We start from the raw sequence: 54,283 nt of genomic DNA, 5'->3' as shown, positions 1-54,283 counted from the left end.
TGCACTCGCCAGCCGGGCCCCAGCCCGCTCCTCCTGCCCGCAGGCTGCCCCCACACTCAGGGAGCTTCGGGACGGCAGTCTCCCAGCTCCTCGGCCTCCACCGCCTTGCTCCAGCCTGGAAATGGAATGCAAATTCGGTTGCAGGCTGTCTGGGCTGAGCCCGACGCCTTCGTGCGGCGCAGTCTGGGAGGTTTGGCAGGCGGGGAGCGGCGGGGGCTGTCGGCAGCAGCGGGGATGCGCCGCTCCCCCTTCCCGGGGGGATGCTCAGGATCTCCGTAGGAGTCGCAGTCCTTGCGTTTCCCACCCAGCTGCCATCTCACCAGGCTCCCGTCACGCGGAGCTGTCACCGCGCTGAGCCCTGACACACCGGCACCGCGGCCTCGTGTCCTCATTAAAATGGCAAATGCTGAGAGCAAATGTGACACGAGTGACGGGCGCTGGAGCGCAGAGATGACGTCCCTCTCCAGACTGAAATCTTCTCCCAGGGACAACGGCGAAGTGATGTTTGGTGTGTCCGTGCACCTGTAAGGACCCGGCATTGGAAAGGCACCTCCGGAAAGGACAGGGGTATATGCAGAAGGGACCCTGCTGGGGCACCCATCTTGGTGGGGAGATGCCACCTCTTCCAGATTAAAGAGGTTTGGAAGGCAGATCTGTGCGAGGTCTAACTGAAGGACTGACAGGGTGACTGCCAGCTCGAGCTGCAGATGATACTTTCATCTCAACAATCTGAATTGCAAAGCGTGTTTTCTTACCATCTCCCTCCCTTTTGTATCCAGCCTGTTTGTCAGTTTTTATATAAGAAAACCTACTTTTAAATGCTGGGTTTGGGTATTTTTACTGAAGTCCACTTTTTAGCTAAGTGGACTTTAACCCCACAACAGAAAAATCCCATCATTTGGCACAGAGCTGCACTCTTCACAATTCTCTGCAAAAAGAAAGGCATGTGAAAGCTATGCCTCTTAAAAAATGTTTATCTATATTGTAGTTTAAGTAACTGTATAAGAAGTAACATCCTCTGATTAGGTTGGGTTTTAAGTCCCGTTTAATGCTAAGATTTTTTCTGTTTGCAAATGAAAAGTATTTCATTATTTTAGTACTACCCAACAAGAACTGACAAGAACCCTTTCTCTGGGAAATAAAACTGCAGAGGTAAAATCACATTAAAGTAATTATTTAAATCAATCTGTTTCCTTGGAGCACTTCATTTTGAGTTACTCATGTTGAAATGTTCTACCTATAAGCCAGGCAACATTAGGGCTTCACTGCCTGTAACATGCAGGTCTGTCAAGAGGGTCTGGCTTCCATCCATCCATCCATCCATCCATCCATCCATCCATCCATCCATCCCAAGTGTAGACCAAGATTCCTGTCTATTTCATTAATTTACTCAATTTCTTACATACATTTGTGACAAAAACCCCAAACAACCAAACCCCACAAATACAACAACAAAAAACCCCACAACCACATCTTTGCTTTTACACCTAAGGACACATACGAGAATGTCCATCCTTGGACTCAAACACCAGATTCCTGGCTGCTGTAGAGTCAGTCCTTTGAAGCCTACAGAGCTGCTGTGACCTTCAGCAGCTGGAGATCTGGCCCTGTGCATTTCTAATCCACTTTTGGTGTCCCAGGGCAGGAAAGAAAACGCAATATTTGTTTGTGTCATCATTGTCTGCTGGCAGTTTCCACAAGGAACTTTTCAATGGATACACTTGTTTTCTGCTGGGCTCTGTGTTGACTTAACAGAAAAGCTTTTTATCCCCCTGGAAGCCTTTTTGGGTATGAGTTATGCTATTTAAACACCCTTTTCTTTGCTGCTAATATAAAAAAGCTGTAGGAGAGGAAAATACTCAAAGTGACACAGCAAAGCAGGGATAGGGAACCTGTTGGATATAGAGTTGAATTTTCCCCACTGAGGAGAGCACTGGAAACATCTGGGACAAAAGCAACAGCACAGGCTGTGGGGTGAGCAGAAGAACCAATTCCATAATTCAGAGGGCAGCAAGCAATGAATTTCTGGGTAAGGAGCCAGACAGCTCAGAAGCAATCTGAATGGGGCTATAAAAATGATTGGTTATCAGGAAAAATTTCTTCCCTGAGAGGAATGTCCAGCATTGGAACAGGCTGCCCAGGGCAGTGGTGGAGTCACCATCCCTGGAGAGATTTAAAAGAGGTGTAGATGTGGCACTTGGGGACATGGTTTAGTGGTGGCCTTGGAAGTTCTTGGTGATCCTAGAGGTCTTTTCGAACCTGAATGATCCTGTGATTCTATGAGAATTCCAGATTATTTTAGCTGTTGGTGAGGAAGATAGTCCTATAGCCAGGCCACCCTTTGGTGCTCTGGCACAACCCCACAGCGACATCCTCACAAGTTTCCTGGCCCAGCACTCCTTCACATTAGTAAATTCATCATTCTATCTCTGAAAGAACTAATGTTTTATTAATGTTCTACTCTCTAATCATAAGGAAGGAGTAGAGAGTCTTAATTAAGTCATTAGCTGCTGTTATGAGCCTATATTTTGTTCTATAAACCTGAAAGAATAAATAGTATTAACACCATTAAAAAATTGTAACTTCTTTCCCCTGTATTTTCTGTATGTTTTAAAGTGTCTCAAGAAACTACATTAAAGACATTATGCAAAAAAAAAAAAAAATTAGGGTGTTGGGCCCATTTGAGCTGGCACAGAAAGTGCTGAAGCACCAAACATGCTGCTCCCCCTCCCAAAGTGCCAGCCCCATCCTGAACCCCGTTAGCACCAAACTGTGCACCTGGAAACAGCAATGCCAAGCCTTGGGAGCAGGAAGCATGAACCAGCAGCTCGCAGAGAAAACCAAACCACCTGCATGGGGTCGGAGCTGTGCCATTCCATGGGCAGTGGGGTTTGAACCCTGTCGGTCTGCAGAGCCTCAAACATTTTCCTCTGGTGCCTCAGGGTATCTAATAGGGAATTTAACCATGGCTTTTCTTAGCTGCCAGAGATTTGTGATCCTTCACAAATTCCTTATAGCAGTCCCTGGGCAGCCAGGACTGTGTAGTGGAAGTGATTGATCAGCAACCGAAATTAAATGTCATAGAAATGGCAGAGGGGGAGCAAACCTCCAAAGAATTTGGGTCTGCCACCAACATTAAGATTTCTCTCTGCTCACTGTACGACTGCCTGAAAAAGCTGGACACAACGGAGCACCACTGTGAGTTAATCCTTTCACATATAAAATCTCTCCATTGCTGCCCACTCAATCACAAGGCAAGAAAACAACAGGTACATTCAGCTTTAATGAAATAATAATTAGTTCTATGTACAGCTGTAACAGAGGGGAAAACAGCTACAAGAGAGGATGCAAAGCCAACCCCCTAACATGGAGCAAGTCACAGGGCAGGGCTAGACTAAGCATTTCTGCCATTCTCCTCCTTTTTTGAAGACATGTTTCACCTAAAAGGCAATACTGAAATAACACAAAATCCTCCCAAAACCGCTTAGCAGGCTGTCCTGTGGGGTAATTTTGTGTTTATTTACTAAAGCTTGGACATCCTCCTCTGCAACTGATTCCAGTGGGGTCTCACAGCAATGCTGCAGCCCTTTGCTCAGCACCAACCTGCCACAGTGCCCAGTATAATCCCATAAGCCACCCCCAGCATCAGGATGGCTCTTCCTGGGGTGCTGTGGCAGCTCCAAAAGTACATCTGAAAGTCCTTTAAAAGTCCCTTTTTCAAAATTATGGCAAAATACCTGGAAGGGCCGGTATGAAGTACAAAGCCATTAAAATTGTACACACTGAATTATCAATAGCTGATAACTTAATAAACAAATTCACAGGAAAAAAAAGACACTTTTTTTTCTTTTCCGCCCTCTGGGTTTTTTTAAGTTTCACTTGCACAGAAATGAGCTGTGGCTCTTGCTGCTCGCAGTCCTCTCGTGACAACAGAGATGTTTTATCAAGGTTTAAAACATGGTTGTGCACCAGGTACGAGGGACAGGTTCAGCCCTTGTATTTTAGCAGGAATCCAAATCCTACGCTGGGAAGGGAAATCTCAGCGCACCGCTCATGGTCACTGAGCAATTGCCAAGCACGGCTGCTATTTCTGTACCGGCTGAGGAACACGCAGGAGAATTTTCTCAGAGGAACACACTGCCTTGCCCACAGCTGGACACAAATCCCAGCCATGCAGATGCAACCCCATATTATTAAAAGGCCCCTTTCTCTTGGAGAGCTGGTAGTTGGAGGTGATGCTCACACATACACGCTGTGCTGGTGCAAACCCCCTCGGAGCAGGGCAGTTCACAGGCTTTGACAGCAATAGGCTTGTCCAGGCATTTTCCAGCCATGTCCTCAGGCCCTCATGTCTGGATTTTTTTCCCTGAGGACTTTGGCAAGATTGCTCCAGCATTTCCCTGAATGTTTCAGAGCGAGCTACATGGCGTGCCAGAGCCTGGTGGCAGCGAGCCGGGCAAAATGCACGATTCCCAAGGGATGCCTGGGCTGGATGAAGGCAGGAGGGCTTTGCGGCGAGCGGGGAGTGGTGCGGGACAGGCTGCCGCCAGCAGCCAGGGATGCCAGCGGCACTCAGACCAAATCAAAGCAATCCCAGCGCCGGCAGCACATTGCAGCTTCCCAAACTATGTTGACTGCTAACACGCATGCAGCTCACTGCTATTTATATCACATGCCATGTATAAAAAATATGCTACATCTGAGGAGAGCTTCACCACGACACCGGGACTGGGACGGAGGAAGGCGGGGGCGGACAGGGGCTGCCTGCGGCGGGGCTGCTCCCGCCCAGCCCACGCCGGGGCTGCCGCAGGGAATTTTGCCCGCTGAGTTTAATGGTGCGAGAAAGGCCCCCGCAGCAAACGAGGCGCTGTCGCTTTCTTGGCATTGGCGCAGCCCGGGGTCAGCAAGGCGAGGCTGATGCTGAGCTGTAACATGTCTGGAGATGCACAGGCTGCTCTGACAGGGGGAGAGGCCGAGCGAAGGACAGCGCTCGCCGGGGCCCGCCGGCTCCATGCGACAGCAGTGACCGCGGCTCCTGGCGCCTGTGCGCAGCGAGGGCCTGTTCACAGCACTAAACACAGCCCGGCATTGACGTTTTCATGCTAACATTGCAGTCACCTCACTCCTCCTCATCTGCAATAAAGCCCCAGCAAGCCTCTAGTTGTTCCAGCGTGCCCCGAGTCAGCCCAGCAGCGTGTCGGGCACTCACTGCCTCTCAGGACCTTTCTTCAAACACACAGTATGTACAGATCTACGGCATGAACAGCGGGAAAACCTGGCAAGGGTGACGGCAGAAATGTGGCCTTGACATAAATATGCCAATAAGTGAAAATACAGTCACTGTAACACCTGAAGTTTCCCTCAGCTGTGGTCAGTGGCGCTGCCTGAAGCCCCAGGGGACACACTGCACTCAGCAGGGTCTGCGCCCATCCCAGGATCCGTTTCACATAGACACACAACTGAACGGGCATGCAGAATTAACTACACCTCGGCCCCGGGAGCTCTCCGAGTTCTCCACATACCCCGCAGGCCAAACGGAGCTCTAAATCACTCCCTCTACTCTTTCTCTCTGGGGCAAGGCTGCCATCACAGAAAGCTGTTGTGTTTATTCTGTTCCAGGGCCATTTCGTTGACCAGCTGCTCTATGGATGACTGAATGGCCGCCTTCACGAGGGAAGAGGCGGTTTCTATGAGGAGCAATTCGTACTGCTCCCCAGTTCTGTGCCCCTGGTCACCCAGACCTTTCTCCTCTGCCTGGGGACCGCCACCAGCCTCGGGGCCCTCTTTTTGACCAACATCAGCATTCCTGTTCGATTTTTTATTCCCTTTTTGCCTTTTTTGGTGCAAAACTGGGGACGGCTCATAGGCCTGGTCAGAGTCGGTGTTGTCAGAGTCCTCAGCTTCAGTGATGGTGATGATGATGCTGACACCAGCGCCAGCATTTGCTTCTAATACCTGATGGCTGGAGCATTCCTGCACGCTTGCTGCCTCCAGCACACTCACTGGCTCCTTCACACTCGCTTCCTCCTGCACACTTGCTGCATCCTTCCTGCTTGCTGCCTCCTGCACACTCGCTGCATCCTTCACACTCACTGCCTCTTGTGCACTCACTGCATCCTTCACACTTACTGTATCCTGCACGCTCACTGCATCCTTCACACTCACTGCCTCCTGCACACTCACTACCTCTTGTGCACTCACTGCATCCTTCACACTCACTGCCTCCTGCACACTCACTACCTCTTGTGCACTCACTGCATCCTTCACACTCACTGCCTCTTGTGCACTCGCTGCCTCCTGTGCACTCGCTGCCTCCTTCACACTCACTGCCTCCTTCACACTCACTGCCTCCTGTGCACTCACTGCCTCCTGTGCACTCACTGGCTCCTGTGCACTCACTGGCTCCTGCACACTCACTGCCTCTTGTGCACTCACTGCAGCCTTCACACTCACTGCCTCCTGTGCACTCACTGCCTCCTGTGCGCTCACTGCATCCTTCACGCTCACTGCTTCCTGCACACTCACTGCTTCCTGCACACTCACTGCCTCTTGGGCACTCACTGCATGCTTCACACTCACTGCATCCTGCACACTTGCTGCCTCTTGGGCACTTGCTGCATCCTTCCTGCCTGCGGCATCCTGTGCACTCACTGCATCCTGCACACCCACTGTATCCTTCACACTTGTTGCATCCTTCACATTTGCTGCCTCTTGCACACTTGCTGCATCCTGCACACTTGCTGCATCCTGCACACTCACTGCATCCTTCACACTCACTGCATCATCCTTCACACTTGCTGCCTCCTGCACATTCACTGCCTCTTGCACACTTGTGGCATCCTTCACACTCGCCGCATCCTTCACGCTTGCTGTCTCCTGTACACTTGCTGCATCACCTCCAGATGCCAACTCACTGAAATCAGTTACAGTCTCCTCGGCTTTGCACTCCTCAGGAAGATTTATGCCCTTTTCCAATTCATCCCTTTCAGGCATCTCTTTGCAGATATTGGGGATTTCCTGCTGCTCTGTGATTTCAGGGACATTGTCAGGTTGATCTTTGGAAACAGGCACTTCAGGAGCAACTTCCCTGCCCTCCGCATTGTCGGTGGTTTGGGGTAGGCTTCCTTCCTGCAGTTTGTCCTGGGCTGTTTCATCAACTGTCTCTGAATCGGTTATCTCCGACTGAACGGTGCACTCCAAATGTTCCTCTGCATCAGGTGTGGGCTCTGTCAAGGGCTCACTCTTCCCAACAGAGGTGTCACTTTCTTTTGCTGTATCCTGGTCCTCCTTCACTATATCCTTGTCCTCCTTCACTGTATCCTGCTCCTCTTTCATTGTATCCTGGTCCTCTTTCATTCTATGCTGCTCCTGCTTCACCGTATCCTGCTCCTCCTCCTCTGCAGAGACTGGGCTGAAGGATTCCAACTTGTCCGTCGGGGCCAAATCCTCTGGCTCTTCACTAGCCTTATTCAAAACACCCATCACTTCATTTGCTTGACCACTGCCCTCTGACTCCTCCACTGCTTCCGAGGGGCTGGATTTTTTCTTGCCTCTGGAGAACCTCACGCAGGGCATCTTCACCCCAGAGCTTGCCCGTTTCTTTGGGAGGTCTTGTGCACAGCTCTCCTCAGCATCCACCTCCAGCTGCACTTGGGAATCAGAGGGCCCCTTCTTCCGTGAGGATGATTTCTGCCTTCTCCGAGGTCTGGTAAGGTTTTTGATGGCTGCCCAGGTTCCTTTGGAGGATTGTGATGGTTTGGAAGGTTTTGCCTCCTCTTGGTCAGCACTGACACACTGGCTTTTCTCCTCTGAGGCGCCTTCACACACATCCTTCACAGTCAGCCCCTTCTTACAGGACTTCTTCCGCTTCTTAAAACAAAGCATGGAGGGTTTTTCTGCTTGTTCCTCTGGTGGGGAACATGTGGCCCCTGTGCTGGGAGTCTCTGCCTCTCTTGGGTTCTCCATTTGAATTTCCTTAGCTGCCTTCACCATATTCTCTTCTCCTTTGCTGGCGTTGTGCTGCCGACTTTCCTGATCAATGCTTCAGACACAAGAACTGCAGAGATGCTCAAAGTGCATTTTTTCCTCAAATAGATTTCCAAATAACATTAGTTGCTTTGTAACGAGCATATGTGGCAGTGAGAAGAAGTTCTGCTGGAGCTGCCGCATCCACTTTATAACTCCCACTTTGCCTTATTACTCACTTTATCACCTCTCCAAGGACTCCCGGGTAGATGTGGAGTTGAACAGGCTTCTCCTTGGCTTTGCTGGCCTCAGTCACTCTCATCTCCGGAGCAACCCACTTCCAGTTGTGCTTGGTCTAACAGCAACGCCTGTATAATGGCCAGTCTGACATACCTTTTTTTTTCCCCCAAAGGATGACAAATCAAGGCAAGAGTTAACAATTTTTATTCACCCCACGGACCTGGATGGAACTTGCACTTTGTGAGCTCTCTGCAATTCCACATTGCCCAGGGAGCTTGATTGAAGCACCAGTGGAACCAGCGGCTGTTTTCTGCCCCCCAGTGACAAGGTCAGATGCTGCTTTGCCTTGGCTTTGGTTTCTGCTTCAGTTCCCCTTGCGTGTTACATGAAATTTGCTGCACAGCATGACCGAGGCTTTCATCTTTTATCTGGAACACAATAAATGAGTGATAAGACCTGTAGAGTAATTTTTAGAAAGTACTTAGAAGTTTTTTCTCTCTAAACATTTCATTTTGGGAGGCAGACCAGGGCTGGATGCACTATAGCAGTTTTTTTTTTCACTAATTAGCATCAACATCCACAGGCAAAATAAGGCCACAAGATGTCAACCCAGTGATGTTCCATCACAGAAAGTACAATTTTGCTATTTTATGTGGTAAAAAGGGACTTTTTTTTATATAACTGCCCATATTATGGCGAATACTTATTACACAGGCACACATATATTTCCTTCTCCTACGGTTTGCTAAATCCTTTCCCCACTGCTCCATATGCACTTATAGTTCCAGCTAGGGAAATTACACCCTGAGACAGCAGATATTTTTATCTTTAATGCACCATATGACAATATGCAAAAACAGAGAATACAAAAAAAGGAGGCTTGAGGAATACAAAAGCGGAATCACATGGCAAGAAGGGAGCTTATTTATACTACGTGCATGCCTCCCATGGCAACCTCAATTAACACCGTGTGTGCTCATCAAAGACATGATGTTGTAAGATGTGTGTCAACCTTAGGGAAAAAAAAAAAAAAAAAGAAAGCTCTGCCTCGAAACATCATCAGAACCTTTTGGATAGAACGATGCAAAAAGGTGTTACCACAAACAGACCAACTTCTGCAGGACGGGCTCGGGGGCTCCGGGCAGGGCTTTTACACGGCATTTCGTGCTCTGCTTTTCAGGAGTAGGGTGATTAAAAGGGGGTTCCGGCGCACGCTTCCCCCACAGCACATCTGGGTTTTTAAAAATTATTATTATTTTAATTAGACTATTTTAAGGGGAAGCCGAGCGGAGCTGTCAGAGCCGTGTGAGCGCGCACCCGCAGCAGCCGGTGCCCCGAGCGCATCCCGCAGCCCGGCTCCGCCGCCCCCGCGCCCGGGAAGTTTTGGGGGCGTTCGCGGGTGCGCAGCAGGACCCGCCCGGCAGCGCCGCTCCCCCGCCGGGGCACGGGGAGCCCCGCACAGCCGGACCCCTCCGAGGGCACGGGGGGCTCCTCGGGCAGCGACCGCGAGGGCGGCCCCGGGACCCCGCTCGTGTCGTCGCGCCCGCGGGTCCCCCCGAGGCGGAGCCGCCCCCGGCCCCCCGCGCCCCCTCGCCCTCACCTGCAGCCCGGCCCGGCCCGGCCCGGCTCCGCTCCGCTCCGCTCCGCGCGGCTGCGCTGCCGCCGCCGCCTCCGCCGCAGCCGCGCCCCCCGGGCCGGCGGGGAGGGCGCTGCCGGCAGCCCCCCGCCCCCCGCCGCCGCCGCCAGCCCCCGGCCCGCCCCCCGCCCCGGCCCGGCTCTGCCGGCACCTGCTCGCCGCCTCTTTGCTGCCGTGGGAAAGCATCCCTCCCTGCTCGTAGATCAGCATCCCTTTCTCCTCGCGGGGTAGCATCCCGCCCTGTCGCGGGATAGCAGCGCTCTTCCGGCGGGTAGCATCCCTCCTTGTGGGGCAGGAGCCCTCGCCCGCTGGCCAGGGTAACCTTCCGTCCCCTCCCAGGCTGTGCACAGCAGCTGCAGACCCGAAAACCACGAACTTCAACTGGAGGTAAAGGTCCTCCCAGAAACCGAGCTGCGGTTTGTAGTGTGGATCCCAACGGCAGCAGGAGGCACTGTAAGGGAGCCCGAAGCACAGCCGGCAGGGAGGAGGGACCGCCGGGGTTTTCCTGGCTCTGTGGGAAGGGAGGGGGTCTTGCTCTTGGCAGCTGTTTTTTGTGTCCCACCTGAAACCTTCACAGCTTTCAGCACTCACTGTTGGGGCTGCTGCAGGAGCTACACCTTTGGAGGTGGAGGTAAGGATAGCCAGCTCTTGACTTCAAACTAATCCATGCCGAAAACACCAGAGAAAGTGCCTCTTTGATAGGAGCCTTTCTTCTCTCCAAAGCAGCTGAGATCTGACCTTAAAAAAATCACGTCTCCAGCTGTGATGATTGATGGGAGAGCCGCCAGAAAAAGGACTACTCAGTGCAGCTGATGAACTACAGGAAACTGTAGTTGAGATGCCCGAACGTCCCCGTTCATCTCCACGGGGAGCTGACGCCCACAAAGGTTTTACAGACATTAACTGCTTCACAGCGTGTTTGCACACGAGAACCTGAGCAAAGCAGCACTTTGAACTTGCAAGTGGCTTCCAGTGTAGGCCAGGCTTAGAAAAACACACATAGCCTCCCCTCCTCCTCGGCTTCTTCATGGGGAAAAAAATGTATACAAAATGGGTTAGTTGGGCTGAAATGCCAGCCAGGAGGGCAGGAAAAGTGCATCAAGCATCATAAGGAATTGCCTTTCTTAAAAGCTCCCCTCTGAGATGTGTTTGCTTGCATTCACTCAGGATAATAAACTTCATCTGGAAACAGCTTCCCTCCTGAGGTGGGTGGTGGGTTCTAATTACAATCCACTTCTTTATTAAAGCCAAGTGAGGCCCTTCAATGCAAGGAGCTTTTCCCTCGTTGCAGTTGGAGGCAGGAGGGAGGGAAGCAGACAACAAGGATGGCTAATGTGAGACTGGGGAATTCAGTGGTGTGATGGAGGCAAGCTGCCATGAATCCCCTTGGGAGCACTTTGCATGGAATCCAATTATTCCTGATGCTCCAGGGGCAGATGGTAGCACCAACAGCTGTGGTACAAGGGAAATAAAAGACAGGGTCTGTGGCAAGCCAAGGATCAGGTCAGAAGTTGGGTAAACTGGACAGAAGATCCTGGCCCAGCTGGATCCTGTTTTCTTTCTGTGGTGCTGGTGACATGCAACAAGTCACCCAAGCAACACCTCCTCTTTCTTGTCCCCAGCACCACTTAAAAACATAAATCTGTGTTATTTCTTACAGGATGTGATGCAGTGCTCTCACAACAACACAGCTCAGGGGACGATGGCCATAACACCAGCTAAGGACCAGGCCCACAAAATAGCCCACAGAGAACAAATTTGTACATAATTAGTTTTTTCTCTAAGCAACAGGAGGAGAGGAGAACCATCCAGTATTTAGCTAGCAGAAATTAAGTGTCCTCTGTGTCCTATTTGATAGGACAATACCTAGCTGGCACCCTTAGCTGCAAAGCAGAGTGTTAAAAAAATAACCTATTTATGTATCCATCCTGCAAGAGAAGAGAGAGTTTGGGAGTGCAGGTTAGAAAACATTCCCCATTAATCTCTGGAGATGCTCGGGGCTATTTTTTGGCCCTTGTGCTTTGTTGTTGTGTAGCAAACCCTTCAACAGCTCGTGCCTGATCCGGTGCTGTGCCTCACTGCAGGAGGGAGACCAGCAACCTCTTGAACCATCTCTCTCAAGCACATGGCTATGATCTCATGCTAAACTAAAAGGAGGCTAATCTTAGCATAAATTTGCACTTATCCCATCTTTCATAAGCATAAAATGAAGGTGGAACACAGAGCACTTGCAGGAAAGCAGTGTAGCAGGGAAGATTAAATGTAGGAACTGACAGCAGCCTTGGCAGCATCCACTCTGGCACCCTGCTTCCAGGAAAGGCTGGGCCCAGGAGCTGCAGGTGAAGAGGCACCCACATCCAGGCAGGGGGGCTGGGCAGCAATGGAAGAACCCCTCCCAACCCCCTGCAAGGGAACTGAGCCTGCTCTGCTGGCTGCCAGGAAATCCTTGGCTGGGTAATATCCAAAGGAACATTTTTAGGAGGCCATGAATGCATCTCAAATGCTCTTTTGACTATTTAAAATGTTCTGTCTGCTTGTGCCAGAACCAGGTAACTTTTATATAATTATTCCCCCCTCCTGAATAAGGGAAGAGATATAGATCTCTCTTCCTCTCCATATATATATATACATGTATATATTCACACACAGTATCTGTGTACTACCTACATTGGTGCACACCTACATCCTGATCCTCCCAGCTCTCACCAAATTTGGAATGTTTTTAGATTCAGTTCTGATACAAGCAGATGGGCCTCACAACTCTTAATTCAGATATTCTGCAGTCAGCTGCAAGTATCTCACATTCACAGAATAATTCAGGTAGTTTATTTCCTACAGACAACATACATCATCTAGGGAAGGAAACCAGATTAAAATACACACACCCTGGTGCATTGCAGGCTACTTATTACTGCAATAATCACTCCTACTTGTCAATACAAGGATTGCTGTTGTGTGCAGTTAATCACAGAAATAAATTCTAATTTAGTAATCTCAGTGCATACATTAAAACCCAAAAAGCACTTGAAGCATTTGCCAGTTTATTTGTATTAGTTAAAAAATTGGCAGCAACGCTATCTTCATGTTACAAAATTATTTTTGGCCTGCTGACAAAACCTGCTATAAGTCACTTGATCACTATTTATGTTGTCTCTATTGACCAAAAAGGAACCTTCAGAAACAAGGCTTGTCAATGGTGTAACTGCACTTATGGCTGAGCAGAAAATGGTTCAAAAGACACATGTGGTAGGAGCCACAGATACGGGCCAGAGACCCAGTCCCTCCAGATCTGATATCCAGAGGTTTCATTCCATTGACAGAAGAATACAGTAGTCACAGCTGGGCTTGGGGTATCTGATGTGGCTCAGGTGCCTGCAGGAATAATTCACAGCAGAAGCCAGGGTAAGCACTTCTGGAGAGCGCTGGGAAGCGAAGGGATTCCTCCTTGCTCCTTTGAAATGACACTGGTGCAGTGTCAGGGCACAGCAGGTTCTCCCGTAGTGCGAGAAGTGGAACAGAGAATCCACGTGGCAAATGGGAAACAGCAGCCAACAAGACTTTCAAAGATAATATATGCTGCAAAACCCTGATGGTTAAGACAATTAAGTCCCAAGACTGTTTCAAACAGCTCCAGCTTTAGGATTCTTAATTATTAAAAATCATGTCATTGAATCAAAAGAGGTCATTAAACCCAAGCTTCTGTATTGTGCTTCAGCTACAATTACGAAGCGGGAGGTCGGTAGAGGAAGTATACTTTATATGCTCAGTGTCAACTAGCTTGAATACAGCAGTTTAAAAATTACTACAGATTAAAAGTTAGTGGTGGATTCTTCAGCACTCCTCCTTCCAGTCACTTCTTGCATTATATTCTCACTCATATCTTGTTCTGACTTAAAAAGAAGATCAGAGCACAGTTCCATTTACATGACTCATCAGGTGTTCTTCTGGGAGCTAAAAACAACAAAAAAAATTTAATTACTATTATATAGTACTGCAGGCAACTTTCAGGCTGAATTACAATCAAATGTCATTTGGAAACATATGGCATAATATGGGATTGGCTTAATTCCGTTATCTCAAGATTTTTGGAAAAATAAAGCCCAAATATTGAAGGCCTTCAAGAAGGCACTGACCTTTGGTTAATCATTCCTTTCAGAAGAGCCCATTAACTCCTCCTGACACTGGGTCCAAGTCTATATCATAGAAGCAGGGTCTTGTAGGAAGTCCTGGCATAGTGCTCATCTGGACAACAAGAGACAGAACGTTAAAATGGCAGCAGCAGCATTTTGTGCACAAGATCCAAGACTGAAGACTTCGATGGCAATAGGCAGTGCAGCTCCTTGCACACGAACAGACCAGAAAATGATGGTCATGGACCATTTTGAAGCACCCCATAAGAGTCAGGAACTCCTGGCTCAGTAGACAGATACGAAGTTTTTGCTTTTTATGATGAGGATTAAGTTTGGTTTCTGCAGCTGCAAGTGACTGAGCCCAAGATTTGGCTACGTACTTGGCTATCCAGCTGACCAGTTCACTGTTGGAGGAATGTTCATGGACTATGTTGTGATGAGACAATTACTTCTGGCAGTTTTCTGGGTACTAAAGTGAAGCTACAATTTTTAATACAACTTTACCAACTGTAAAGTCTCAGTTGATTGCTGTTCTTCAAGAGTCTAGAACTAGACGTGCTAAATAATTAGGAGTAATTACTGTTGAGAAGACCGTTTAAATAGTTTGGTGTTTGTTTTGCTTTTTCTAAACTGGGATAAAGCTTAAACAGAGATGAACAAGTGAGTTCTGACTGGAACATGCTCAGAAGGGCTGTGCAGGGGCAGAACTGAAGCTCACAAAGCATCTGCCAGCACTACTGCCTCAGGCCAGTCCTCTCCACTTGTCCCACTGCCGAGTACCCAGTTTCAGGGATGCAGAACACAAGGCTGGCAGAAACTACACTTGGCCTGATTTATTCTTGCAGCCAACAGCATTTCCCCTCCCCTAACTCAGCATTTAGCACAGCAGCACACACAGGCTGAACACGGAGGCTCTACAAAGGTGGACAACTTGTGACCATGTTTGGTAGTTTGTGTCAGTGGTCATTAAGTGCTTTTATAAAAAGGGAGAATTTGAAAGGTCTCATTTTCTATCTGCATCACCCTGCCTCAGCTTTCACAGTCAGTATTGTTATGCCTGTCTCCATTAGATTAAAGATCTCTTTGGCAACCTGGTATTTTCTCCCTGAGCAAGTATTTTGCACGCTAATCAAATTACCTCCCCATCTTCCTTTTGATAATAAGCTAAGCAGCAAGGAGGCAAAGCTCTATTGGTGAGGCCTTTTCTGCAGTTCCCAAAACTGTTCAGGGAGCTTTTGGAGTCCCAGCCCATCTTCCTAAGCCATTTACAAGTGCTAACACCAGTCCCACATGTACTGTACCACCGCAAGTCTTTCATGGCTTACGCAGAGGTAAAAATCACTTAAAAAGTCTCCTCTTTATAATGGATTCCAGGGCTGCACTAGCTTTTTGTGAGAGCCACTGCCTTCCCAGACAGAGAAGAGGGGAGTCACAGAAAGGACCCCCATTCCTTGTCTTTGTACTCAGCTCTATGAATATTTTGCTCTCAAGAACCTCTCAAGCAAGTATTAAGAAGTTCAAAGTGCCCAGAGGGGTTTTCCTGTTCCCAGCTCCCAGTCTCTGGCCACAAAGAGCAAGAAGCTTCCTATTTATTTATGTACTGCTGAAGAATCATGGAGCTTTGCAGATCTCCACCTCCAGATTCAGAGGGCCACAGCAGGAGCTGAGAGAGTGACACTCAATAGAGTAGGAGGTGCTGAAAATGTGCCTGACTTTGCCATTTCTTGCACTTTATTTTGAAATGAACAGTCAATTTGTCCTCCTTTCCTATCCACAGGGCAGCCCACAGTGGCTACTCTGCTATCTATTACTTAAAGGCAGTCTGCTTAAAACCCAAATTTCCATGCAGTGCAGAATAATTTCCATCCAGGATACTAATTTTCTGTATAAGTGTCTACAATGCTTCATGCACTCAGTTATTTTCAGAGCTGAAGGAATGAACTTTTTCTCCTTTATCCTCCTCCCCTGTAATACCACATGTGCTCAAAAAGAACACAGGGCAACTCACACTATTTACTTACAAGAAAAACATAGCCCACATGGGTATAATCAAACCCCTTGCAGGATTTCAAATAAAACTAATACCAATTAAACATATATTATTTGTTGCCCTTATGGATCTTTCAAAATAAATGCCATTTAGGATCTAAAAAACCAGAGCTGAATAAAGGAATTGTTTTCAATTCAGCAGCAGCACCAGAAAAGAAACCAAATCAATCTGAGCTCAATTATTTATTTCACTTTAAATCTAGATAACCTTTGAAATTTCCTTTAAAAGCTCAAAGTGTTTTATTGAAGTACAACAGTTTTGACTTTGAGCCAGAAAGGAAAAATCCAAAACTCAGAAGCTGAGAAAAAAATAAAATGTGACATGCCTTTGTGATTAACTTCAGATAACAAGAATAGGCACACACCAGTGATTAATTTCACCTCACATTTATCCTAAAAGCTTCTGCATAGAGCTACATATTTGTTGCATTTTCAGCTCACAGTTCAATGGGTGCTGCCAAAAATTTATTCTGAGGCTAACACATCCCCTCCTGAATGGGTTTAAAACAGTGATCTGATTCAAAATGCCCCAGACTGCTTCTCGAAAGGCCATCCATTCCCTGGGTTTTAGACACCACAGAAGAGTGATCATGTCCCAGCCAGAAGACCTATTGTTAACTCTGGCAGAATTAACACCATGATTCGCTACATGGCCAAGAAAACATTAGCAAACTGGTAAGGGAGCAGAAAGGAAAAAGTCCAACTCCATAGAAACTGAAGACATCAGAAAAAAAACCCCAAATGTTAGTTTTAATGTCTGAAAACATCTCTCTTGTTTACTCATTAATGCAGTGTACTCTTTCCTTCTCCAACGCTTATGAAATAAATAGTAAAATAAATCATTGTTTGGACTAAATCTTGGCTTGCAAAAAATGCCATTTCTAACAGGATCAGGCATGCTATCTTTCATTCTATCCCAAAACATACATTAATCTTTAGAACATGGATGAGCCAGACTTTAATCAGGATGTGGTTACCTTATTTATGCTTGGCAATCTGGAAACCTTAACTACCTTTTTTTTAAAAAAAAAAAAGAATTAAAAGAAAAAGGCAGCCAATATTTGGCTCTAGCTAGCATTGGAAGAAATAGAGGATCCAACTCTTAAATCAGCAAACTTCATCAACTGAGTCATGCACCCCTAATGCTTTTGAAACTTTATTATAACAAACATGTTGCCATGAAGATTTCATAAAAAGGTTCAGGCCTAATAAACAAGAAAAAGAGCTGCTTGCTCCAACTGCCTCATGCCCTAAGGTAATCTAACTAGTTACTCAACATTTGCCCGGAAGAGATTCCCCAGGTAAGATTTCCAGTGGATCCTTTCATCCTAGTGTTGTTTCTACGGATGCAAACCTGAATGTGAGTTCATTTTGCAGATAGCTCCTCTTTCTGCCAGGCAATTCATATCAAAGCTGTTCCAGGATCCTGTTTCCATTGTTGCTACTCTCTCCCCTCTCAGCTGACATTATGCCAATCACATCAAAGAACAGAAACTAGAAACTCAGGGGCACAGTGAAATGAGTTGTTGGAATTGTTGCAGGCTGAACAGCAAACAGATGGTCAGCAAAACCATGAGAACTGAGGAGGAGGGGAGCCTGATAAATGATTGATAGCACAGGTCAGCTTTGCTTTGGGGGTGTCTCATCCAGAGGCATCTGCTCTGTAAGCTTAGGAAGGGTTGCCTTGTTCTACCCTGATCCACAGGTGTACACAAAGGTCACCTGCAAAGTGCTTTCACCAGGATTGCAAAGTCACAACAGCAACCAGGTGGGCCAAGGATTTCTCCCTCTACCAGACTGCTGTTCCTAGAATTCAGTAACTACAGAGCTCACCCTTTTCTCAAAACTGAGGAAAAGAGAGATGTAGGTCCTGAGGGATACAGCAGGGCCTTGCTAATTATTCACATGTCATATGGCCTATTTCAGCCTCCCTCTTCCCCCTGAGAAAAATCCCTATTAAGGCATCTGATATACTGGACTGCTAAAACACCAACTGTAAGTAACAAGGACTCTCCTAATTTAAGATACATAATAGTAAGTGATTCCTGGAATGCACATGAAGTTTTTTCCTCACCCCACAGCTATCACATACCGTTCCTACTAGTGGATACAAGAATCCAGCCCCAACGCTGGCCCGAATGTCTCGGATTGGCAGAACAAAATCTGTAGGTGCTCCTTTTTGTTCAGGGTCATGAGATAATGACAAGTGAGTTTTAGCCATGCAGATTGGCAGGTTTCCAAACCCCTGGGAAAAGAGAAAGAAAAGGAATGACATAAGTGGAAAAAACAGTAATTTTTCCAGTACAAAAATGTAATTGCTCTATTGTGCTATTCTTTGCAGACATCAGAAATTTTATTCCCCAGCAAGTGCTTCATCCACAGCCTATCAGATCCATTGATCATTCTGCATCTCCATTCCTTCTCTCTCAAACTCTCTCCCCACCCCCTCATTAAGAACTAAAGAAAGAACCACCATGTCCCTTGGCACATCCAGCTGAGGAAAAAATTAATGGTATGGAAGTGCTGGATATACAACCGTGATAGACAACTTACTTTCTACTCTCTTCCCAAAATGTTCAACAGCTCAGAGTTACAACTTTTGTTCAGATGAGGTCAGTTAATTAGAAATGTTTGATCAATACAACTGCAGGTCATGAGGAAGTGGCAATTACATGCCTTTGGGATTTGGATGGATTTGTAAAGGAATATACAAGAAGCATGAAAGTGAGAAGCTATAGACACCAGTAGTAAATGGACTACAAAAGGAAAATTGGTTACAGCAGTCTGCAACCAATGAATTGCCAGTCCTCACATTGCTCTTCTCTTCAAAGACTTTCAATAATGCAGAAGCCAGTAAATTCACAACAATGTCATGCCAGAGAACAGCAAAAGCAACACAGCAACCAGAAAACATCAAATTCAACAACCAGATGGCAGGTTCAAAACTTTAAAAACTTTCCACAACAAGTCTTGTATAATCCATAGAACTCTTTCCCCAACGTAATTGTGACTGACAAAAATCCACATGGACTCAAAAACTAATTAGTGGAACTTGATCTCAATGGAACAAGATGAAAAAATAATCAGAGACTATTTAAAACCAGCGTAATGACTTGTAATTCCCTAATTCTCTAAATGCTGAAAGACTGGAGAGTATAGTAGAGAAAGATCACTAAATCCTCCTGCCCTTTCTCCCCAAAACTATCACAGATGGTTACTGGATGGTCCTGGGCCACATGAGTGAGTTCTGTCTTCTTCACCAGAAGACAGAGTCAGTTTCTTCTTTCCCACATCCTCTTCTTCCTCTGCCACAGCAGCATTTAATGACTCCCAAGGACATGATTTGAGTGAGGATTCCCTTCAAACACAGCTTGAACACTACTGTTTAGTATGATAATTTTAAATGAAAAGCACCACTGCTACCAGGTGATGTGGAAAACTCACCTGCTTAGTGTACAGGGCAACTTTCTCCTGTGCTTCTGGAAGCAGTTCAATGTCTCTTGCCCCATAGACCTGCTGGGCAATAAGCCTGATCTTATCTACAACAGGCAGCTAGAGAAACAAAAAAGACAGGCAACTCAGTGTGGCCAAAGTACAAAGACCTGCAGCACCACAGCAGTTTCAGATCCTCCACATGTGTTGTGAAGCGCCCATCTGTAGACATAAGGCTTAATTCCATTTGCTGTAGAGCAAAATAGAGAGTGAGTGTTTTCAAAACGTGTTTCAGTATTTCAGTAGGTAGCAAAACAGTAAGAACTGACTAACTATGTCTTTGAGACTGGCGGAATCAATGTTACAATTCTAACACCACATTTCTACTCAATTTCTCAGGCAGCCTTTTAGACAGCCCCAAGCAACTTAAGCTAGTGAAACCAACTGATACAAACAAAGCATCTCTGTAATAGTGCAAGTTCCTACCTCCACATTATAGAGGAACCTGAAGTTGCTGGGTGCCTGGGATGCTCTCTGAACAGCTCGGGCCAGGGCCAGGGCTCCTTTCCCTCCCTCTGCCCAGTGAGTGCACTCCACAGCATCAAATGCTCCTGCCTCCTTTGCATGTTGTACTACAAGGGCCAGTTCAGCCTTGGTATCTGTCCTGCAAAGAAGAAGTTTGCATGTTTGTACCAGAATGCACACACAGTAAATGAATGTCTGCTCTTGACAAGATCCAAAACCTGTCCAAAGAAATCACAGCTACCAGAAACTGCTCAGGGGTTATCCACCACAGCCTCCTCCTTGGCTGGCATCAGCTTTAACACCACATCTCAAAGTACTTCTGCTGCACAAAAAGACCACACAGTGGTTGTTTCCTGTGCAGTCCAACATGCAGAGCCCAATTCATGCATTTTCCAACAATGCAAAACTGTGGCATTCCAGTATCTGAAGGCAGCCTACAAGAGAGCTGGAGAGAAACTTCTTACAAGAGCATGTAGTGACAGGACAAGGGGGAATGGTTTCAAACTGACAGAATAGGTTTAGACTGGATACTAGGAAAAAATTCTTTACTGTGAGGGTGCTGAGGCACTGGAACAGGTTGCCCAGGTGTTGAAAGTGTTCCTGAAAGTGTTCCAGGCCAGGTTGGATGGGGTTGTGAGCAACCTGGTCTAGTGAAAGGTGTCCCTACTCATGGCAGGGGACTGGAACTGGATGATCTTTAAGGTTCTTTCCAACCCAGGTCATGCTACGGTTTTATGACTCAATCTGCATTCCCATTTGGAAATGCTGCCAACAACACATCAACAGCACTGAAAACAAGAGTTTGTGTTAAACACAGTGTATGAAGTGCTAAAATGTTACACCTCTGCATCACCTCCCCATCCCAGCTCACTTACTTGAAAGCATTGACAGCCACGACCACTGGGACACCAAACATCTGTGCGTTCTGGATTTGCTTGTTTAGGTTGCTGCAGCCTTTTGCCACCAGTTGAAGATTCTATGAAGATGACAGCAAGCAGAAAGCATATTTTATCAGGGACAGGGAAACTTTTGTTCCAAACCCACTAAATCCAAAAGCTAATGGTAAAAATGTCAAACTGGGAATGAAACCACAAAGACAAAACCCCAGTGCTGCTTTCTGAACAGTCCAGACCACTGCATGCTCTTGGGCAGAAGGCAGGAAAAAGAGTGACTGCTTCTAATGATCACTGGTTTCAGCTATCAAGCCAAGATAAGGGAAATCCCTTTTTACCACTTTTTGTTATTCTTAAAAAGTTAATACCTGTTTTCATTAACTCCCCACAGTAAAGCCTCAGTTTCTCTCTGACACATTTCTCTTTATGTATTAAATATCACCAGCAGTGAATTTCATGACATCCGTTTGAAGTCTGTGGCAACAGCTTTCAGTTTACATATATTTACATTTTGCAGCATCAGAGACTATTCCTGGAAATTCAGACATTTCATCCCTTCCTATGCAAAGGACAATATATACAGTAGCTCTACGAGTGAAAGAGCTGCAGCAATGTAAAGAGCCCGATAAATTATCCAAGTGTATGTAACCATTCAAGGCACAAGGATGGAAGGTGAGACTTTAGTTCACTTTCCTCACTTACTTGCAAAAACCGCTGCTAAGGAGAGAGTAATTAGAGAGGCACTCTGAATATTTTCGGAGACAGTATTTCAGCCAAGTAATTACTCCACACCGAGAGGGTTGGGGAAACAGAGTAGGTATTACTATGAAAAATTGAGCACACAAGCAACTGTGTGAGTTAAGGAGGAAAAAAGAGGCTCTGAACATTGGCTAGGTCAAGGACAATAAATGCTTGAAAGAGCAGAGCCAAAGTAACATCATAAAAAAAAAAAAAAGAACATTACAGCTTCTATGAAGCAGCCTTTCTGTGGCAGCTAAGTAAGTGACACACTAGTAATCCAGGCAGGCACTGCATGACACCATCATGCCACGACCACAGTTAGCTGGTCCACTGTCACAACAGCTTAAGATTACCTCTTCTGTGTATTCCTTTGGCAAAGGTACCCCAGCAGTGACCTGCAAAAAAAAGGGAAGAAATGGAGGCCCATTAGACTTCTATCCATTACAGCAATCCACGCTTGACTCTTATTAAAACGGTATCAAGATACAACATCCTACTCCTCCATGCTGATCCTTTTCATTTGTAAGAAAAAAATAAAAGGAAGAATAAAAGACTGCATGATAAAACACATGACTGACTCTGGGACTGTCACACTTGGCCCAGCATGCAGGCACTTCACTAGGGCAATAAAACCAGCAGCTATGAACCTCTAATACACTACAATGAAGCTGTTGCCAAACAGGGAAATATCAATTCCTTTTACAACTGTGAATTTCAAGACAATTTCAAGCTGATCAAACCCCACAGGGTTCTAAGTGACTGGATCAGAGCAACAGGAACAGCCCCTCAGGCCTACTGAAAACCTTCCCAGTACTTACTGCAGGTCCTCCCCCGTGCATTTTCAGAGCTCGGACAGTAGCAACCAACACCACCACGTGAGGCCGGAGACCAGAATAGCGGCACTTAATATTAAAGAACTTCTCCATGCCTATGTCTGCACCAAATCCTGCTTCTGTAACTAGAAAAGGAAATAAAAAGAAGTTTGTGAAAGATTTCTGGGTGAAGAAATCATACGCTGATCATATAAACCAGAATCTTCTTCCAAGAAAAAAAAAAAAGGGCCTAAAGACAGTTATGATAAAAAAAGGCAGATCCCTCCCTCCAACATAAAAAAGAAATAAAAATACCCCACACTCCACACACTTACCAACAAAACCATCTTTCCCCACAAGCTTCAGTGCTATTTTGTCTGCCAACACAGAGGAATTCCCATGTGCAATATTGGCAAAAGGTCCAGCATGAACAAACACTGGTGTTCCCTAGAACAGGGGAGATGTGGGAGAGAAGGAGAAAATCAGAAAGTGCAATTTTGCAAATATGAAGCATGTCAGAAGCTAAGTACTGTGGTGTCTGAAAGTAAAGAAAAACGCTTTTAGAAGACAGATCTTAAAGCCTTCTGATCACACATTTGTTATCAGCAATAAGGACTACAGGGCAAACAGGATTATTATAATCTCCACAAGTGGAGGTACTAATCCTCTTAGGAAAAGGATGGCTAAATCCCAGCAACTCTTCATCATTCTCCTTCATCCACACCATTTAAATTCCCAAAACACTTCTTGACATTAAAGACAACGGAACAAAGACATAGCAAAGTTTAGTGCATTTCCTCAGGGTCATCCCACACGCCAATGGCAGACCCAGAAGGAACTCAGCCCTCTCCCCTAGCCCTGAGGAGGAAACCACAGTAAATCCCCAACTCTGACTGTGATGAATGAACTAAACCAGTTGCTGAGTGCCTTCTCAGAGCCAAGAAGCAAATCATCTGTGCTCACCTCTAGTGTCTGCATGAGGTTTGGTTTAACAGCATCTTTCATCAAGACAGCCAGAGCTCCAGTCACTCCCTGAAACATAAAAGGACAATCAGTTTCCACATGTACCAAGACCTTGAGATGGTTCCTATGCAGTGTCAAAGCTCTGATTTTTGTCCTGGTGGGCTTTTGGTACCAGAACCAGAAGTTGCTCAACACAGAACTAACTCTAGTCAGGGCAAAGCATTCCTGTAAGAGGATCTGTGATTTCTGGTGGGAGCAGCCTCTTGGTTGTGACCTTGCTGGGCCATCACTTCATAGCAAAGGCACAAAGAACAATTAATTCATGTTTCAATGCTATGGCAAGGTTAGCAGATAAGAGCAGCAAGGGAGTAACCTTTCAATAAGTATGGTTTACTGTAGCCCATTCAGCAGCACAAAGCAATGTTCTTAGATCTTGCTGGTGGATCTATCTTGGATTTTCTTCTTTTCAGCAACTCTGTCTACATACTGGCCTCAAAATGTCATAACAACCTGCTACACCCTGCTCAAGTCTCTTGTGCAGAAACAACTTTTAAAGTGAACCTCTGTGCTGATAAGAACAACCAGGCTGACATGAAAGGCAAACACTAGAGCCCGTATTTCCTCCCAGGTGCAGCCACGTACCCTGCTGAATTCTGCTTCCTGTGCAATGAAAGCCTTGTGATTTCATTCCCATATGCTTTGGGAAAAAAAAATGTGGACTTGGTCATTCTTGTGACTGACAGTCCAGTGGAAACCAAACCAGCTGTTACCCAGCACTTGAAAAAGTAACTAAATTGCAGTCATGAGTCCTGAGCCAAATGCTCACAGCAGTTATGAAAACCTTGACCCATAATGGCTTTTTCTTCCCTTTCAATTTCAACTGAATTGCAGCACTCAAAGATATGAAAGACTATTTCTTTATAAGACATTCAACTGCTTTGGTTCATTACTTTCAATCTTGCCACATGAAAGCTTATTTAGCATTTAATGTTAAATAAGACTTCACTCATCTCCACAATAATGAAAACTACAGAGCGAGATTTCCATGGCGACATTTCAGACCCGTGTCGCTCAGTGGCACTTCGATACATCCCAGCTCTAACAACCTGCAGTCAGTTTTTGATTCCACATTTCTTCCCAGATTGTTTTTGCACTTGCTGGTAGCACAGTCATGGCATTGGTTGCATCACAGCAGTGGGACCCAGCCAGGTCTCTGCAATCACCACATTTCTGCCTGCATGAGGAGTGTATAACATGGTCCTAACAACACAAGCCAGTGGCTGCCATCAGTGCAAACATGTAACAGACAAGAGAACCTGTTGGATGTCTGATACCATCCTCCATTCTGCAGTTGGAATGGACAGAATTAGATATAATTAGACTTTTAAAAAGTTTAAAAAAAGTTGAGATGAAAGACTTCCATCACCTGGACTCTGCAGAAAAGTCAAGTAACTCCAAAGCCAAGCACCATCTGCCTACACAGCTGATGGGCAGTAAGACTCCTGTTTTCCAGAAAAATGGTTTAACTCAGTTACTTAAGTTAAACTGGCAGCATGCTAAGTGTAGGAATTAAAATCTCAAAGCTGCCTACAGAACTTTGGCACATGGTCTTTCTCATTCCCAACAAATGTCTCACATAGGGATTTACAGATAAATGGTTCCAGCCTGGCACTTCTCCTGCAAGGCCAGAGTCAGGCCACCAATCTACTGTTACTTATAGCCTTATCCTGGGAGGAAGTAAAACAAATACACAACACTCCCACATCCCCCCAAAACACAAGAAAACAAAAAACCTGCAGCAAGATAGCAAGAGCTGGGTAAGCCTTAGTGCCCTGTCCCACCCAGCTGGAAACCCAGGTCAGGAAGAAGTGCCTGGGACACAGGGCATTGCCCTGAAACCACGCTGAAGCACCATTTGGGAATGTGCTATTTGACACACTCCACAAACCTGCCAAGAATTAACAATTATTGGAGGGACAGCTGCAAAATAGTGCTGCAGCTTGCAACTGCTGCTTAGGGATGCTTTATACACTTCATAAACTGGTAACAGGCATCACCAGTGCTATGACATTCAGCATTTCATGCAGTGGAAATTAAATATTTGTGTACCTCATCAAAGGCTGCCTTACAGAGAACACACACTTTTTTTGCAAAGGCTTTGGTTTTTATAGCATTCACAGACTCCCGGAAGAAGGTATTTCATTGTCTGTAATTAAATTTACACAAGGCTTTGTTCCTGCTCAATGTTTTCCTCACTCCAGGGAGCCTAAGAAACAGGATGGCCAGCAGGATGCATTTTGAGTTCTTCTGATTCATAAACATGCTTTTTATGCAGAAACCACCACGTATTTACCCCGTAACTCCTGTGGTGCCAGTTTCAACTTGACACACAGCACATCACACAGGACCCCTGTCCCTGCCCAGGTCAACACACACATCCTCTCTGGATAAGGTGGCAGCCACACTGAAGTAAAAAACCTTCACTAACTGCAGGGGCTGGGATTTTATCTTTGATCTTCTATATGTTAAATTTTTTCTGCACAGAAGCATCTGTCTGCCTTTTAATCCAAGGACTTTCAGAAATAAGAGGAAAAAGCATTTAATGACAATGACTCTTACAAGGTCATCTGCTGTAACTGGTTGTCCTTTTTTGCTGGAAGCTACCACCATTCTGCCAAATCGCTTTTTCATATCATCCAACGCATCAGCCAGGGCTAGGACTGCCATGATTTCACTGCTCACCGTGATGTCAAACTGAGCCTGCAATAAATGAATGAAGGATGTGAATTCATTAGGATTCCCTTCCAGCAATCCTTACCCCTGTTCAATTCTTGAAACAAGGAAAATCATCACCATCACAAAAAAAAAAAAAAAGAGAAAGAAAAAAATACAGACATACAATATACAAGAAATCCAAAACACTGATCTCAGAACACAGTTCATTTAATTTGGCCATTTTAAACTGGATTTTTTTTCTGCAAAATTAAGTAAAACCTACTCATTCTGTTGCTATTACGTGTCTCTCCTGGCACGTACATTAGTGATTCATGTAAGAACACTCAACACTAACAAATTCTGGTTTTGAACACTGAGCTTACTAACTCATCTGATTATTGCTAAACAATACAGTAAAAGACAACAAAAAAACTCAGATTCTATAGGAAATCAAGGGTAGAATTCATCTGACATAATGCAGACACTTCCACCTTAGGGAAGCTAAGCACCCTAAGGACATTTCAAGTCAAAAGAAACAGGTTTATCTGAGCACTGTTCATTTGAACTATAAATTTGACACTTACTTAAGGGATGAGGGGGGAGTCACAGCCCAATTGCCTCTCTTATTCTATTGATTATACAATTAATCTAGACAAGCTCAGATACTGTGCCTAGTTTTGGCCAGATACACTCCACCCAAAACACCTGCAGTAGTGAAGATGAACCATTGTCATGTACCATCTTTAGAAAGGGCACTTGTGTACCACTGTTACGCCACAGACATCCCAGTTTGGGAAGCCAATATTCAGAAGAGAACAGGAAGGAGGGAACAGACAATAAAACTAAACACAGCACTGGTAGCAAATTTAACTGTTTGGTTGAGAAGACTTTTTCCTTTCTTTTTAACAAGGTAGAGGTAAAAGAAGAAAATAGCTGGAGTTACAGAAACTTGCTTTAGGAACACCTTGTCCAAAGTACTTTTTAAAACATGCAAGAAAAGGGAACAATTACCGTTCGTGTGAAGCCTTTCTCTGTTGGAGACTGTCCAATAGTGATTTTCCTAAGGAATCTGTCATTTGTATCCAGTACTGCAAGGAATCAGAGAGGTAAGATGTCACACTGCCAAGTCATAAATTCACATCTAAGCCCTGTGACAAACACCCAGCCAGGTCATCAGTGAAGAGAAGATGGCAGTTAGAGAAACCATCCTCTCCTAAAGAATGGCAAGTGCTTCTCAACGTGATTCTTACACAAAAACTGCAATGAAGTTAAGATACCCACAGACACACCAGACTCTGCACTGCATCCAGAGAGAGTCTGCATCCCTTTGTGTGCATTAACCACCAGACCAGAGGTTCTCTGAAAATCAGAACTGCTAATATTATTACAATTGATTTTTCGCCATCATTAACCAATATGAATTCAGGAAATTACTGCAGTCAAAAAGAAACAAAATTATCACTTTATAAGTTAAGTGATAAAATGGTCAGATACTGTAATTTAGTGAGAATTGTTTCACATAGCTCCATTAAGTCAAATTACCTTGGAAACACAAACTGTGAAATACTGGCTTAAATTTGCTGTTTCTTTCTATATGCTTGAAATATTCCAAGCGTTTTATGAAGTATTTCCCATGAGGCAGACTACTTTAGCCTCGTTACAGATTATGAAGCAAATTCTGGAGAATACATGTCACACTATATTTTAAAAGAAAGAAGAAAAAGCAATACTCTTGGAGCCTAACTCAGGAAAGAAGCTCACTTTTAAAATTCTTTTGATAGTGAAATATTAAATCTGCCAGACCAGAGAATGATCTTACCTTCAACTATCCTTAAAAACCTTTAAAAAAATCTGGCCTTCATTTGCTGCCAGTCCCTGACAGAGCAAGTGGGCAGATTAAAACTGAGTTGAATCCCAGAGCAGAACCCTCTCCTTACTCACAGAGCAGCCAGGTAAAAAGGCTGTTGGCTACAGCTGCGAAATTCAACTCTCTCAGTGACTGACAAATCCAGGAACACTAACTTGCACCCATTAGCCAACTCTTAATATTTGTGAATTCAGAGCAGATTCAAGACCCTGTGTTAGACCATTTAGAAATGGGATCCCAGCTGCAGGCAACTATCCCACCAAACTTAATGAAGGAGGGGCCAGCTCTGCTCTCTTTCCCATTTTCCCAGGAAACACAGTTTCAGCTGCAATTGCAAACGTCTCTTCTGACACACATTTCCTTTCATTTAATGTCTCTAGTACCTCTCTGCCATGTTATGGTGCCTGGGTCTATGTCCAATCTCACAAATGAGTTTACTTCTTCCTTTGTCAAAGCCATAGGATCAGTTTTGTTAATGCCCAGTTTCTATGGGAAGAAAGACAAATAAAAGGTATAGTGAGAAGATTCACAGAAATGACCCTTATACTGCAGCACTGAGGCTTTGGCAGCAGCATCTGCATATTCAGAAATAAGGACCCCTTTTTGGGGCCCTTTCTCCCAGACCCCACAACAAGGTAAGATGATCCATATCAGCACATAGTGGACAGAGCTTGCTGCTGTCCAGCTTGTAAAGGGCAAGGCAGACAATGGAGCTCATTAGGGCAGGTTGTCACCAAGCTTTGTGCAAGGCACCTACAGAAAGAGCAAGAGACAGCTCTGCAGTTCCTTCCACGCCTTGTTCTCGTCATTAGTCTCACATGCTTACATCCCTTTCTCATTAGTTTGCCTGGGGTCACTGCACACAGCCACACATATTTAAAGCCATTGCTTTCAGCATGCTGGTTAAGCAGCACAAAGGAGGAATTAAACAATTCAGTCACAAGGCTGTCAGCATCCCAGAAAGCTGATCTTGAACACACTGAGAGGATGGGCAGTTTGCCAAGTTGCTTAATTGAGAGAAGAATTATCTCAAGAAGCCTGATACAAACGCAAGCCTAGGCACGAGGGAAACGATTCAGTTGATTTATGAACGAGTAAGGTTTTCTTAATTAACTAGACAGTTAAGTCGTATTTTTCTCCTGAAGAACAGCAGGGAAGAAGAAAGTCTGTTCTTTTCCTCTTCAAGCATATCATTTAGAAAAGGAAATAAGCAACAACAATGACAGAGATATCATCTTTCTGGAGTATTAGCATCCTGTGCACATCTTGACATTTAATAACCAGAAGAGTGGTTAGGATAGAGTTCCCTCAGCAGTCCATCAGGAACACCATGCAGTGGGACATCATTTCTTGCTCAGCAGTGAAAGCAAACCACACATTCTCTAATGGTTAAGACATTATAGCCAATTAATAGATCAGTTTTACCTTCCCAAGTGACTATTGCTCCTGACTTGCAAGTGGACAACTGATCCAGCCTGAATACAAAATAGGCTTGTACCTTGAAGAAGCTCAGCAGGGCCCAGTCTGTCCTCCTAGCTGCAAGGTTCAAGCCCAGTGCAAAACTATTCATCCGCTAATCCTCATTTTTGCAGAAGTCAATGTGAACTTGCACATGCCCTGAAGTTTCAAGGATCAGAGATGCTGTGGGCTGTTCAGGGACTGCCATTCAATGACAGGGCTACTTATCTAACTGGGAATTCTTTTAATTTTTTTGCAGTGGAGAAATTTGCCATGTAGGAAACAGGCATTTTTTTCACTTTTCTTTGTTTTCTCAATCTGGGTAAGACAAAGAAAATTCTCTATGTTCTCTTTTTGCTGAATTTTATGAATTGCCTTTTTTTGTGCTGCATTATCTACATGGCTGTCGCATGGGTACCACTAATCTCTAGCTGTAACTGTGTGTTAGGTACAGAGACTAATTCTGGTCTTTTCTTAAACTGCATTAAGGACACTGAACTGACACCACTAATAAAGGACACTAATCTCTACCTCTTCCCACTGTGTTAATCACAGAGTGATTATGACCGAGTTATATCAATGATTCCTCCCCTCGGGGCTGCATCTCACTGTTTCCTGTGCTGTATGAAGGGTTACCACGCTTCTGCACACTTTATGTAAAAAATAAATGCCAGTAGAATGACCTAGGGGACAACAAAGGCTTCTGTAAGGTAGCTCTGACTACCTGAAGGATGAGTAAATGGAAGAGAACCAGAAACCAATGAGAAAGCACAGAGCTCACCTGTAGTCTTCGGATCTGAATATCTGAGAACTTCCTGACACCATTAACAGACGGCACCAAACGGTTGTAGAGAGCCTTGCAGAATGAAACAAACACTTAATCAGCACTGCTGGCACACCCAAAACAGTCTGGCCAAAGCAGGCTGGGATCAAATGCATGGCAAGAAAGGATTGTACCTGGTCAGACTGAGTCAGCTCGTGGAATATACGCGCGTCAATAGCAGCAGCGACCAGATTGTTGGCTGCAGTGATGGCATGGATGTCACCTGTGAGGTGAAGGTTAAACTAGAGGACAGAAAACATATCAGTTACCTCATCCTGCTGCAATTTTCATTTATTCCAACTCACCGTAGACAGATGGAAAGAGGAGTATTAATAGTAATGTTACAGTGAGTGAGGGTGGAGGGGGAGAGATTGCTCAGTGCAGTATGTGGAAGAGAGGAAAGAATTTTTCTAAAACATAAAAATGCCTCCCCCACATCCATGTCATTTTACAAACTTCTAGAACAAAGCTCCCAAATAAAAAGTTGTTTGTTTTTTTCTTTTACCCTCTACCAGAACAGTTCTCACAGGCTCCTTGACACTTAAAAAGACTCAACTCAGCACATTCTGCGATTCTGTGATCTGCATTGCTCCTCCATCACCTTCCTCCTGACCCCCTCATTTGCACAGCAGGTTTTACACATACATTAGCTGAAGTGGCTGCTGCTCCCACAAGGGAATCTGAGCTAAACTGGAACTAGCAACCTTGTGCGGCACTAGCAGTGGAGCTGTGGTTGCACAGAGTTCTGCTTAAGGTAACCACCCAAACAGAGAATCACAGGCAGAACTTGTAGACCACGTACTACACAGTGACACTGCTAGTAGTTTTCTTAGTTCTATCTCATTAAAACATAGTTTGAGTGGGTTTGCCTACATGAGTTATCTGGCTGCACTGTAGCTGTGAAGCTGGTGAAGGATCTAGATTGGATATGAGGGAAAATTTCTTCATGGAAAAGGTTGTCAAGCATGGGAACAGGCTTCCCATGGAAGTGCTGGGGTCACCGTCCCTGGAGGTATTTAAGAAACATGCAGTGGCACTTGGGGACACAGTTTAGTGTGTGGGCTTGGCAGTGCCAGGGGAATGGTTGGACGTGGTGATGTTAAAGGCCTTTTCCAACCTAAATGATTATGGCAGGTGAGTAAAAGGTGTGGTTAAAACAACCCTCTTCATCTCTAGCAAAGCAGCAAAGAAAGAAGATGAAAAGGGGATATTAGAAAAGGTGATATGACAGAATACCTTACAATACCATTTTTTTGAAGCCTTTTTACTGTGGTCTCAAAACCCACAAAGCTAAAACAGAATGCAGCTAGTCACACACTGATTATAAATCCTAATTCGTAAATGCTAATTGCTGTCTCATTCTGCATACATGCAACAAGAAGCAATTATTATTACCTTGGTTCTGAAGTATGGACTCAAAAGTTTTTCACTGGCTATATTTTTTCATAGGATGAAAGCTGCATGCAGAATTATTAAATGATGTATCAAGGTCATTATTGTAACTAGTGACTCCAGATCCTTTAATTTTACCAGATGTGCATTTACTAAAACACCCCCACAAAACTGTGTGTATTTGTACCATGTGGACTATACTTTAAGAAAGTCATCCCAGCCAGTTTGGTTCCTAGAGCGTGGCTGTTTCCCACTGCTGCACACAGTCAGGTATTTTGGCTTGTCTTATTAACACTCCCAAAGAGGAGGAGGTTATTTTTCCTGTCACATCTATCCTTCGCACATGTTCTTGGCACATGACTAAATCAATATTCTGCCTCCTGAACATCTTTATCTTTTATGGACTTGCTGCATCAATTAGAACAAACAGCCCTTTTGATAGTTTCTGCTTTTCTTCCTGAAATTGTCCTGTGTCAATCTACAGTGCATGAGACAAAGGTACAATTCTACAGGCAATTACTCTGAGAACTGAGAGAGGCACGAGAGCACATGCTACACGTGCTTCTTAATTCCCTGCCTCCAGACACAGAATTTCACTTGTTGCCAAGTCACACCACAAACATGCTCCAGTGCCAGCCCCCCACAGGCTGAGGTCTCAGCATTGCTGATTCCCAAATTCCCTTTTCCCAGTTCATGTCAGTAATCTAAAACACAAGTACACCAAAATAGCTCATGGAAAGAGTCAGTGGCCACCACAGCTGACAGAACTATGCAATATTCTTCCAAAATGCATTAAACCATTATCATCTTCATTTCAGTGCTGGGAAAATGAGGCACAGGATGTACTTTGCTCCAGGGTATACAGCAATTCACGGCAGAGAAGGGGAGGGAACAGAGGAACTGGGAATTCCTGGCTCTATGAAGTTCCCTTACCATGAAGGCACACTTCTGAAACAAGCCAAGGATGATTGTTTGCTAAAAAAAAAAAGCTTTGCTGAAATCAAGGACCCAGTTCTTGCAAGCGCTACACTAGAGTCATCAACTTATAGATTTTCTAAGTTATCTGACTGCAGTATCTCTCCAAGGTCTGTGAGCTGTAAGTGCAATGAGGCTTTGTATAAAGAATTACCTCTTCCATGGGGACAACTTGACAATAGCCACCACCTGCAGCTCCACCTGCAGAGAGACAACAGTCAGACCACACCAATCCAGGTGCCTCCAGCCCAGAGTGCTGTTACATGTTTGCTTAACAGCTCCAAGAGGGCAGCTACCATTGGGCAGCTGAGTTTAAATCCCAACACAGTACCTCGAAGACAAAACTGAAGAACTTACCTAAAGCTCTTTTTTCTTAAAATAAATGCAATTGTAACTAGAAATAAGGTAAAACTACAGTGCAGCAGAATAGTAGTTCTGAATGTCATCTTTGCCCATTGTAGGCCAACTGCAAGCAACAGAACAATCATACCTTTTATGCCAAAAGTTGGCCCCTGAGAAGGCTGCCGAACACAGGCAAAGACATTCTGGTGAAGGTGTGCTCCTAAGGCTTGGACAAGGCCAACAGTGGTGGTGCTCTTCCCCTCTCCCAGGGGAGTGGGAGTTATTCTGCAGCAACAAAGCAGAAGAGACACAATTACACCCTTGTAGAGGGTGAGAATCAAATTCCAGGCATAAAACAGTCACCCAGTGATTGCAGTTGTTAATGAGAATTCAAATTCTGAACAGGCTCAGACTTCAGCTAATGTTCATCAGTTCAAAACTGGAAAGAGATTGGCAAATTATCACATAACTGCTGACAACTTTCCTCCGAAACAATTTGCTTGTTCCTACTGAAGGCAGGCTACTAGACCAGGAGAAATTTGGCCAGCAACCAGTCTACCCTTCATAACCCTGACCTGTAGACCAAAACAATTCATCTGCTGGAGAGAAACGTTAAGCTACATTCCCACTGTTTGCCACAAGTCATCAATCTACTTCCCAAACTACTACATTTTCAGTGTGATTTATGAAAACCCAGAGCACCTCATATAGTCACCCTACCAAAAGAAAATACAACAACAAGCCATGCTCATAAAATCTCTTTTCATCTTGTAAGTGATGTCTCAGCAAACACCTACCCAGTAACAACGACGTATTTGCCATCTGGCTGGTTCTTCAGACGGTTCAGAACTGAGAGCTGAACCTTGGCTTTAGTTTGGCCATAGAGCTCCACCTCATCAGGGAAAAGGCCAACTTCTTTTGCAACTTGGTCAATGGGCTTGGGCACGCAAGACTGTGAGATTTCAATATCACTTAAAGAGAAAGAGCAAGATGAGTTTATAAGTAAGTCAAGGACTTACCCCAAATTCCCTGCTTCTGGATGGCATAAACTACAAAACACCTAATCTATATTTTAGAACTCAACCTTTAAACCCCTTAGTTAAATGAATCAATGTACCCACCAATATCAGGTACATTAGAATAGACACATCTTCAGAGTTGCCTTTTTAAAAATAAAGAAAAAAGGCAAAACCCAAACCAAACAACAACCCCTCTCCCCAAACTCCCCATTTCCCCAAATCCCTTTTGTAGGCAATGTGTTATGATCTCATATGGTATTTTACATATTTTCAGCTGCTCCTTGGGGACTTGACACCAACAACTTCTATTTGAAGATATTAGGACTTTGGCATGCCAGATTGAAAATTTTCCAAAATACAAGTTTTTCACTGTTTCCTGAATCAGCAACCATCTAGCTGGCCTGAAGTCTGTGAAAGTCCATGTTTGAGCCTTAGCATTATCAGAATGACCCCAGTGAAACTGACTACACTTCAAGAGATAGCACCACTGCAGGTTAGCTCTGCTCCCTCAAGAAGACTTAAGAGTGCTTTCTCTCTAATTCTCTCCAAACTTCAATCCCAGCTACAGTCTACATACATGTAAGCCCTATATTACACAAAGCCTGAGAAGAGAAGTGAATACTATACTGCATCAATACTGCCAGCAGCTTGATTTGAAAGCATTACCTTGGAACAGGCATCTTCAGGGTAAGCTGGTTGTATTGGATGGTCCATTTTCCAGGCTGGAACTTCTCCAGAAAACGCTGCGCACTCTCCACAGTGCTCTAAAATGAGCATGGGAATACATTAAAGCAACCACCACTGCATGAACCACGCTGGTTAACAAAGAGACCAGAAAGGTGTGCCCCTCCTATCTGTCTCAGTCTGGGATTAAACCAAAGTGCTTTCGTTAAAGCATTTGCTAATAATCCAAAACGAGATTCTGCTTGCAGTTTTCTTAAGAAGAAAAAATCCCACCATATCTATCTCTCTACCAATCTTCCAGTGTGCTGGATTATTTTGGGTGTTCTGTGCCAGCAGGGTCTCTCAAGCAAAGCACAGAAACAGAGGGAGCTGGTTTATACTGTTACTCTCCTTTGTATCCAATCACCCTATGGATAGTTTCAGAATTACAGCCAGAGCATTATAAGACAAGCCCATTTCTTATGGTTTTGAGCAACCACGCTCAAAAACCCCTAAAAAATCCGCCAAACCCCCGCAAAAACAACCAACCAGAAACCTTTCTTCTAGCATTTCCTTGAAGTCCATCTTCTTCCTCAGTTAACTGAATCCAAATTGTCTGGACTAGAAGTTAGAAATCCTAACTAGACCTCTGCAAGAGCAAGAAGGGAGTACCAGCTGCTTTGGTAGTGTGCTGATGGTCAGCAGCAACATCCCCCAAAGCAAACACAGAGGAGACGACCACAGTACCTGCATTAACATGGCCACAGTCATAGGCCCAACACCACCAGGAACTGGGGTGATGAAGGAGGCTTTTTCCTTTGCTGAAGTGTATGCCACATCTCCCACAACTCTTTTTCCACTGGCCTTTGTGCTGTCTGGGGATTTAAGGAGAAAAGTAAGTTACACATCACATTTCACCACAGCAACAGAGGAGACAGCACTGACTGAAGCTGAAGTCTTTAATTCTGCTGGGGCAAACAAAATAGAAGCTGAGTACCCAGGAAGCTGCAAAGAAAGATTAAAAAGCTAAAACAACATCACAAGATGAAGCTGTTGTCATCATACTTCATTCACAGAGTGTCAACAGCTCATATAACACATCCTTCCATTAAGCACCATTTATCCTCAGCCAGCCAGATCTCCCTTTCCTGGAGAATGCAAGTCTCTTCTCAGTGGCTCATGGCCCACAGGGCAGTTTGAATGAGATATAAACCAACAGTCTAGAAGAGGTGAGAGATGAAACATGGCTGACTGCTTCCAAACCCCCAGGCTTACATTTGCTCTGTTCCATTTTGGAGGACATCTGGGCATTATTATTGAATGAAATCACCTGCCTTTACAGAAACTGAAGGCAGAAAAGTGCTGAGCTTTTCAATTATCACTGCTAGTTTAACGATGGACCAGTAAATACTGCAGTTCATAGATATCAGTCTTGTCAAAACAAACCTCACAGGTGGTTTAAGAAAGATTATCCTACTGAAGCTTTCTCTCAGGCAAAATATTTTGCTATATCCTCCTGCACTACCTGACCTGACAATTTAGAAGCAGACACAGCCCTTTTTTCCAGTGGTGACCTTTAAGCTCAACCATAAAGAGAGAAAGGGACAAAATGTACTAGTAAAGTGGCACAGTCATCTAAGCAAGTCATTGATTACAGCACATAAAACCAGAAAACTTAAGTTGCTCCTGGAATGGCAGATGCTCACTTCAGATAAAGGACTCTAGGGAGCTTCTAAACAGTGTGAAAACCTGAAAATAGATTTTAATGTTGTTTTGAAATATTATATGGCATACAATCAGTGTATGTTTGAACAGAACACAATCAATAACTTTCATATACATCTGGTGAGGGGGAGGAGTGGAACAGGAACCAAACTCCTGAACAGCTGATTATGATAAAACCAAAGAGAGAACAAAAGCAGCTCCTGCCAACATTATTTCTTAGCTGCATTGTTACTGACAATTAGCAGCTTGGACGCTTTGCTGCTGTGTTTTAAGCAACACTGCTTCTCCCTAAAGCTCAAAGCCTGAACAACATCGCAGTTGTTAACCAGTGTTTCTGCAGCCGCTATCAGCTTGGCTGCCTGAACTGCAGACCAGTCTGGCCTTCCCCCCTAGAGACCAATCTAATTAAGGCTGCAAAAGGTAAATAATGTAATTTTATTTTCTTCCAAGGATGCCAAGCAGGCTCATCAGCCATCCTGGCCAGGAAGGCTCTTGGCCCAAGAAAACAAGCTGGCACTCCAAACTACCTCATCTATTACACAGACATAGAGATGAGCACACGCCAAACAATCCCCCAGTCCCTGCTTCTGCATCTCACACCAAGCACTGCCAAGCACGGCCTAGGAGCTATTCAACTACCTGCAAAATATTCTTTTGAAAGAAAGCTCACATGCAATACTTGCCATCTCTCCCCATAATTTCACCTTCTCAGTATTCACCATCCTACTCTTAAAAAATACAAACTAGTTACAGGGAGTATCAGTGACACTGTAACCATGTTGCAAAAAAGCCACTCTCATATTCCACTTTCAAGGCTCCTTGTTAGCAAGGGCTGCAAAATCCCATAGCAGAGAATTTTGAACAAAGTTGCTTCCTCCATCAGGATTCAGAGAGGGACATTCCAGGGACTGCCATCTCTGGGAATATCCTCTACCTGCACTGCTTTCCCTTTCTGTAGCAAAGCAACTTCTACAGGCCTGGAATAAGGCATTCAGAGTATTTGCTAGACCAGCTCTCCAGCTGCAGCAGTGGGGAGAGTCAAATATAATCCAGGCTGGAAAGTAAGAGACACTTGTCTGCTCTAGTATAGGTTTCAGGAGATCATTTTTTCCTCTCTGTCTACCTGGAGACCTGGAAGCAATTCTGTTCATTGTAGTAAACACGAACACAAAGCCAGATGTGGCTGAAGTGTCTCTTCTAACCTCCAAACCAGCACCCTTGGAAGTATTCAGGCCACCCTCCATTCAAAAGCACCACAGCTGCAATTATATGGTGCTACATGGCTATAACTTGTCCTAACTCCAACTTGGCAAGACTGCAGGAGGTTAATGTCCTCATAAATCAGATTGGCATCTGCCTGACTAGCAAACCGAAGGCATAACCAGAGATTGCCACGTCCTCCAGCTGCAACTCACAGCTGCACCTGGGAGGCACTAACCTGGGTGCACTCACACCTGCGGTAAGATGTATGTGCTCTCTCACCCTATCACATTTAAAGCACCATCACAGCTAGCAGCAATATTCTATCTGCAGAGTGACTCAGCCGGAGAAGCCAGCAAATAGGCTGCTGTTCTTTCTGTAGCACTGCAATTCCCACAATTCTGGTAGTCACCTCCCAAAAGATCAATCTGAAAACTTTTTGCAAAAAGTCTCTCATACCAGAGCGAAAAAAAGTCAGGAAAACTCAGCAGCTTCAGAAAACCACAGGAAAGAAAAAAAAAAAGTCTGTGGCATCCATCATTTCAAAATGTGACAACTTCCATGATACTCTATCAAGTCTCAATTATCAAATCTCAATGCCATTAAGTGTACTCCACGTGACATTGACTGGGCTGGGTGTACAAGAAGCTCAGATGTCAGTGCACTGCTCAAGGCAGGCTAATTGCTCAGGAACAGGGATGTGTCCTCAGAGCTCACATAATGCCTGAAAAAAAGTCATACCATCATATATCAGAAACACAATGGGGATTTTATATGCAACATGTCAGTTGGGGAGACTCCAAACCATTCTGCTTCATGCACATCAGCAGTGACCCTGTGGGTTTTGGCAAATGGCCTAAGATTGGGTAGCTTGGAACAAAAATATCAAGCAACAAACAGCAACAGCAGATGACTTTTTATTTTTAATTAGATAGAGGACTAATGTTTTTAAATGCAGTCTAATGTCAACTTTGAGTAACAGGACCACTGAACAGAAATTTCTTTACATTCTGTTAAATAATGGCAACAAAATGACTGATTATGAAAACTACCTTTTAAAAGCTTTGTGGGTGTAGCACAGAAAGAGTGACTAATTTTCCATATCATTCAATATCTGTAATTTGGATTTTAAATGAGATGAAAACAGAAATTGCCAGACTGTCTGTACCATCTTTACAAGGAAGGAGCAGCTAAGTGAAACCCTACCCTAAAACCCATTATGTTAAAGCACTTTATTCTATGCCTGAGCCATTGTCACCAATGCTCTTGCACAATCTGCTTTGTTTCAAGACAACAGCCATTCAAGCCTAAGAAGTTAATGCTGTGATTCAACAAATCCACAGCTACTTTAAGAGACTGCTTGTCATTTCTGTATTTCAAAGAGAACAGCTTCTTCAGATCCAACCACGAAGTAATGACAGCAAAGCCGAGCGCTCCGAAGTGACAACAGTGACAAGACTTCACTATGTAGCTGGGGCAAATTAAATGGATATTCTGTTGCAATATATCTGAGGCCTCCTCCTTCCTCTATTAATCATCAGCCTTGTTGAAGGCAGAATCAAAACTGCCACTGATCTCCTTTAGGAGAGTACTTCAGACCAGTGTTTCTTGACTTTGGCATGGTCAGAGGTTGCCATCACTAATTAAGACAGACTTACAAGAGAAAGAAGTCCATATGGACCAGAGACACCAAGGAAACAGTATTCATGAACTTAACAACTGCATTTACATACAAACAAACACATCCCCACTTGTTATACATTACCCACGCACCTGGCACATGGTTAATTCCACAGTCTATTACAATTGCACCAGGCTTGATCCATTCACCTTTTACCATTTCAGCTCTACCAGCTGCAACCACCAGGATATCAGCTTTGCCAACCTATAAAAAAATTAAAAAACAACAAACAACTGTGGATCACACTGGCAGTGGAAAATGCAGAGCTGCTTCTGCAGCAACTTAGATCAGCTTCAGCTGCAGTGAAACTGTGCTCACCCATTGCCTTGGGAGGCATGGAAGGGCACTGTCAGCAATTAAAGGTAGCTGCCAGTTCCTTGGCAAGGACAAATTCCTGAAGCTAGAAATTATGGCCTATTTTCACACTCCTACCCTGAACTATTGCTAGTCAACACTTCACAACCTCCTCTGAACTCCTCCATGATTCCCAAGTGGATCATACAGGCTACATTTAGATAAAATTAAAGCCTTCTGAATATTCGTCTCTTCCTCCCTTCAAATATCCCTGCACATTCAGTGCTAGAAATACACCGAGCACTCATCAGACAGCAAGAACTCATCTTGCTCAGCCAAGAACAACCCCTGCACAGAACTAAGCAGCACTTCACTTGTGACAGCACTGTCTTGTGCTTTTCATGTCCAGGACTGCATAACACACAACTCCACAGGAAACTGACTGTATTTCAGCACTAATATTCATTCAGGGACTACTCAGTAAATTTGACAAATTCAGTCATGAAGCTGGTGTTAAAGACTCCAACTAAAGCTCATTGTCAGTTCCTGCACTGCTTCATTCACATTTGCTTAGGAAGCTGCTATCCCTTGGAATTTTTTTCTTTTAATCTTCAAGGCAGGGAAACTATTTTTAAGATTTCATTAAGTATTAGCACACCAATTTTTAATCAACCTAATGATGGTCTTACTGAACAGCAACTTAAGGGCATGAAGCATTGCAGTGTTTCTGATATACTTTGTGAGTTATATTCAAACACTCCTACTCCCTCTTCAACTTTAATACTTGCCTACAGAGCCTGGCAGTGCTGATAGCTCTACGAAATCCAAGTAGGTGGCAGCACAGCAAAACACTATTTCTGTCACTCTCACTGCTGAGAGGAAAATGGTACCAACTCCCTGTCATAGAAAATCGACTGAAAAAAACAAACCAACAGAAAAATCATCTGGCCTAACATTTCTCAGCCATTAGAGCAGAAGACCACCCGGCCTTTTTGGTAAAAAAAAAAAAAAAAACCAAGACAACAAAAAAAAATGCTGTTTTACCTACCCCTACAGGGAGATTAGGAAGGGATGATTAAATTCTCAGCACTTGCTCAAAGACAACAAAAATAATAATTTTACTGTTGTAACTAAACCCCTCTAATTAAGTGTCAAAAATAATCAAGATCCTATTCCAGCAGAAGGATTTACATAACCATGCAACGAGCAGGACTGGGAAACCAATTCAGATGAAAGACACCCCAGACGTAATGACTCACAGCAGCAACACACTGAGCAGTAATGTGCACAGAGCAGCAGTGGCCTGGAACAAGTAACTGCAGCCTGCCCTTACCTCCTCAGCCAGGGTGGAGGTCTTGGAATGGCACGTGGTGACTGTTGCATTATTCCAGAGCAGCAGGTCGTGCATAGGAGCACCCACGATCTTACTGCGACCGATCACCACGGCTCTCTTCCCTGCCACCTGGACACCTGCACCACAGAGAGTCAGGAGAGAGCAAAAAAGGTCACTGTGCAGCCTGGTACACACTAACTCAGGCAGCCCTGGAGTCTTGGTCAGTTTAAGTCTGGCCCTGGTACTTCAGAATACTATTTTGCTTTGCTGTGTGTGGTAGGGAATTGCAGTTGGGAGGGAAGAAGGAAAGACCATTTTAACCTAGTTCTTTTACTATCTAAGGCAGCAGAGATGAAATGTGGTATCTCAGCAGAAGCTGTGAAGCTGAGCCTTGCAATGTGTGTAATTTCTACACTTATTGAAGACTACTGCACTCAAGAATAATGTATGAAACCTCCTTACCTGTCTGCCTGATAAGTTCCATGCATCCCTTTGGCGTACAAGGAATAAAGCAGTCACCAAGGTCCCCTCTAGAGAGTTTTCCAGCATTGATGCTACTCAAGCTGTATTTTGAAAGAGTAAAGGCCAAGTAAGATATCCAACCTCACTGTTCAAGAGAAATTAAAGAAAAGAGGTTTCTTTCTGGAGCAGCTGTCATGCTCTCCAGGGGTGAAGTCAGTTTACCCATCCACGTCCTTCTCAGGTGCAACAGCATTGGTTATTTTTTCTGTGTTGATGGGTTTGTCAGAGTCGAGTGGCAGCTGCACTATAAAGCCATGGACAGCTGGGTCTGCATTCAAAGAGGCAATGCACTTGAGCACCTACAACAGCAAAGACCACAAAACTAATGGCTGATAAACTGAAATATGACTGATGCAAAGGAAAAAACATAATCCTACCTGGATTAAAAGATATGCACTTTATGTTTAGTTTTTCCACCGAAAAGTATAAACCACTTAATTTTTTTATTTTAAAAAAATAGCTCTTAAAGTCTCTAAATTTTACATTGTAGTGTTTTAGTTTTCTTTAAAAAAAACCACAAAAACACCTCACCAGGTTCCAACTCTTTTTTCATAAGTTAATATTGATGGGCAAGTAGCCCTTTTTTATACAATGACGGGGCAAAGATATCTTGAGCTCAACACCAAAGTTATGTATTTTTTCATCACTGGCTGTATTACTTACATCAGCTTCTGTTGCTGTGTTTGGCAGTTTTATGTGATTGGCACTGATCCCAATCTGCAAATGAGAATAACAAGAAATTATCTGATTTCTGAATTGACATCCAATTGATCTGGTTAATCTCTCTATCCAGCTAAATCACAGCTGCATTTTGTCACATTTCCCAGGTCTATCTCCTGTTCCTGAGGCTGCAAGTTCTATGATTTAGAAATACCATCAGAGAAAGATTAGTTCTTTGCCTTCTCAGTCTGTCCTTTAACCATCCTATTCACCTTTTGACATGAACAACATCAACTTTGCTTGACAGCACACTGCCTTGAAATGCCAGCAGAAATGCCAGGTACCACCTAGGGAAAAATGGACTCATCTGTGTTCCTGCCCTGTTGTAGCATGTAATGTTGTACCTGTGACAAGCACAAGGCAAGTGCAGGTACATACAAGGCATACAGGGAAGATAAGGACAAGGCCACAGGTCAGGAAAGACATCAGCACTTCAGACAAATGTAATCTGAGATGGTCACACAAAGTGGCACCAATCCACACTGCTGTGACCAGAGCACCCCACTTGGCTTTAAGGTTACACACCTACACTACATCCTTGTAACGGAGAACTCAGGCCAGCACTGGTTCCTCCAATACTGGAAAAGCTTAGACAAAACTATTTGACTTGCATCTGGTTTTTCGAATTCAGATTTGACCAACTGTAGGAGGGTAAAAAGTAGTCCTGAAAGTTCAGGCATTACCTCAGCAGCAGCCTTCAGCTTCATGTTAATGTAGAGGTTTGAATCATCCCGATTTCCAACCTAAGGATGAAAAGACAGTTGAATTACAGCACAGAATAGAGACACAGGCTGAGATGGGCTTAACCCTCAGCTTCCTTGGATCTACATCAAGGACAGAGAGTTATTCCTGAATAACTGTAAAACACTCTGACAGAGGATATAAGTAGCTGGAGCTAAAAGGAAAGTTCTTTCAAGTAAGAGGCAGATAAAGACAAGCTGTCTGATCTCTTGCACAAACAGCATTTGCATCTGTTGAAAAACCTTAGAAACACAGTGGTCTCCAAAGCAGAAAATACTGCCTGCCATCTGATCTGAGGAAGTTAAATCCTCAGCTAATTAACATGATCAGCAGGTGCTGATAACATTCAATTATCTGATTACTGCTTTCAGAAAAGTTGGGCCTCTTTGATACCCAGGAATCTTAATTTTATGCACATGTGTGCTTTGATGCAGACATTTCTTCCACTGCTGTTTTGAAACTTGAGAATTTTTCTGCCAAACAAAAAACAAAACAAGGACAAAGTGATGCACAAAGAGAAATCAGCAAGTGGAACAAATGCCTGCAGTTTTTGGCAGTATTGGGTGCTTACAGTACAGCTGCATTTCAGGAGACGACTTGCATCATCCAGTATGTTTTGTTAAAGGTAATACTCCTTCTAACCTTAAAAAAATAGGGGTCAAATATGGAAAAGCTGATAAGGAAGCTCTTGAAACCCTGTTCCCTGGTACCTGGGAGCTATCCCAGGTTCTCACATAGATTACAAGCTGCAGGGGTGACTGCATTACCTGACCCCCCAGAACACACTGGGGTTCTTCCTCCCTAGGTATAGATAAAGGGGCTGTCTCTCTGTAAAGTCTGCTGGATTTAGGAAAAGGGTTGCCTCATACAGGACAGAGGAGCAGGAGATGGCAGCAAACATATATTGTGTGAATAAGGAATTACTGACTTCAGGACAAAAAGCCAAAGATTAACTGACTCTCTGAGCTCAGAGGACACCAGATGCCTCCCAAGTAAAGAGTACATAATGTGTGGGGTGCTACGTATCAGAAACAGCTCATTGTCCTGACTTCACTGAAAAATAGATGGCTGCAAATATCAGTAGGAGGAGATGAACCCCAAGCCCAGACTTTGGCAGCTTACAAAAGTGTCAGACAGCCAAACAGGTCGTGTAAAGGACTCTGAGACAATCCAGGACTGAATCCAGGCCCACCATGAAAATGATCCAATAATGCTACAAGACAGCAACTTTTGAAGACAGTTTATGAGGTCAACAGTCCAGCAGCTTTCATCAAAGCACTACTAAATTTTAAATAAAAGACCCTCCTTCCTTCCTTCTAAGCACCCACAGACAAATTTTCCGTAGGGACAATCTTCTTAAAGCTAATGGAAATGAAAACCAGAAAAAAACCCCAAAACACAAGCACAAATTTGTTCCTGGCATCAAAGAGGAGCATGGCCTTTGTGTGCTATGGTGGTATTAGCACTGGAATCCACAGACAGGCACCAAAAGCTCTGCAGGAGCCCAAAACACTGAATCAGGACAGAAGTCACTTCTCTAAGCAGCCACTTATATTCCCCCAATCCTTTGTGGACACACAGTTCCTTCCTGTTACATGACACTTACTACTGCTAGCCACCTTCTGACCTAAGCACAAAGAGTTCCCACTTTTTATAGCTGCAGAGGAAAAAAATTCTGCCAAACACAGGTCAAACCTCTGTACCTGACAAGTGCTTTTCACCTCTGCAAGCATTTCTGTGTAGACTCCTAACACTTACTTCTGAGAGATATCCAATTCTGCAACTGGATGTTGTTCCATCCCCTGCACTCAAAGTCATCTTGGCCAAAGGTAGTTTTAGTTTTGTTTGGGTTCCCTCCCCTCCTCTGCCCCTCTTATCTCTCCATATTTTGACATAATAGCAGACCAAATCACTTAATAAACATCCCAGCTGGAGGATTTCTGGTACAAACACCTCTGAAAGCTGCCAGACTTCGGGGCTCACTCAAGTGTAGAGATTTGGAATAGAGTCTGCAAGCATTTCTTGCTCTTAATAGGCAAGCAGCTTAATTTCACTATTTCACAAACACAACACTCCAACAGAGAACAGGGTCTGAAAAAAGAAATAAAACAACTGAAAACCCCCCAAAAAATTTTGGGCCCTGATGCTTGGCAAAAAGGCATAACAGGACTGTGTTACCATCCCACGGAGAATTCAGGGCTTCTGCTCCTTATAAAATGCCACCAACTGCAAGGCAGCTTTGATGAAGCTCATCAGCTGTGCCCTTACCACTGCAAAGCAACTCATATTTTCTGTAGCTGTAATTAAAGAAAACAATACCTGCAAAATGGCGAGTCCTGGTCTGAAGCCTGGAAATTTCTCAGCCATCTCAGCAACTTGCTGCTTTAGTCTGTCTCTCACTTGCCTGAAGAGGGGAAAAAAAATGAAAACAAATACAAGGTAGAAGTTAATCACAGGGCTGAATTCTGATACAGTGATGGAGTTGTTCTGATACAGTCAGGAGCTGGAAAGGTGACAGATGGGCAGACTGGCAAACACGTACTTATGCCTCGAGTACACAGCTCCCAGCAATCTCCAAATAAGATTGATGTTCATAAATCACTAAGACTCTTTGGAAACAGGTTCCTTCCAACTTATTTAAATAATTTTATTTTTTTAAAGTCCACATTGTGCTTCTTCACACACCTCTTCATGGTCTCATAGGATACAAGGGTAAAAAAAAAAAGTTCAAAATTTGGCATGGAAACTCCTGGGATTTCAAACACCTTTCTAAAAAGGAAATCCTCTTTCCACCTGTGCTGTACTAAAATTACCTGAATCCCACAGGTACCCGTTGTCAGTGTCACACAAGCAAGCTGTCCTGGTAAAGGATTATGAATCCACAATGGTAAAACTCTGGGATCTAACTAAACAAGCAGGAGGTACCCAAAGATAGAGCAGGGAGGAAAATGGGAGGTGGAGAGAGGGGAGGAAAAGTTGCCAAACCCTGGTACACAGCTCAGGTCAACTCTTCAGTAAAGGCAAGTTGAAGGATACAATTATAAAAAACATAACTTTGAAGCAGAGCACTGATTAGCTGTTCTAGTTCACATGTGAACTCATACCGAGTTTACCATGGAATGTTTTAATAACGAGTACCCAGCACTGAAATTAGCCACTGACAGCTTGAAAGCCACTGTTACCACCTCTCTCCAGCCTTGCACTCCTCTCTAATTTCTCAACCACTCTCTGGCCCCACAGGCATGATCTTTCAGCAGGGAAGGTGCCAGGCCCAACTGCTCTGTCTCCTCACCAGAAGTAGTCAGGATTCAGAGAGAAGAACTGACCAGTTGTGTCCATCTCATGGGCTCGTGGCACTGGATGGAGGCTGTGGCACTGCACTGCATATGTAAGAGACACTCAAAAGCAAATGCCAGGTAAGCAAAACCTCACAGAACACAAGAGGCTTGACAGGTCCGTCCTCCATGTGATCTCCATCCTGTGTCCTGTTCTCAGAGACGAGAAGATGCTACCATCACACTCAGCAAATCTACCCTGAACCAAACACCCTTTTGTTTAAAACACAGACGGTCTCCTTGTGCTCATCTATCCTCAAATCAGTATCACCAGGTCTTCCCAAGTGGAACCAGACTTCTCAGATGGGAGGAGGTGCTGTTGGTGCACATTAAAAATGTGAACAGCAAGGGTACAGGGACAGAGTACATGGCTGATGCTAGCTGGGAGGCTGTGATTCCTGCATACAGGGAAACTCCAAGAAAACAGATAGCCAGTGAGGCAGCTCTACCCTGCAACTGTGAACTCCAAATTAGAAATGCCAGAGGCAGGAAGACAGGGAAATGGGAGCAGCACACAACTCTCTCAACCCAGCAGCACTGATCCCAGGGGACAGCTGCAGCTGGCCCAGCTAGAAGCAGCCCTAAGGCTGTTTTAAGTCTCATCTCAGAGGGAGTCACAGCCTTCAGCTACATCCCAAATCATGCATCTCTCCTGCTGCATCCTGAATCACGTGGTCAGAGCTCTGCTGTACCTGAGGAATGGGTTCAGAGTATTTATAGGTGTTTGCATCTGGTCAAGTGGTTCAAAGTCTCTTAACAAGCTACAGTTGAAGCAGCAGCTTTCAGCCTTACTCAAGAATCAGTAGTTCTGAGCTTTCCTTTGGCTGTCACCTCTGTAGAAGACTTGACATCAAGACCAGCTGATGAGTTCAGAAAACAGTGTCATAGAAAACCTTATCCCAGCAAATCTTTGTGCTTAAGTGACAAAAATTCATCTGCTGGGTAGCAAAATCTACAACTGCCTCTCCTTACACTCCAGCTGGAAGCCCCTAGGGAAGGCACCTGAGCTGGCTCATGAGTCTGTAACAACAACACAGCAATCTCAAGGAGCATCAGAAACCCCCTGCACGTGGGCTGTGAGTGGGGGCTGTGGGCAGCTCTCGAGGGAGCTATGTCTGAGAACAATCTCTGGTGCTCAGTAATGAAAGGGAAGCACTGGTTCGTGGCCAGCAAACACAAAGAAATGCAAACAAGTATTAAATATAATATAATTTATGATGCAACAAAGCCCTCGTAAGGGACAACCAATTAGAAAGGGCCCCAGGTTTAGTTACTACTTTTATTCCAGTCTTCTCAGCTGAAGAGAAATGAGCCCACCCAATTTCCTCTGTCCTCTGTGAAGCAGGGCTGCAGGGTGCTTTTACACCCAGCAGCCACAACTATTCACACGTTACACTGTTGTCGTTTTCTGTAATTAGGCACTGGCTCACTTCCCCTTCAGCAGAAGGAGGGTAAAATACAAGCATACAAACGTGGTGCTGTCAGTGCTGATTTGCTTTAGGAGCCTTGCATCAAGAAATCACTTGTTAGACAGCCACCTAGCGTTGGGTACCACTGCTCTCCCGTGTCCACAAAAACCACAGGGGCAAAGGTTTGAGAGAAAATTCAAGAAAAAAAGAAGAAATCATTGTTTTAACTCCTTAGACTCACCAAAACCATAAAAAATTATCTTTGCAAGCCAGCAGCTATTTAGTCACACAGTCTGCAAAATTCTATTGTGGACCTCAGGCCTACCCAAACATAAAAGTTCATATTGATAAATCAACACTTTTTTACTAGCTCTACAAAAATTTTTTTGAGTCTTCAAACAAAAAATTTGCAATTCTATGTGGCCACTTCTCCAAAAGCCTTCTCTCTGGCTCTTAAGCCCCCCCCTGTGCCCACGTGCCCTTCCACAAACAAACTCATGCAGCAAACAAAAGTCCAGGGTCCACACAGGTTAAGGACAGCACATGGTTTTAAGCATACAGTGCAATAGCCAGCTCCAAAGATTAAAGAACTTGTTAGCATTTCTTTCTGTAGACTGCAACAATGAGCTGAATTTAAATTTATTAAGTTAATTTCCCAGAAATTCAAACAAAGGACAAACCACACTGCTCCAGCTCTGCTGTAAATGGAGAGAACATGGCTCTCACGTCAGCAGAACCCCAAACCCTCCTGTGGTATTACGGACACACACTGCTCAGCTGGTGAGCACACACAGCACCATACTGAAGATGACACCAGGCTGTGTTTCTGTCCCTTCTGTGAGTAACAGGGTCCAGGGTCCATGCAAACAGTGCCAAACATAGGACCTGGCAAATACCTCCTCAGAGACAGTGATGCTCCAGAAGATGCCTGTCCCCAAAGAGGAGGGTTTGGCTTTACTGCCTGGATCACAGATTCCCCAAGGGTTTCACAAACATGCAGCAGAAATGCTCCTGCTGCAGCCCTGCAGAAATGGCTGCATGAGGCTGATGGTCCTCCCCAGGTCCTGCACCATCCTGGTCAGAGTTGTTGTCCCTGCAGCCATTCCTCCTAGCAGCCTGCAGCACTGCCACTGCTCACCTCCTGTTGCTCCCATGACCAACACCATAATGCGGAAAAACAAGCTTTCCCATCTCCAAAACACCGTGGCACCATGTCCTAGGCCAGGACAACTGCATTATCTTAAAATGCTGTGAAGGAGCTGCAAAGAACTGTCACAGAACATCCCACTTGCACCCAAAGGAGGCACAGAGGAATCTCTCCTGAGGGAAGTCACAGGCTGGCTCAATGAAGTGGCACTGGGATAGGAAATACCTTGGGAAATACCATCTGAACACTGCTGACAATTCAACAGATGGCTCCAGTTGCAGGAAGACATCATTTAGACAACAGAGTTGGAATGAGTTCACAAGTCTCCCACCCTCTTGTCTCATGCTCCACCACTGCATGCTCCTGGCACACTGTCATTATCTCCTAGGAAAAATGCCTGCTACTTTCTACCACTTCCACACTCACAAGGTTTTTTAACCACCTTTTTGGTTGTGTCAGCTCGAATACTTCCATAAGCTCTCTTCAGACCAGATAAATACAGGAAGACATTTCTGCTTTTTTAGATGCTTCTTCATCATTTCCAGAACTTCAACCCAAGGTGGGTCTGAGAGACAGGCAGCAGTTGAGGCACTTCGCAAATGTGGATGGCTGACAACAGAACAACAGAGTTTAACACAGAGCTGAGTCTTTAAAACTTAGAAGAGTTTGCCCCAAAGATGAGTTATGATACCATGTTCCCAACATCTATGACACGAATCATGTCTGCTTCCCAAAATGGATACTGCATACAGTACCCTACTATTGGGTGATTGAATCATGGGAAACACAAGAGCAATAGGAAAGGACTCAATCCACCTTTGTGCGGCTGCAAGCACTCCAGACAACACTCTTAAGACCTATCTACAATGATTTGTCTTCACAAGGAGTGGTATCGAGATTTATTCATTCCAAAAGGGGACACAGCAGTCCCCACTTGTTCTTTGCCTTTCCCGTAAGCTGGTGCTGATGTGCACAGATGCGTGGCCCTGTTGTCCACCAGACAGTGTTCTCTCTTATCAAGTCTTTGGAGCAGGGTCCCATTTTTTTAAATTCAGTGTCTGCACAGCACTGAACACATGGGGTTCTTGCTCATATTTGGGGCCACCCAGTGGCACTGGCAGTTCACTTTAACTCAGCCTATCCACAGCGTGGGACCCTCCAGTGCAAGCCTGAAACATGGTGGGTAGGATCTGGTAAAAGGGAGCTCAGAGAATAGGGAATTTTTTCCACTTCAGACTAGATTTACCTGGAGTTTCAATAGGAACTCCATAAAAAACCATTTAAGGCCCAGACTGAAAAGGCTGAGGAGTTGTTTACTGCACTGTTATCTCCAGTTATAAGCTGAGCCTGATCATCATTTTATCGAGCACTTTAAACCTAAAGCACTACCTGGCCCATCCCTAGGGGCTGTGAGGGGTGTTAAGTCTTCCCTGCCATCACAACTCATCAGCCACTCTTCCAGACCAGAAATGTTGGTCCACCCCTGGTGCTATCAACCACTTCAGGCCAAGCCAGAAGTGTCCAAACCTGGGCTCTTTCAGATGGTAAAGCCTGAACACACAGCTCACTGCAGTGGACATAAACTATAAAGAAGAGCCACTACCATGTTTTGCTCTCTCTCTTTTAGACACAGAAACAGAGATTGTTTTTTCATCAGGGAATACCAGCAATAAAAGGTGGAGAATACTGTATTTTTATTACCTTCAACCTGCCATATCATGCATACTTAAAGCACTGCTTCTCTTCCTCTCCTTAGTCATTTGTTTACTGTACTGTTATACAATAACTCATCTTTTGTAATTCATTTGCCAATGAGGCAAATTTAAATTGTAGCAAAATCTAAGGCAGGATTACTAAACAGCCACTCAGAGAAGTAGAGGAAAGCCACCCTGAGGTAACCAGCCAACTTAAGACTGATGCATAACTCATCCAATACTTAATGTATTTCACACACTGTCCAGGCTTCTTGTTTGTACTGACAGAAGCAGACTTAGAGAGAGATGCATTAACGTCAAAATCCTACACAGAAAACAATGTCTGCTGTGTTCTCCTAACCATGCCCAGCCTAACTACACTCTCCATCCTCACAGGTAATATTCAAAGCCACTGAAAATGTCAATTTTCCTTTGTACCTCTTCTGACTTTCTAAGACTTTCTAAGGTGGGAACTAGTTTTATCACTTCATCAAGTTTTCCTTATTTATGGAGGCAAAGAAACTCTTTGAAAGTATTTATTCTCTTTACATGTTTCACAAGAATAAGAATGCCAGTATCTACCTGATTTTTTTTTAAATAGCTGCCATGACTAAGAATTAGTTATTTTTTTCATCTATTTTGAGGAAGGGGTGCTTGGTGGCTGGAGGAGAAAGTTCACAATACTTATGAGCTTTGATTTAAAACACACACAGAAACACAGCATTACATAGCTGGAACACTACTTGTTTGATTCACCTCATTTGTCAATATTTGACTGACTTACAAACAAACATTTTTCTCAATTAAAGGGTAAAGTAACAAAACCCACCCCCTACAAGATAGTAACTGAAAAGGTTTTGCAGTTGATGTAAAGCCAGGGGCATTCCCTTTCTAAAACAGGCAGTTCAGTTGAAAATTCCTAGAAAAACCACATGCCTATCACTTCTGCTGCTGCTGCCGCCAGACTCATGGCCTGGAGGTGAACTCTGGATAGTGAGAATCCTTTGGACCTGCACTTCTCTAGAGGTCTGGAAGAAAGGGACAGGTGTCTCCAGGGTGCACAGCCAAATTCCTCATGACTTCTTCAAGTACTCCACTAGGAAAAGGCAGAACTACCTAAGGCCCACGTGGAGCAGGTGATGCTTCTGCTATACTGGACATAAATACAGCAACTGAAGGACAGCTGGACAACTGCAATTATTTTTCCTTCAGGTCAAGATTTGATGATTCAGGAAGCCAGACTTCAGCCAAACACCTTAAGAGATGTGCTAGAAGTTAATCAAACCTTTCTCCTGTATGTGCCCGTTAAAAGCTCAAGTCTCTTCCCTGGTATTTGCACATCATGAATGTTCCCACCTCTGAGAACTGCTAGTTTATAGCTGCTTCTGTAATACAGAGAATGAACAGAAATTAAAAAAACATCACCCCTATATCAATAAAATTAATTAAGTAATGCAACACGCCATGCTAAGGAAGCTGAAAGTTTTAACATGAATGATCATTGTACCCAAACTAGCATCTTTCCAGGACCTATTGAACTTCAGGGTGACTTTCTATGACAGAAAAAAAAACTGCAACAGGCAAATCATGAAGTCCCACCAGCAGCAGGGACAGGCATTGCAGAGTTTGCTGAGCTCAACACTGCCAAAAGGATCAGGTGGAATCAAGCACGTAAGACTGAGAGACTGCAATACACAGGTGGTACTGGCCCAAATATTACCAGGTAAAAAACATGCAAGCACCCGTTCCTAGTGGATATTCAGATTCAAGGCACATTAGGCCTACTTTTCAGAACTGTTCCACTGTTGGTTACATGTAGCTGTGTCATACACAGCAATACCTAAGAGAAAGACTAACTGCTTTGCTGAGACTGCTTTATACCTTTCCAAATTTACCTTTTCTGTCTGAATTCCCTAATTATATCAACAGGGGGTACCCAATGAACCGACCTAGCCAAACCCTGTTTGCACAGAATATAACAAAATCATTACACTGCCATTTTCCCCAGGGATAGGGAAATCTATTTGGCTGTCTTAGAGATGTGTATGTAGAGGGGCAGCAGGAAAAACAAGCAAATTAAAAGACACAACACAAGCTCACCTACACCCAGGACTTGTCACCTAAATAAATGCTGAAAAGTACGAGAACACTTCTTCCTTCAAGGTCTCCCAAATCTTTTAAATAGCTTTGGCAAGACACCTGTGAACATTCAGCTATGCGTTATCCAACACGTGGATTAACGTACTTTACCCTAAAGAGGAAGAATCGATGTCTGTACAGGATGAACACAGAGCCCATACCTAAAGCACATGTTCCCAACTCCTGCTCGTAAAGCATCCCAACAGCCCAGCTTGCACACACAAAAGCTGTGGGTCAGCCAGCGGCTGCACACCTGCCTGGGCTCTCATCTCATCGATGCTGAGCGGTCACCAGGTGCTCTCTGGGGCTGGGGCTGCCAAAGAGACCCCACCAGACGCACCGCTGGTTTCTGGGGAGCACTGACAGCACTTTACATTCTCCTTAAGACCTTTAATACTGTACTTCGTCTAATAACTTCCAGTTTACAACCAGGAAGGAGCGGGCTTTGGCTGCAACGTAGTGAAAAAGCTTTAGGGTGTCTCCAAACCTGCTTCGTCCACAGAGCCAGAGCCCCCCCACAGCCCCATCCCGCTGCCAGCACACCCGGGGGGCCGCCAGGGCACGCCTCAGCTTCCCGGTTACAGCGCTCCCTTCCCGAAGGGTAAAACCCCCGCGGCTCCCAGACTTTCCCGCCCGAGGGAACCCGGGCGAACGCTGCGGGCAGGGCGGCCCCGCTACGTACCCGGAGACAATCTTGCCGCTGAGGATCTCGGCGGGAGCCATGGCGAGGGCCGGAGGGCGGGCGTGCGGCGGGCGGGCGTGCGGCGGGCGTGCGGCAGCCGAGCGCAGCGGGGCTCCCGGGCCGTCTGCGGGACGCGCTCCCCCCGCGGCCGCCCCACTGCCGCCCCACGTGGCCCCGAACTTTCGGCGGCCCCAGCCCCGCCGCGCAAGCGCTGCCCCTGCCCCGCCCCGCCCCAGGGCTCTGTGGGCGCGGGCTGGGGGCCGGGGCTATGGCGGCTCTCTCGCACGGCGCGGCTGCAGTCGGAGGGAGCGGGGTCGAGATGCGCGGCGAAATGGCCGCCAAAGCGGCCTCCAGAGCGCTTTCGAGGCGGCGCTCCCGGGCGCGCCCGGCCCCTGCTCCGCGGAGAGCTGGGCCGGCTGAGGGAAAGGGCAGCCCCGGAGGGAGCTGAGGGTGAGGGGTGCTGGTGCTGGGCTGTGCACGGCGAATGCGTAGGAAAATCCCAAATCGGTGTAAGAATTATCTGTGTTTCTAGTCCTGTGGTTCTCGTAAGAGGTTATGCCAGGAGTAGAAGTTAAAGAGTAGAATCACGGAATCACAGAATGGTTTGGGTTGAAAGGGACTTAAAAAATCATGTCGTTTCAACCTCCAGTCGTGGGCAGGGACACCTTCCACCGGGCCCGGTTGCTCAGAGCCCCATCCAGGCTGGCCTTGAACACTCTCAGGGATGGGGCAGCCACAGCTTCTCTGGGCAACCTGTGCCAGGGTCTCAGCAGCCTCACAGTAAAGGATTTCTACCTAATACCTTACTGAATCTACTGACTTCCAGTTTGAAGCCATTCCTCCTTGTCCTATCACTACACGCCCTTGTAAAACAGCCGTCGTTCTTTTTTGCATAATAATAAGTAATTTTATTTTTCAACACTTCAACACATTTGTTCAACATAAAGTCACCAAACCACTGGCTGGCCAGAAAGGGTTCCTAGAATTGGCCATCAAGGGATGTATTTGCACAGAGTAATCC

At 44.9% G+C, this 54,283-nt stretch overlaps 2 protein-coding genes across 19 annotated transcripts; both read right to left on the bottom strand.

The window, feature by feature from the left end:
• Positions 1 to 2,597: 2,597 nt before the first annotated feature.
• On the bottom strand, positions 2,598 to 10,654 carry AKAP5 (A-kinase anchoring protein 5). 17 transcript variants are annotated; one of them, XM_032110813.1, is made up of 5 exons: positions 9,993 to 10,652; positions 6,457 to 8,633; positions 6,241 to 6,312; positions 6,061 to 6,096; positions 2,598 to 6,024 (listed from the first exon to the last, which is right to left on the bottom strand). In XM_032110813.1, the coding sequence occupies exons 2-5, from the start codon at positions 7,990 to 7,992 to the stop codon at positions 5,587 to 5,589; spliced, it is 2,082 nt and encodes a 693-aa protein (XP_031966704.1). In that variant the 5' UTR covers positions 7,993 to 8,633; positions 9,993 to 10,652; the 3' UTR covers positions 2,598 to 5,586. The 17 variants fall into 17 exon arrangements, with proteins under 17 accessions (XP_031966704.1, XP_031966697.1, XP_031966694.1 ...); XM_032110806.1 differs by having other exon boundaries at positions 2,598 to 6,312; positions 6,457 to 6,625; positions 6,716 to 8,633; positions 9,993 to 10,654; XM_032110803.1 differs by having other exon boundaries at positions 6,061 to 6,312; positions 9,993 to 10,653.
• A 1,985-nt stretch (positions 10,655 to 12,639) lies between these two features.
• On the bottom strand, positions 12,640 to 53,397 carry MTHFD1 (methylenetetrahydrofolate dehydrogenase, cyclohydrolase and formyltetrahydrofolate synthetase 1). 2 transcript variants are annotated; one of them, XM_032110795.1, is made up of 28 exons: positions 53,263 to 53,397; positions 45,176 to 45,260; positions 42,799 to 42,858; positions 42,059 to 42,112; positions 41,558 to 41,694; positions 41,336 to 41,436; positions 40,874 to 41,010; positions 39,339 to 39,450; positions 35,388 to 35,515; positions 34,644 to 34,741; positions 33,756 to 33,929; positions 33,107 to 33,243; positions 32,771 to 32,817; positions 30,384 to 30,491; positions 30,208 to 30,282; positions 28,352 to 28,454; positions 27,113 to 27,189; positions 26,006 to 26,146; positions 23,387 to 23,455; positions 22,759 to 22,870; positions 22,430 to 22,569; positions 21,965 to 22,006; positions 20,853 to 20,953; positions 19,939 to 20,116; positions 19,465 to 19,572; positions 18,113 to 18,265; positions 13,975 to 14,083; positions 12,640 to 13,792 (listed from the first exon to the last, which is right to left on the bottom strand). In XM_032110795.1, the coding sequence occupies exons 1-27, from the start codon at positions 53,301 to 53,303 to the stop codon at positions 13,994 to 13,996; spliced, it is 2,808 nt and encodes a 935-aa protein (XP_031966686.1). In that variant the 5' UTR covers positions 53,304 to 53,397; the 3' UTR covers positions 12,640 to 13,792; positions 13,975 to 13,993. The 2 variants fall into 2 exon arrangements, with proteins under 2 accessions (XP_031966686.1, XP_031966687.1); XM_032110796.1 differs by lacking the exon at positions 53,263 to 53,397 and adding an exon at positions 49,190 to 49,236.
• Positions 53,398 to 54,283: the final 886 nt, after the last annotated feature.

Source organism: Corvus moneduloides, chromosome 6 (assembly GCF_009650955.1).
Source record: "Corvus moneduloides isolate bCorMon1 chromosome 6, bCorMon1.pri, whole genome shotgun sequence".
NCBI classification, from domain to species: Eukaryota; Metazoa; Chordata; class Aves; order Passeriformes; family Corvidae; genus Corvus; species Corvus moneduloides.
Note: the sequence above shows the minus strand (reverse complement) of the source record. Positions and strands in the feature narration are given on the sequence as shown.

Bases quoted from the DNA above. Each gene is read 5' to 3' on its own strand.
- MTHFD1 (XM_032110795.1), bottom strand. From the start codon at position 53,303: ATGGCTCCCGCCGAGATCCTCAGCGGCAAGATTGTCTCCGG. The intron at 41,011-41,335 runs GTAAGGAGGTTT...TCTGTGGTGCAG, and splicing joins GGAACTTATCAGGCAGACAG to GTGTCCAGGTGGCAGGGAAG. The intron at 27,190-28,351 runs GTACTAGAGACA...GATTCCTTGCAG, and splicing joins CACCATAACATGGCAGAGAG to TACTGGATACAAATGACAGA.
- AKAP5 (XM_032110797.1), bottom strand. From the start codon at position 7,992: ATGGTGAAGGCAGCTAAGGAAATTCAAATGGAGAACCCAAGAGAGGCA.